The sequence below is a fragment of the Macaca nemestrina genome, chromosome 8, assembly GCF_043159975.1.
Source record: "Macaca nemestrina isolate mMacNem1 chromosome 8, mMacNem.hap1, whole genome shotgun sequence".
Taxonomy (NCBI): domain Eukaryota; kingdom Metazoa; phylum Chordata; class Mammalia; order Primates; family Cercopithecidae; genus Macaca; species Macaca nemestrina.
Genome location: NC_092132.1, coordinates 69,412,592 through 69,484,680, shown reverse-complemented (window position 1 = coordinate 69,484,680; position 72,089 = coordinate 69,412,592).

Sequence of the window (72,089 nt, the reverse complement as noted above, 5' to 3'; positions counted from 1 at the left end):
CATCAAGCAAGTCCTTAGAGACTTACAAAGAGACTTAGACTCCCATACAATAATAATGGGAGACTTCAACACTCCACTGTCAACATTAGACAGATCAACAAGACAGAAAGTTAACAAGGATATCCAGGAATTGAACTCATCTCTGCAGCAAGCAGACCTAATAGACATCTATAGAACTCTCCACCCCAAATCAACAGAATATACATTCTTCTCAGCACCACATTGCACTTACTCCAAAATTGACCACATAATTGGAAGTAAAGCACTCCTCAGCAAATGTACAAGAACAGAAATTATAGCAAACTGTCTCTCAGACCACAGTGCAATCAAACTAGAGCTCAGGACTAAGAAACTCAATCAAAACCGCCCAATTACATGGATACTGAACAACCTGCTCCTGAATGACTACTGGGTACATAACGAAATGAAGGCAGAAATAAAGATGTTCTTTGAAACCAATGAGAACAAAGATACAACATACCAGAATCTCTGGGACACATTTAAAGCAGTGTGTAGAGGGAAATTTATAGCACTAAATGCCCACAAGAGAAAGCAGGAAAGATCTAAAATTGACACTCTAACATCACAATTAAAAGAACTAGAGAAGCAAGAGCAAACACATTCGAAAGCTAGCAGAAGGCAAGAAATAACTAAGATCAGAGCAGAACTGAAGGAGATAGAAACACAAAAAAACCCTCCAAAAAATCAATGAATCAAGGAGTTGGTTTTTTGAAAAGATCAACAAAATTGACAGACTGCTAGCAAGACTAATAAAGAAGAAAAGAGAGAAGAATCAAATTGACGCAATAAAAAATGATAAAGGGGATATCACCACCGACCCCACAGAAATACAAACTACCATCAGAGAACACTATAAACACCTCTATGCAAATAAACTGGAAAATCTAGAAGAAATGGATAATTTCCTGGACACTTACACTCTTCCAAGACTAAACCAGGAAGAAGTTGAATCCCTGAATAGACCAATAGCAGGCTCTGAAATTGAGGCAATAATTAATAGCCTACCAACCAAAAAAAGTCCAGGACCAGATGGATTCACAGCTGAATTCTACCAGAGGTACAAGGAGGAGCTGGTACCATTCCTTCTAAAACTATTCCAATCAATAGAAAAAGAGGGAATCCTCCCTAACTCATTTTATGAGGCCAACATCATCCTGATACTAAAGCCTGGCAGAGACACAACAAAAAAAGAGAATTTTAGACCAATATCCCTGATGAACATCGATGCAAAAATCCTCAATAAAATACTGGCAAACCGGATTCAGCAACACATCAAAAAGCTTATCCACCATGATCAAGTGGGCTTCATCCCTGGGATGCAAGGCTGGTTCAACATTTGCAAATCAATAAACATAATCCAGCATATAAACAGAACCAAAGATAAGAACCACATGATTATCTTAATAGATGCAGAAAAGGCTTTGACAAAATTCAACAGCCCTTCATGCTAAAAACGCTCAATAAATTTGGTATTGATGGAACATACCTCAAAATAATAAGAGCTATTTATGACAAACCCACAGCCAATATCATACTGAATGGGCAAAAACTGGAAAAATTCCCTTTGAAAACTGGCACAAGACAGGGATGCCCTCTCTCACCACTCCTATTCAACATAGTGTTGGAAGTTCTGGCTAGGGCAATCAGGCAAGAGAAAGAAATCAAGGGTATTCAGTTAGGAAAAGAAGAAGTCAAATTGTCCCTGTTTGCAGATGACATGATTGTATATTTAGAAAATCCCATTGTCTCAGCCCAAAATCTCCTTAAGCTGATAAGCAACTTCAGCAAAGTCTCAGGATACAAAATTAATGTGCAAAAATCACAAGCATTCTTATACACCAGTAACAGACAAACAGAGAGCCAAATCATGAATGAACTTGCATTCACAATTGCTTCAAAGACAATAAAATACCTAGGAATCCAACTTACAAGGGATGTAAAGGACCTCTTCAAGGAGAGCTACAAACCACTGCTCAGTGAAATCAAAGAGGACACAAACAAATGGAAGAACATACCATGCTCATGGATAGGAAGAATCAATATTGTGAAAATGGCCATACTGCCCAAGGTTATTTATAGATTCAATGCCATCCCCATCAAGCTACCAATGAGTTTCTTCACAGAATTGGAAAAAACTGCTTTAAAGTTCATATGGAACCAAAAAAGAGCCTGCATCTCCAAGACAATCCTAAGTCAAAAGAACAAAGCTGGAGGCATCACGCTACCTGACTTCAAACTATACTACAAGGCTACAGTAACCAAAACAGCATGGTACTGGTACCAAAACAGAGATATAGACCAATGGAACAGAACAGAGTCCTCAGAAATAATACCACACATCTACAGCCATCTGATCTTTGACAAACCTGAGAGAAAAAAGAAATGGGGAAAGGATTCCCTATTTAATAAATGGTGCTGGGAAAATTGGCTAGCCATAAGTAGAAAGCTGAAACTGGATCCTTTCCTTACTCCTTATACGAAAATTAATTCTAGATGGATTAGAGACTTAAATGTTAGACCTAATACCATAAAAACCCTAGAAGAAAACCTAGGTAGTACCATTCAGGACACAGGCATGGGCAAAGACTTCATATCTAAAACACCAAAAGCAATGGCAGCAAAAGCCAAAATTGACAAATGGGATCTCATTAAACTAAAGAGCTTCTGCACAGCAAAAGAAACTACCATCAGAGTGAACAGGCAACCTACAGAATGGGAGAAAATTTTTGCAATCTACTCATCTGACAAAGGGCTAATATCCAGAACCTACAAAGAACTCAAACAAATTTACAAGAAAAAAACAAACAACCCCATCAAAAAGTGGGCAAAGGATATGAACAGACATTTCTCAAAAGAAGACATTCATACAGCCAACAGACACATGAAAAAATGCTCATCATCACTGGCCATCAGAGAAATGCAAATCAAAACCACAATGAGATACCATCTCACACCAGTTAGAATGGCGATCATTAAAAAGTCAGGAAACAACAGGTGCTGGAGAGGATGTGGAGAAATAGGAACACTTTTACACTGTTGGTGGGATTGTAAACTAGTTCAACCATTATGGAAAACAGTATGGCGATTCCTCAAGGATCTAGAACTAGATGTACCATATGACCCAGCCATCCCATTACTGGGTATATACCCAAAGGATTATAAATTATGCTGCTATAAAGACACATGCACACGTATGTTTATTGCGGCACTATTCACAATAGCAAAGACTTGGAATCAACCCAAATGTCCATCAGTGACAGACTGGATTAAGAAAATGCGGCACATATACACCATGGAATACTATGCAGCCATCAAAAAGGATGAGTGTGTCCTTTGTAGGGACATGGATGCAGCTGGAAACCATCATTCTTAGCAAACTATCACAAGAACAGAAAACCAAACACTGCATGTCCTCACTCATAGGTGGGAACTGAACAATGAGATCACTTGGACTCGGGAAGGGGAACATCACACACTGGGGCCTATCATGGGGATGGGGGAGGGGGGAGGCGGGAGGGGGGAGGGATTGCATTGGGAGTTATACCTGATGTAAATGACGAGTTGATGGGTGCTGACGAGTTGATGGGTGCAGCACAGCAACATGGCACAAGTATACATATGTAACAAACCTGCACATTATGCACATGTACCCTAGAACTTAAAGTATAATAATAATAATAATTAAAAAAAAAAAAAGGAAATCTAATTACTCTTCAAGACCAAACTCTTTTCTGTACTGGCCAAACCAGTAAGTGAAATGGGAATGTAATGGCCAAACCAATAAGTGAAATGGGAACGTAATGGATGCATCTTTCTAGTCTTTAATGATGGTGCTAATTTATGCTATTCCCCTAATGATGAATGGTGCCATTCTTACTAACAATTGGGTGCTGATCCTTACCTTAGTGACCCCTTCCATGTTGCCTCAAGAAGTTAAGTTCTACCACTTAGACTTTGCTATTCCAGGATCCTATTATCACTATGAAATCTGGAAGCCGATATTAATAATAGCCCTTATCACTCTGACCTTCATCCACTAGCCTAAATAAGACAGAAATTGGAGTTCTTCCTACCCATGCATTTCTCGATTTTTCAGTGTCCTTTATGCTCTTAGGGATATAATTAAGGGAAGGTGAGTGGATTGCACATCATAAATCACTTTCAACATTCCCATTTCAAATGTCTTTTATTTCCTTCCTCTAAATTACAGTAAGAGATTTTCAACAGTACAGCCTCATTCCATGGGGGCCACCATTGTTTGTAGACCAGTCAGCTTTCAAAGCTAAAGTTAAAACCATTTCTAGCTATTCATTTTAATGATAAATCAAGAATCTCACATAAAATCATTCTTATTGAGAAATCCAATGTGATCTAAAACTATGTTTCTTTCTACCTAACCTAGCATTTGCAGAATTCATTCATACTTACATGGTTTTTGCCACCATAAATAAAATTACTTTAACTCTTTTGTTGTATCCTTTTTTATTTTCCTGATTTAACTTTATATTTGCCTACTGGGACTTGTAGGAACCTGATTATAGTTAAATTTGTAGGAATCAATGAGGGACGGTATATGGAGTGGGCAAGACCATTTGCATATACATCAAAAAGAAACACTTTTAGTTACCTTACTGCAGGTAAAGTCATTGTAATATTGTCAGTCCAGGTAGGAACATCCTGTGAGATAGAGCACGAGAAATTGTTTCTACCAGCAAGTGAGGTGTATGTATTTGTAACACTCAGAGACATATAAATTCTTTCAAATGACCTCATTCCAATTCTCAGGCCTCTCCTATTCCCCGATGAAAGCCCTGATGCTGAAGTAGTAAATCCAACCTATGTTCTAATTTGGAAACTCATAGGATCACATCCCATATCTAATTTTTAGCTATATTAGCTCAATAGCGGAAAGAAAGAAGTTATTTTAGGGGAATGATAAAAGCAGTCACAGAAAATTGTATCTTAAATGTAAGTTAAATGCAGCAATGTTCACTACCAAACATTTGGGTTAGAACCCCAAAACATGCCATATTATATTTGGTTTAATTAATATATATTTATCAATTTTCATGGGCTAAGTTTAACAATTTGGTTGAGTTTGTCCATTCTAATTAAGATTTCAGTTTATAGAATGGACCAGTTTTCATATAGGAGACCCAGATCACCAAACTTGGGGGGAAAAAAAGAGCAATTTTTTTTTCCAAAGCTATCCCCAAACCGGTGAAGATTGATGGCTTACCTAAAATTAGATTGTTGTATTAGATATTTAGGTAAGACCAGTTTGAGAAAAGGCTATCAGTCAAAATGTTGATGACATAAACAATATTGAAATAAATGGCTGATGAGGCATAGTGCAGTGAAATGAATGTCTATTTCAATAGTGTGTGCTTCATCAGCCATTTATTTCAATACTATATATTTATGTAGTATAAAGAATACTTATAATCTGTTGTTGTTAACCAACCTTATAAAAATGTAAATTATGTATTTGTACACTGTAGGTCTAATAAATAAATAAGTAAATATATGAGTGTATTATGGGATTTAGGAATTTATGATATGAAGATGCTTTTAAAATCTGAATCAAGCAACATATCAGCTAGAATAAAGAGAGCATTTAAAATTAAACCTAATTAGTTTGTTTATCACTTGTTTGGATTATACAGAGTACAGTTGTGGTCCCCCAAAAGTATCATATTCAGTTAGTAATTGGAATGTGGATAGAATAACCACACAATACAGCACCACAAGATTCTTTGCTTTATTCTCCCAACAAAAAAACCCCACATTTTAACCACAATCTTTTTGAAGTCATTACATGTTGTCATTACTCAAATATCTTTACTTTTTTCAGACTTTGAGATATTAATGTTATAATGGAATAAACTTGGAACCTAGAGGTATAAATTCAAGTTCCAGACCTCCAATTTGTTGACAAAAAGGGTAAGTCATTTAACTCCTGGGCCCCAATATTCTTACATGCAAAATGATGGAGGACAATTAGATACTTCTAAGGCTTGTGCTTAACCTAACATACTACAATTCTAAAGATTGGTTGTAAAAATATATTATCTCACTCATTTGCCTAAGATGTCATTGTGGTGCTTTATTAAAAGCCTAAGAAAACAAACAACAACAACAAAAAAATGAAGGCAAAATCTTCCTATTCCTTCCCATCTCTTTCTCTCTTTCTATTCTCTCTCTCTCTCTATATATATGTATATTCTCTCTCTCACTCTCTAATATATATGTATGTGTGTATGTATGTGTATATATATGTAAATAAATGCATACATGTATAAGGTTAGATAGTCAAGAATAGATAACATTGGGATACGGATTATTCTCCACCAAAGAAAAAATCTGATAAAATGATATATTAAAATATATATAAAATTTAAAAAATAACATTGGACAGTTGAAAGCCTCTCTCAGCATGACCTAATTCTTGTCATATAGTACAAAAACTATAAATCAATTTGACTCAGAGCTGTGATACTGAAAAACTCCAGGGGACACCATTCATTATTACTTAGAACACCTTTTAGATTGCTAAAATTTTAAAAGGTTGAAAATGCATGATATTAGTGAGTGTAAAAAACCAGGCATGGTAAAGTACAGAATGTAAATCCCAGAGGGAAAGAATTTGTTTAAAAAATTATATTAAAATTTAAATGTGCCTATTCTTCGATTATTTATATTCATTACTAGGATGTTATTCACTAGATATGTAAGCATACGTACACAACGTTGTATAAACACAGAGCTCTTTCTCTTGCACTGTCAAGGCAAAGCAATCAAAAAGAAAAACAGGAATACATAAATAAAACAAAGAGACACAAAAAAATCACGGGAAACTGAAAATCTAGCAGTAAGGATCTTATTACATGAACCAAGTCACTTATATACATGTACTACATTCCACGATCACAAAAGACAAAGTCCAACTCCCTGTACTGAAATGGGCAGATCTCCAAAATGTACCACATTTCATCAATTTTTAAATGCTGTTTTTCTTTTCCCCCTATATTCACGTATAGGAAATCTGTGATTGGAGCAGTTGTGACGTAATTTTGTTGCCTGTGCAACATAACAACAGGCTCAAATTTATAAAGTGATTGCCAGCTAACTGGAAGAAAGTCTCCTGAAATCACTGTTTGGTTTCTAGGGATTAAAGAAGTGCTACTCTAGTCACTTAGGCTCACATGGTAAATTTGAAATGTCAGAATGTTAAGGAAGTGGTTCAATGACTTTTATATTTTTATATGGCTTCTTTTAAGAATTGTCAGATCACCTAAGTACTTGATTGAACAAACAACAATATTGTGAGAGAAAATACAGACTTTGGTAATTCCAAGTTGAAAAGTGATTGAGGATTTACTTTTTGAATATAAAATTTTAGGTTATCTTAACCAATTCATTTTTGCCTGAATTTTCCTTTTTAATACATGCACAAAATGGCAATCTTATATAAATATGTATTCTATTAAAACTAGAAGAACGCACATATTGTGTTTATTTATTTAATTAAATTAATTAATGAATTTATTTTTGAGGCAGGGTCTTGCTCTGTTACCCAGGCTGGAGTGCAGTGGTGTGATCACAGCTCAATGTAGCCTCAACCTCCTGGGCTCAAGTGATCCTCCCACCTCAGCTAATTTTATTTTTTATTTAAAAATTAAAAAAATAATACTTTTCAAAGTATTATCTTATCTGGTAGCATTTTTTTTTCCTTTTTGTTGTAGTGTAAAATAACAGTGCTTCTTTCAACAGCTGTCTCAGATTGGATGAAATATTATAGCGTTACATGAAATAAAAGCATTATATGAAACAGAGAAATTGTATATTCTTAATTCCATGGGAAAATATGAAAAGGTTGATTTATGCATCCATATGCATGGAAAGTATATGGAGAAAAAAAACTAGTAGAAATATGGAATAAGACAAAGAGCCAGAATTGGAAGTGAGAGTGTTTCTATTAAATTTTCAATTATATATATTTTTTGCCACGTGCAATTTTTATAACAACAAAATCAGATTATCTTCGCATTCCTACAGAAATTGTTGAACGAGACCGAAGGTTCACAAAAGTATTGATAAGATTGACTAAATGATTCTGTTTATAACAATTTACATAGCATTTCTTACTGTCTCAACACGTTTAGTCTTCAGCTTGTATTTTGGACAAGTTAGAAATGAGGTGTTAATACTTATATGAAATTGCATGAATTGCAATATTCCTTTTCATTCTATGCCCTTTTCTTCTAAGAGTTTTCTCTTCTTCTTGATGTTTCATAATCTTTGACTGTTACAATTTGTCACATATGAATGTTAAACTGAATGGCAGGTGTGACTCACTGTTTATTCACTATTCACTCAAACAAAGCTGACTTTTTCGCAGCACGATTTTGCCCAAACTCACAATAATGAATACCTTAATTTCAAAAGAGATTATTTACAACAGCCCTGAGTATGCATATAAAACAATTGTTTATTTGAAATAAAATTATTGAAATGAAGGTGTTTATCTATGAATAATTGAAAAAGAATTCTAACGGTGTATATTTGTAAACAGCATCACTTACACCAAAAAAGTGTAATGCAATTGTACTTCCTTGATTGTTACAAAAGTCCTGTGTAGTTAAATATATTTTGTTACCTTCTATCATATTTTTATTTATTAATATGTACTGTATTTTAAATATAAAATGATTTTATAAAACTCCAATGTCCCACATCAGTATTATTGCAGCATTATAGCGTAAGTTTTATATGTTTATAAGTAATTATTCCCAATATTTACTCTAAACCTCAACATCATTATACCACATGTTCTTAATGTAAGGTTTGGAGAGCTGGAAGACAAAGGAAAAAAGTGAAATTAACTAATGTACATAAGAATAGGCCTTGTTAGCCATTGCTAAGTTGTATACCTGGACATTTTAATCTGCTTTCATCTGTCAGTATACCACAATTTACATTCCTATATGTTAATATACAAATGCACACACTCACACATACACATACAAAATAGCATTAGTTTCTCTACTTTCTATTGAACAACTAGCAATAAAATCATATTCATATTTTTTACATATATAAGAAGATTAATCTCAAAAATTATGTATTATATTATTTGATATGGTTAGGGCTCTGAATGATAAAAAAAAAATTTTCCAGGAGAAATAAGATAATATAAATGACTACTTTCATGCAACATTGTACTACCTCAAACGAAGTATAACTTTACTTTTAAAAACTTACAATATTTATTTTTAATCTATTTAGCATTGAATTTATAATTATATTGACATACAGGCTCTTAGATGCTCTAAATAAAAATTCAAATTAGCACATATTTATTGAGTTACCTAATAAACAAAAAATACTTTATGTGGCATGGTGGGAAAAACAAATAAAAACGTTTAAAATTTAAAATGGATTTACAAATATGTTCTTGAGTATCATCTGTTGTGGTCTTTTCATAGTTATAAAAATGCATAATAAATCATTAAAATATTCATTTCTTACCGTGTTATTAATAATCCAGAATATTGTGGTGGAAGTTAACAAAAAATGGTTTAATTAGGAAACAAAGTTTTGTCTTCTCTGTGTATGCTGGACCATAGATTGAAACACAGCCTTGTTTTAACATAATGCTCAAATATTAATAAAAGCTATATTAATTTTTATAATAAATAAGTTTGTTGATTTAAAGAGAACTTAAGAGAAAAATGAAATTCAAACGAGGTATTATGAACTGCAATATTTAAGTCACATAATTGGAGCCCTGTAATTCAATTATTATCAAATAAAAAATAATAATAAGCAAACGAAATGCTCTTTTCCCTATAACAAGCAGGGCAATTTCTGTGAATCCTAACATCTGGCTATCAGTATTGTCAAGGAAATGTCCATCTGCCTGGGGTCTTAATGTAATTAGACACATCAGCACTCTCTTTCATTTGGGGGTATTTTCATGAGAAAATATGGCTTCTGAAAGCTGTAAAATGCCAGTAACTTTGAATCAATTGATTAGCATCAATACATCTTGAATTATAATTCTTATGTAGAAAGCTTTGATTGAATGTCTTCTCCAGGTAGAATTTCTGATAAACTTGTCTTCCTGTCTTCTTGAAAGATGTAAAACTGGCCTGTTTTCTAAAGTAAACAGCCTCCGCAAGTATTGCAAGTCAAAGACTCCATTTGTCAAAAATAAACTTTTCAGATACTGGATTTAAAAACAGTTCTGTGATTAGTGTCATTGAGAGTACTAAACAATGTATTTCAGCTTCTGATTTATTTAAAATTAAAATAAACATAATTTTTAAAGAAAACAATAAAATAATAATCTGTGATTCTTCCATAGTTGGTTATCAAATCAAATATAATTTAAAATGCCTCTGTTATATGCCAATAGATTGTTAAGTAGATTATTTGTTATTCTAAGGACATTTCTTCCTTAAACATTGGTATTAATACAATACTTCCTAATGGTTAATCAGATTTTAAAAATTCATACATTAAATTACAAATTACTTCTAAATTATTATAAAATTACCAAATATCTTACTTAATAGCCTTAAAATGGTGTTTAGATTATATTATAAAAATCTGGGGAGGCTGAGGAGGGCAGATCATGAGGTTAGAAAATCAAGACCAGCCTGACCAACATGGTGAAACCCCGTGTCTACTAAAAATACAAAAAAAAAAAGTGGCGGGTGCCTGTAATCCTAGCTACTCAGGAGGCTGAGGCAGGAGAATTGCTTGAACCCAGGAGGCAGAGGTTGCAGTAAGCCGAGATCATGCCATTGCACTCCAGCCTGGGTAACAGAGCAAGACCCATCTCAAAAAAAAAAAAAAAAAAAAAAAAATCTGTTTGGTTAAAAATATAAATACAGTAAATCTTCATAATTCTTTAATACTAGTGACAACTTAAAGACATGTCATGTGACCAGCACTAGTTAACTTTGAGTTTAGTGCTTATTTAAAAGAGAAATTTAATTTTGGGAAATCCTGGTCATCTTCAATGTGGTAGTTAATGCAGTAGCCACTAAATTTGTTTCTGAAAAAATAAGGTCATTTCAACAACTGCATAGCACATTATATTCAATTGAATATTGGGTTAATTATTTGGCATATGAAATGATAGATTTTGAGGAGAGACCAACTTACTTTCAATAAATGTTAACTAAATCTAGGTTGAATTCTCTTCTGAGTAGCTCTTCATGGCACCCTAAGATAAGCTTAATTGTGCAAAACAACTACATGGGAAATTAGATTTCAAACATTTTCATCAGTACAGTTTTCGAAGGTACTAGAATTCTTTCTAATTGAAGCACTAAACTTCTTGGCATTTTTTTTTTCTTTTCTGCACTTATGCTAAGGATATATAATTTCTGCTGATTTAGGTATCTTATGTCAGGGTAGTAAGTATGCAATTAGCTTCAGTTTAAGTGATAGCAGCATGCTATAAATAAGATTCTTAATTGTGTTTGCAAGATTAAAATTCAGCCTCATTGTTTGTTCCCTTTATTTCTTTGGTGGCATTGTGGTATATTCACATTGCTACCTCTAAATGAATGTCAACTTGTTTTACCTCGACTGCAGCCGATCGATACTTCATTAGGCTGAATTGTCTTGTGCCCATGCAACCTTGAAGCTGTGGCTTAATTACCACCCGTATTATGCAGTGGCTCAGGGAGCTGTGCTCAGCTGTGTCAGTTTTGAAAAAAAATTTTAAAAGCCATGGTGTTACCTATGTCTAGGAAAAATGGCCACTTGATATAAAAATCATAATATTTGATAAATTAAGCTTTAATGATATTTTAAAAATTTATCAACCACAATATAATGTTTATATTTTGCAACTTTTATTATTTTATACAACTCTTTGAATGGAAATATAATTTTCATGATCAAGCCATTGTGCAGTAAAGATAATTTAAAACTAATGGCAAAATTGCATTCATATGAAAGAGAAGAGAGGGGAAAGTGCAGTCAAATGGCAATCATGACAAATGACATCTCTTGTCCAAGAGTCATTTTTCCTCACTAGACTGATTTGTCATCCTCACTTTTGACATTTTTCATCCTGCTATGAAATCACACTGACAGAATAAGATATTTCTAGATTTAACAGCAGGCCACAGAAGATGGTTTTGTGCCTCCATTTATGTTTTGGTTGGCTGTTTCAATTTTGATTTTTCAAGTTGGTAAAATCTGGACATACAAAACTTTAGTTCAAATGAAATATTATTTGATTTCATGGAAATGCTATTTTAAAATAAAATGTAAAATGATATGTAATATTACTTAATTAAAAATACTTCTCTCTACAACTCACATTTAAAATGCACTAAAATACCAAAAGTTTTGTTTGGCATATCACGTAATAAATCATTTAGCAGTTCCAGCAATATATGCTGATGTCCTGAATTTGGAATAGTCCTATCGAAAAATAGTCAAAACAAGGAGATTGTTCATCAATGTACTAAGCCATGAAATTTAGATGGCAATTTGGCCTTGGAATTGTTATTAGTTTTCTAAGGCTTTTATAACAAAGTCTAGTTGCCCACTGAACAGTACAGGTTTGAACTGTGGGGAGTTCACTTGTATGTGGATTTTCTTTCGCCTCTGCTCTCCCTGAGACAGCAAGACCAACACTCCCTCTTCCTCCTCCTCAGCCTACTGAATGTGAAGACAACAAGGGTGAAGACCTTTTTAATGACCCACCTCCACTTAGTAAATATATTTTGTCTTCCTTGTGATTCTCTTAATAACATTGCCTTTGCTCTAGTTTAATTTATTGTAAGAATATATTATATAATACATGTAACATACAAAATATGTATTCATTGACTGCTTTTGTCATCAGTAAGGTTTCTGGGCAACAGTAGGCTATGAGTAGTTAAGTTTTGGGGGAGTCAAAACTTATAGAGAGATTTTCGGCTATGTGGGAGGGGAGGGTCCATACCCCTAATCCCTGCATTGCTCAAGGGTCACCTATACCACAAAATGACGGCTTACCATAACAGAAAGGTTTTATCTTATGGTCGTAGAGGATAGAAGTCTGAAATATCAACAAAGATATGCTCCCTCTGAAACCTGTGGAAAGCTTTCTTGTCTCTTCCTAGCTCTGGTGAGTTGCCAGCAGTCTTTTGCATTCCTTGCTTTGCAGGTGCATAACTCCAGTGTCTTCACAGTCTACAGACAATTTTAGGCTCAGGACAACCTCCTAAGTTGAAGATGAGGCTTCCTTCCTTCCTTCCTTCCTTCCTTCCTTCCTTCCTTCCTTCCTTCCTTCTTTCCTTCCTTCCTTCCTTCCTTCCTTCCTTCCTTCCTTCCTTCCTTCCTTCCTTCCTTCCTCCCTCCCTCTCTCTCTACTTCTTTCCCTCTCTCCCTCTCTCCCTCCTTCCCTCCCTCCCTCCCTCCCTCCCTCCCTCCCTCCCTTCCTTCCTTCCTTCCTTCCTTCCTTCCTTCCTTCCTTCCTTCCTTCCTTCCTTCCTTCCTCCCTTCCTTCCTCCCTCTCTACCTACCTCCCTCTCTCCCTCTCTTCCTTCCTTCCTTCCTTCCTTCCTTCCTTCCTTCCTTCCTTCCTTCCTCCCTCCCTCCCTCTCTCTCTACTTCTTTCCCTCTCTCCCTCTCTCCCTCCTTCCCTCCCTCCCTCCCTCCCTCCCTCCCTTCCTTCCTTCCTTCCTTCCTTCCTTCCTTCCTTCCTTCCTTCCTTCCTTCCTTCCTTCCTCCCTTCCTTCCTTCCTCCCTCTCTACCTACCTCCCTCTCTCCCTCTCTTCCTTCCTTCCTTCCTTCCTTCCTTCCTTCCTTCCTTCCTTCCTTCCTTCCTTCCTTCCTTCCTTCCTTCCAGAAGCATTCATTGAAAAACTATATGCCAGAAAACTAAGATAATATTTAGTAACTTGAATAAATAACAACTTCCTCTCAAGTATACCACAGTTTCATTTAGAGGTGGGAAGTAGAGAGCAAACAGTCATGTAATCTAAAAAGGTTCTCTAAGACATAATTCTGAATGTCTAGTGGGCATACAAATCACTTGAGAATCTTGCTGAAATGAAAATTTTGAGACAGAAAATCTGTATTGGAGGCCTGGATTCTGCATTTAAAATAATACAGATGCCAATACTACTGTTCCAGAGCACACATTTAAGTAGTAAACCTCTAAGAGGCTTGAATGGAGGAGGAAGGATCAACTGCAACTAAAAAGCCAGAAAGCTATTGAAGAAGATGGTTACATGTGATCTATATATTAAACAACCAGGAGTAGGTTGTCTTATACAGAACAGGGGCAAGGGCATTGCAAAACGCAAAGATATGTGCTAATAGAATGACCTGAATTGCAGTGTGTTGAAAGTGAGGAGTCCAGAGTGAGTGAGAAGAGGATGATATATTAATAGATGTTTGTAGCTTTCCAGGCCAGGTTAAAGAGCATAAACTTAACCCTAGTCAATGGAGAACTAGAGCTGTGTTAAGCACAGTGGCCTTGTATCAAGGGAAGACCTATCAGTTGAACTTTGCTGACAAATATTCATTGAGTGCCTGCTAGGTACCAAGTACTGTTCTATTCATTCATGAAGCACCTAGTAAAAAAAATAATAATAAAGTCTCTGTTATTCCCAGTCTTGCATGCTAGTGGGAAGACAGTTTTATGAAAGCAAATAATCTTAATAAGGAACAAATTAGACAAGTAAAGCCTTCTCCCTATCCAATTTAACCAAGTGATTACTCATTCCTATTATGGTAGAAGATGAAAAGTTGAAGACACAGTTATCTGGAAAAGACAACTCTACATCTGTGGATGCCACATACACCTAAAGCTTGAAAACCAGAAAGTTAAGTGAAAGTCTGCACACGAGTGGTTAGACTCTTTTTCCCATCCTACTGGGTTCTATTCTCCCATTCAGCTTTGAGAACAGTAGCAGTCAGACCACATGTGAGAATAATCTTTCTTCTTTGGGAAACTAATGAGATCAAAGAAAAAGAAGAAACCCATAAACACCTACACAGGTTGCTCTGTAGAGAGGACCTCCAAAGAAGCTGCCATCCCCACACACAAAATAGTACTTTTTTCCAACTATTTCATTCCTTTCTTTTAAATACAGCTAAGTAAGGCTTAAAGAAATTTTATAAAATCAAAGGCAGAAATTGTTAACAAAGAAACAGAGGAAATTAGATCAAAGAGAAAACAAGGTAAGATGGAAAACAAAACAATCACAACAACCAACACCCATGTCACGAGAGACTTGGGAGGAAAAAGTATTTCTCATTGTCAATAGAATGCTTGGAAGTTAAAATGCAATGATTTTCCAGAAAATAGGACAAAATGGCAAAGAGAGGAAAAATATTATAGGAAAGATAAGAAAGAATCTTGAAGGAATGTCAGAAACTGCAGACAAAATGCAGAGGAGGAAAATTACCAGATATAATTTCACAAACATTTTTCCAGAAGAAATAGACATAAGTCTATAGATGGAGGAAGCCCATAAAATGTCCAGAGCGGTAGAAGGAAAACAACTCACGTCAACGTGCATATTTTTCTTTTAGAATTTCAAAATAATGGGGGCCAAACAAGAGCCAGAATGTCTCTAGAGAAAAAAACAAATACACAACCACATATCAATTGAGCCAAGAATCTGCTAGCATTAACATTTTTAATAACGTTATAATAAGCTAGAAGAAAATGGAATACTATCTCCTAAATTCTGAAGGAAAATTATGTCTGACTTGGAATTCAATTTTTAGACAAACTGCCATTCAATGTGAACAAAGACATTTTTGGAATGGCAAGGTATTAATACCTCTTCTCGACGTTGCCTTATTTCTTAGACAACTCTTGGAAGGCAGGCCCTCACAAAGCAAGGTGAAAACTAAAAGCTGGCTAGGCACGGTGGTTCGCATCTATAATCTCAGCACTTTGGGAGGCTGCGGCAGGCGGATCACCTGAAGTCAGGAGTTTGAGACCAACCTGGTCAACATGGCGAAAACTCGTCTTTGCTAAAAATACAAAAATTAGCTGGATGTGGCCACACATGCCTGTAATTCCAGCTACTTGGTAGGCTGAGGTAGGAGAATCGCTTGAACCCTGTAGGCAGAGGTTGTGGTGACCCGAGATCACAACACTGCACTCCAGCCTGGGAGACAGAGCAAGACTCCATCTTTCTTTTCTTTTCTTTTTTTTCTTTTTCTTTTTTTTTTTAAAAAAACTAAAAGCTGAGGATCAGTTGAGGTTTGGGAATCAGGGAATCCGACATTGGATGGAGCAAGGGTATTCCCAGAATAACGCTGAAGGAAATTTAAAAAGTTACCACGGAGCACAGGCAGAGTTCTGATGGGAGCTAGAAGAAAGTAGAACCCAAGGGTGAGGTGTCCACAAAAAAACAAAACAGACAAATTCATCTGCACACGTCAATAAGAAATGTACACTTCTGGTGAAGTTGTGGATAAATTAGTCATAGATTCTCAGGATATTAAGCAAATGAAAAGACAAAGGAATCAACTCCAGGGCAAATAATATTATTATAAAAAGTTGAATATAACCAACAGGTACAAAGTTATATTTAAATAGGAGGAATTTAGTTCTATTGCACAGTAGGGTGACTATAGTTTACAATAATGTATTGTACAATTAAAAATAGCTAGGAGAGAGGATTCTGAATCTTATTGCTACAAAGATATGATAAATGTTTGAGGTGATATATCTGCTAATTACTCTGATTTGACTATTACACAATGTATCAAAACATCACATTATATCCAATAAATATGTACAATTATTGCATCAGTAAAAAAAAAAATTAAAAATGTGTATAATCATTGACTACTACATGGCTGATCTCTGCATGTTATACACATAATTATAATAACAGAAACAGATTGATTTCAACCAAATGTGTGCAAATAAGAGAAGAGTGTAGGAAGTAAGACAGCTAACTCCTGATTTTCAATTTTAAGAAATTAAATGATAACCTCTAAAGAAAAAAGTAATAAGTAACAACTGTATTAGCAAACTATTTAGAAGCATGAAGTTAAACATCAAAGCAAACAGAAAAGAATGGAAAGTTGCTGATGCTGAGTAATGCAGGTGCTTTTCACTGTAAGTCATTTGAAATGTGAAGTTATGTGCATTTACTACTTTGAAAATAATAATAGTAGAATATTTTAAAAGTCGAAAGTATAATAAAAAGGGAGATATGCTAGAGTCCTTCGAGCTGGGAAGGAGGAAAGACTTCACCATTTCGATCAGGTAAGCAGAATAGCTTTCCTTAAGGGACATGGCCCTTGATCCAACATAAAAGATGAGAAGAACCAGGTCTGTCAAAACTGAGAAATGGCTTGGTGTCATGGCCCATGCCTGTAGTTCCAGCTACTTGAGAGGGAAATCACTTGAGCCAAGGAGTTTGAGATCATCATAGGCAACATAGCAAGACCCTGTGTCCAAAAAAAAAAAAAAAAAAAAAAGAATAAGAAAGAAAGATAAAAATTGATTAATTTTAAAAGAAAGAAAGATACTGAAGACAAAAATTGATTGATTTTAAAAGAAAGAAAGATACTGAAGTTTGTAGTACCAGCTAAATGCAGAGACCATGGCCAGAAAGAGATTGTGTTGTAAGTGGACAAAAAAAGAATGCCCAAGTGAAGCTCACTAAGGAGGAGGAAGAGCAATTCTAGATGAGTTTATAAATGAAGATGGGGGCAAGGCCATTTGGGGCATCGTGGCTCATTTTGAAGAATTTTATCTGAAAAGCACAAGGAAGCTATCAAAGGACTTAAAGCTAACTGGGTGATAAACCAGATTTTTTTTTTAAGAAGAAAGATTCTGGAAGCAGGAAGAGGAAGCTCTTGTTTTAGGTCAGAGAGGATGGTGTCGAGACCAGACCAAGTGGGTGTAAATGTAGACGAGTAGTCAGATTCCAGTTCTATTTTGGAGGCTGGGATTTCTGATGAAATTGCAGAAGAAGCACAATTGAAAAAAAAAAAAAAAAAAAAAAAGATGAGGGCTAAAACTGAGGGCATTGTAGGAACAGCAAGAATGTCCAGATTCAAAAGACAGTTTGGAAAGAGAATTTATAGGACCTGGTGACTAAATGATACTGAGAATAAATGGAAAAGTAGTGGGTGACACAGGTTTCTAACAAGGGGTCCTTGCAGGAGTGAGGCTATTGTCTTTTCTTGAAATATTGGAAATTTGAAAGGCACATTCTTAATGTCAGTTATCTCACTAGGCATATTTTGATACCAGTAAGCGCTGAAATCACACAGTGATTTTAGAATCATTCTACAGCTTTTAAATGAGATTTGTCAGAAATGGTCCAGGTTGTTAAAGTATTATTTAGTATTTGGACAGTTATTCTTTTTGTCCCTCAGGCTCAGGAAATAAAAATCCATATTTTGCCAGCAGTGGTGACTCACGCCTGTGATCCCAGAACTTTGGAAGGCCAAAGCGGGCAAACCACCTGAGGCCAGGAGTTCGAGACCAGCCCGGCCAACATGGTGAGACCCCCATCTCTACTAAAACAATATGCAAAAATTAGCTGGGCCCAGTGGCATGCTCCTGTAGTCCTAGCTACTCGGGAGGCTGAGGCAGGAGAATCGCTTGAACCTGGGAGATAGAGGTTGCAGTGAGCTAAGATCACGCTGTTGCACTCCAGCCCCCGTGACAGAGTGAAGGTTCCATCTGGGAAAAAAAAAAAAAACAAAACAGCTTAAAAAATTTTTTTTCTTCACTCACGTATTCTAGTTGTATACACTTTCTTAGTAATTTTTCTCTAAATCCCTAACTTTTTTTACTCAGTTCTCTGTTTCAGTCTACTTGTCCCAACACATTGCAAGATTTTCCTCTCTGGTTCTTATATTCTCTTTCTTCATTTTCCTCTTTAATGGGGACTATCTGTAGTAGACAATTTACTTTACTGTTGAATCAACCATTGTTTCACTATTGTATGCTCGTACAGAAGGCTATAATTGTTCATTAAGTTCTTGATGGTGAGTTTTAAGTAAAACCTTTTTCTCTGTAACCTTGAAAAGTGTTCTTGGAAAATTGCCTCTGTGTGTAGGTATGCGTGTTTTAATTTGTCTATTTTGATTGTCTGTTATATTTCTTAGACACTGTTTGTAGGGTACACAAAGGCCTGTATTGGTTAGGCATCATTGCTCTTATGCGGTGTGTCCTAAAGAGAAAAGCTAGAGATTTTCAGCTCTAAAATTCTGTTTCTCTCATGTGAACAATTTCCCTTTCTAAAACACTCTTCCACTTCTTTTTCACCAAATTGTAACACTTTGAGAGATAAGTGGATGTTAAAAGTAAAATTTAGGTCTTCTGAAAATCAAACACTTAACTGACTGAAGCACCCAGCTGCTTCATTCAATTGTTTGTTTATTGCATCATTTCTTTGTACACGGATTTATTGTGTACTTGCTCCATGCCAGACGCTGAGTTACCGTCTGAATATACGACAATGTGTTACGTGGTTTCTGCCTTGGGACACTATCCCTATTTTATTCTTAATCCTTTTTTACCTTTGAGTATTTAGGATTTAGGGTATAAAATGACTTACTTGGTTTGTCTTTTAAATTATGTTTTCAAGTTTCTCTTTCTGTTATGTGATGATTTGGCATCTGACAATTATGTGACTTTATCATCATGTCAAGTGGTTTTATTAACATAAACACAGGTTGTATTTACACTGTAATTCTGTTAGATTATGAATTCTTAAAAAACAAATCCATGCCATTTAACCCTTCATAGTTTGCAGAATGGCCTGTGGTTGTGGATTTGTTATTTGCATACTGATTTTGATTTTATTTTTCTTCATCCTCTATGGCTCTATAGTTGCTATTGTTAACATTTGACTGTAGCATAAATATGTCATACATAATATATAAATATAAAACATATAAAAGTACTACCTTTTCCTAAAAACTCCTTTTAGTGTCACTTTATGCATCATCAAATAATTCTCTGAGCATGTAGCTTATACTACTTTTAGAATAAATGCTCTAAAATTAGAAAAAAGCAATTGGTTTTTATTTAACTTCCATAGAGTCCAATAAGAATAGAACAGAAATAACTTGATAATAATTTCTTGTAAGTATCATTTGTATCTTTAAGAAATACTTTGCTTATAAGTATTGATTTCTTTGAATGGCTTCTGAATTTCTTTTTGCTATGCTGTAGAAACTTCAGTTGAAACATTATTATATTTCACTGGCTTAAATAATATATTTTTGAATAATATTAATTGTTAGGTGAAAGTTACCACTGATTATATAGAGAAAATACTATAATTAATTCATATATTTATTATTTTATTAATGTTTATTGACATTATTTGTCTTATTAGTGCCTAAAGAGTAAACAAATTACTTTAAAATTTATTTTGTAATGGAATCATAAAAAAAAATTTCTTTTTCAAGTGTTCTTATCCAGGCAGGAGCATATAGTGTTTCAGAGGCTTGCTGAAATATCTCGCAGTGGGTGGAGAAAGAATGATTATTGAATCTATATGGCAAAGAGTTGAGTTTTTAAGTTGAGTGTTAAATCCACAGCTTATAACAATGATTTAATCAGAAATAATCTGAGTTATGTGTGCTTAGAGGAATAAGGAATAGAACTGGTGGAATTTAACTAGGCCGTGAAGATCCACTCGTAATTCTCTCACAGCAACATGTGTTTTGGAGAAATCCTAGATTCACTGAAGCTGGACATGGGTGAGGAAAGATATAATAAGAATGACAGCGTTTCAGGTTCTTGAAACTATGTTGGTGCTTGTAAAAAGTTTCAAGAAAGACAGCTGCTTTATGCATTGCTGTGTCACTAGTACCTTACATATAGTAGGTGTTTGATGAACACTATTTAAATGAATATAAAAAGAACTTTCAGAAGGCTCGTTTACTGTCAGCCCCTCTTCTTACCCTCTACTATTAGATTAAGATATTTAGAGGATCAAACTACATAAGCACTGTTATATACCATTCTAAACCTCAATTCTAAACTAATGCCAAAATTAAAATATGAAACATAAAACTTACATTTATACTAAAGTTCAAAAAAGAACATTTATCTTTATGTTTCTCATAGAAAAATTCTAGATAAGATAATCAAAGCTTATATTTTAGAGAAGTTGGTGTGTCCATTACTGGTTGTTGTTCTTATCTTGCTGTCTGTAATTTGGAGTCCTCTGAATTTTGGAAGTAATGCTTGTTTTCAAAGTTGTGTTTTACAGTTTAAAATTAAAAGATTTTTTTATTCTAAAATATTTTTAATTTTCATATAAAATTATTTTAATATAAACTTTAGAAGTTTCTTGTATTATTTAAAGCACTATAAAACATTTTGAACTTTATTTATTTATTTATTTATTTATTTATTTATTTATTTATTTATTTTGAGATGGAGTCTCACTCTGTCACTCAGGCTAGAGAGTGCAGTGGTACAATCTTGGCTCACTGCAAGCTCCATCTCCCGGGTTCCAGCAATTTCTTGCCTCAGTCTCCTGAGTAGCTGGGATTACAAGCATGTGCTGTCATGCTGAGCTAATTTTTGTATTTTCAGTAGAGACCGGGTTTCACCATGTTGGCCACTCTGGTCTTGAACTCTTGACCTCAAATGGTCTGCCCACCTCAGCCTTCCAAAGTGCTGGGATTACAGGTGTGAGCCACCGTGCCTGGCCCATTTTCAACTTTTCTTTTACATGTTTCAAATGATCTTTTCAAATAACTGGACAAAACCCCAGAAACCAACTATAGCATATAGATAAGTAAGGATGACTTTTTAGTTTCAGAAAAATGAATTGACCTACAAAAGACAATGAGAAACAATGAAATTATTACATGAGAGATGTATGCATTTATATTGGTTGCCTGCATGCTGTCCTCTATGAAACTTCTTTCAAAGAGAAGGAAATGTAGATGCTAGGAGCAGGTGGCATCACCAGATACTTTTAGGAGACGGCTCACGTGGTGTCTTGGCCTTTATGTTATAGTAGGTAAAGAAACTGTAGTGGAGGGAATAAGTTGAGAGAAGGAAAACAAAGAAAAGTAAATCAATACCATATTTTTTCAGAGTTTCAGTGATAAATTTATGGAGATAAATATACAAGTTCAGAAGAAATCAAAGCACTTCCAACTGGTTTTCAAATTAGAATTCATCATGAAGCCCAGTTTCTCAGAAACGCTTCTGAAATGAGAAAAATCTGACAAAATTATTCTTTTTATAGTACAGAATGGATAAACCATGGATCATCTGTGCCTATATCAAATGGTGTATATATTACATTGTCTATATACTATAAGAACACAAAATATAAATTGATAAGAGAGTGTTTTGAAAATTGACTAACCATGTTAATGGATCTCTGAACTCTTAATTATTACTATATTTAACTATTTACCCTATATTATTATATTTGGGCAAAGTAAGTACAAAGCAGTAGAACTGGCTGTCAGAATTCTAACATTTTATACAGTCTGTCACAACTGCTCTCAGGAAAGCAATGCAGGATTTTGACAATATGACTTAAATTTACCTGCCATTTTCCCCATCAGTGTCACACATGTGAAAGTCAAGGAAGCCCAGGAACGCCAGGGGGTTATATAAGTGTCCACAGCAACTCAAATATATGAAGATTAAAATGATGAGGAAACTAATATGATTTCCATGTGAAAGAGTAAGTGGGATAACGTGAAAAATTAAAAAATCCGAAATGTTGAGGATGAGAGTACAAGTTGAGTTTCATTTATCCGAAATGCCTGGACTCAGAAGTCTTTCAAATTATTGATTTTTTCCTTCAAATTCTGGAATATTTGCATATACATAATGAGATATCCTGGAGGTGGGACCAAAGTCTGAACACAAACTTTATTAGTGTTTTACATACAAGTCATACACATAGCCTGAAGGTAAAAACTGTATAATATTTTAAAGTAATTTGGTGCATGATACAAAGTTTGTGTACTTTATACCACCAGAAAGCAACGGTGTCACTATCTCAGGGCCCCATGTGGACAATGTGTGTTTATTTGACATCACCATCATTCTTGACTCTAAATTTACATACTACTCATAAGAAATCATTTTCTTGTGCTTATTCACACAAAATTACTTAACAGTGAAAAATAGGACACACCATTAAAACAGTGAAGACATAATGTGTTTAGGGTAACCAGGCAGCACAGTAACATGACCAGAATACCTGGATCAGCTGTTAAACAGCAGCAACAAAAAATGGCAGGCTTTCAGTCTCTACCTACGGCACTGTGCTTTGATGAAAAGGTTACCATACACTGGATTTTAACTTTTAGGTGAGAAGACACATAGAAGCAATTAAAGGACCAAAAAGTGGTTCTTCTAGCAATGGGGAGGCATTCTGAATAGCTGTGAGTTGTGCACCTGTGTTTCCACCAGGACCCTGCCACATGCGATTAGGTGTGGAATTTTCCATTTGTGGTGTCATGCCAGCACTTGAACATTTTCAAATTTTAAATCATTTCAGATTTCAAATGTTTGGATGAGAGATGGTCAACCTGTATACAATATTGGAGAAAAAACTAAAATTAGATTATAGATTATTAATAATGATGTTTTATTATATTTAGACCTGCTTATAAGCCTTTAGTGTCAATTAAGATGATGTAAAAATCCACTTTAAATTGAAAAGATGTACAAAATTGGTGATTTCTATTATGAAAAGTATCTGTTGTAAAATTGTATGTGATACTTATAATCCTATTTAATCACATACACCTGATAGTTATTTATAATACGTGAAATATATGCCAAACTATACCTTATTATTTCAATGACACATATTAGCCATAATTCAAATGGACAGACATCACCTCAAGTCTCATAGAAATAAGCACTTTGGGAGGCCGAGGCGGGCGGATCACAAGGTCAGGAGATCGAGACCACGGTGAAACCCCGTCTCTACTAAAAATACAAAAAATTAGCCGGGCGCGGTGGCGGGCGCCTGTAGTCCCAGCTACTCAGGAGGCTGAGGCAGGAGAATGGCGTAAACCCAGGAGGCAGAGCTTGCAGTGAGCCGAGATCGCGCCACTGCACTCCAGCCTGCTCAAAAAAAAAAAAAAAAAAAAAAAAAGAAATAAGGATTTTGCATATGTACACAGGTTGCATAAAGATACATATGTACACAGGTTAAACATTTTTGCAAAGCACTTTTGCATAGAAACAATTATCTAGCACTTTGTAAATACTATTGCATCATTTTACTTTATATGCATTGCTTTTATTTTTTTGCCTAGCATTTATGAAATGGCACATATTTTAAAGCAAGGAAATAACTATTTGCGTAAACTAAAACTCAAAACACACACTTAATATTTAATATAAATATGAATTTAATATTAATAGAAAAGTAGTAACAAGTTATCATTAAAATTTTTAAACTAATACCGATGCTTAAATAAGTATTGTCAAATTTCCTCAACCTGCTTTGCATGCTGAAAAGCACTAATTCCCTGAGAAGCCTGTAACTAATTTACCCAACAAATATTTTTTTATCGATTCACAAACAATTTGTGTTTACATATTTTAAACTTGTCTTTAATAGTTTAAAAGCTTACAAATTTGATGGTGAACACAGAAACATTTGTCTTTTTAAAAAGAACACTTTACCTCTTTAATAGCTGGAGTGTCACGTTGTTTAGAGATAAACATAACAATTTTAATTTTTCCATAGAGCAATTTTTATACTAGGTTCACAAGTTCCATGGCATTATATTTTTATGATATTCCAAAGTTGTAACTTAAAATAGTTTTTAACAGAGGAAAAGATAAATATTTTAGATTATAAAATATAGCATCTAACTGCAAAGTTGGAAATCGCCCCTAAGCTGATTTATGGAAAACATAAGTTTATCTTGAGGTGCAGTCTATTATGCAGGGCTAGGCATAGTGAGAAAAGATGTTCATCAATGGACATTGTATGAGACTTTGTTAGCGTTTTAATATTTTGGAACATCAGATGTAAAGTAACTTTAATGGGTTTTTCTAGCAGAGTTTTGCTTGTAAACTGTGTACTTGGCTTTAAAACGATTATTTAGTCATTAATGAATGCTTACAAACAGCGAATTCCTTTTCTCCTTTGCAATTCCAAAAACACATGGATGTTTAGTGAATGTCTAGATTGTAACCCACGTTATTCCACATATAGAAAAGGATATCAGATAGTGATCTCAGATAGTGTTCCATTGTTTTCATATACTGTAGAAAAAATACGACTTAAACTCAGTAATTTGTAATTATAAATCTCACTTCCAAATGAAAATGTTTTAGTTTTATTTTCAGTTTTTCAGTTGTATAGATAAAATGTGGTCTTTTATTCATAACAACTTATATTTTATATTTTAGAATTCACTAAAATTCAATATAACAAAATTCAATTTAGAAAAATTCAATCTTCTTGCATTCTTTTAATTATTCATTTTAAACAGGTTTTGTAATCCAGGTTAGCTAAACTCATTTGATACATAGTTACTTAGCTCCTATTTTATTAAAGGTATGCAGAAAAATAATTGCTAACTGGAAAGTTTACTAATTCTTTAAAAAATTATATTAGCTAAAATAAATTAGAAAGTTTCATCACTCAATTCAAAAGAAGAAAACCACATTAACGGAATCTATGAGTTTTTCACTTATTTTAGAATCAAAACACATTTGCGGTTATGACTTAATATTTAAATGATACTGAAACATATTAGCATTGAAATATTCTCAGAGCAAAGCCTGTGAATAATGTTGTGATTTCAGGTATAAGAAGAATATGATATGACACAGACCATCTGAGCCCAACCTGTCTTGACTCACCCTTGCCAAAAAAAAAAGAAAGTCAGGAAAAGACAGAAGCTGCTTTTAAAAACCTTTTTAGTCACAATTTACCCTCTCCTAAGCTCATCTTTTAAAATAATAGTTTCTACATCTTGTTTTTGTTTTTATGTCATCTCATCATTTTATATTGCATAGCTTTGTCTACCTGCTTTTGACAAGAAAACAATTGAGAGGGCTCATTGATGGATTTACTCATACACAAATAGTACTAATGATTTGTATTTGAAAAACACTTCGAATTAGTCACAAAACTTAAATGTCATTATCCTTTAAAAAAAGAATGGAGACAAAAGGCATGAGATGTTCTAACTGATAATTACAATTACTTTAAACTTTGTATATGGACAGGAACAGGAAAAAATATAAAACATAAAAGCAGATGCAAGTTTGGTAGAAGCTTGAGTAAAGTTTGTGCTTCATTTATTATATTTATATAATAATACATCTTACCAACATTAAAACAAACAAACAGGCTGGGCGTGGTGACTCACCCCTGTAATCCAACCACTTTGGGAGGCCGAGGTGGATGGATCTTTTGAGGCCAGGAGTTCAAAACCAACCTGGCCAACATGGTGAAACCCTGTCTCTTCTAAAAATGCAAAAACTATTCAGGTGTGGTGCATCTGTAATCCCAGCTACTTGGGAGGCTGAGTCAGGAGACTCACTTGAACCCAGGAGGCGGAGGCTGCAGTGAGCTGAGATCATGCCACTGTACTCCAGCCTGGGCGACAGAGTGAAACTCTGTCTTGAAACAAAAACAACAACAAACAAACACAACTTCAGTTTTATTATTGTCAAACATTTAAACTCTAACAATTCATAAAGACTTGTCTTTTACATTTTCTTTTTTTTTTTTTTTTTTTTTTTTGAGACGGAGTCTCGCTCTGTCACCCAGGCTGGAGTGCAGTGGCCGGATCTCAGCTCACTGCAAGCTCCGCCTCCCGGGTTCGTGCCATTCTCCTGCCTCAGCCTCCCGAGTAGCTGGGACTACAGGCGCCCGCCACCTCGCCCGGCTAGTTTTTTGTATTTCTTAATAGAGACGGGGTTTCACCGTGTTAGCCAGGATGGTCTCGATCTCCTGACCTCGTGATCCGCCCGTCTCGGCCTCCCAAAGTGCTGGGATTACAGGCTTGAGCCACCGCGCCCGGCCATACATTTTCCTTATAATTTTAGTATGGTACGTTTCACGTACTACAAAATTAATCAATTTTATGTGTGTAGTTCAGTGGCTTTTAGTATAGTCAGAGTTGTGCAACCATCCCCATAATCTAATTTTAGAACACTTTCATCACCCTAAAAGAAAATTCTATAGGCATTAAGAGTCATTCTCCATTCCCCCACTTCTTTACCATTTTCCCATGACAATAACTGATCTATTTTCTGTAGATTTGCAATTGAAAAAAATTAGATATTTCACTGATAAAGGGAATCATATATGTTTTTTGTTGTTGTTGTTGTTGTTGTTGACTGTCCTTTTTACTTAGCTTAATGCCTTAAAACTTTATCTATGTTGTAGCATGTAGCAGTACTTCTTTATTTTTGTTACTAAATAATATGTCATTGTATTAATATACTATACATTGTTTTTCCATTCACCAGTTGAGAAAGCATGGATTATCTCTACTTTTTGACTAAAATGAACAATGCTGCTATGAAAATTCATGCACAAGTTTTCCATAGACATATGCTTCCATTTCTCTTGGGCACTTGGAGTGAAATTGCTGAGTCATAGGTAACTCTGTATTTAACATTTTGATGGACTAAAAAACCCTTTTCCAAAGCAGTAGCACCATTTTCTATTCCTACTAACAATGTATGTGGGCTCCAATTTCTCTGCTTTGTACACACTTGTTATTATCTGTCTTTTTTATTTTATCTTTCTTAGTATGTGGGAAATGGCATTTCATTGTGGTTTTGATTTGCATTGCATGATGACTAATGACTTAGGCATCCTTTCATGTATTTATTGATAATTTGTGTACCTTTGTTAGATAAAGTATAAATTCAAATTCTTTGCCTATTTTTAATTGGGTTATTTGTCTTTCCATTGTTGAGTTGGAAACGTTCTTTACACATTCTGCATGCTAATCCTCTCTCAGATAAATGATTGACAGATATTTGTTCCCATTTTGTAGGCTGTATTCCACTTTATTATTTTATTTGCCAGACAAACATATTTAATTTTAACAAAGTCTACCTGAATGTTTAGATATTAGGATCATAGTTTAAATTGGAATGATATTTTCTGACAAATAACCTAAGATTTTAAATAATTTTCTCTAAGAATTCTTTCGTAGGAATTTAATTACAAATGTTAGGCCTTTGCAGACACTTCTAAATTGTACCCTCATAACTAATATTTTCTTCAGATTAGGAGACTTGTATTCAGAATCTAATAAAAGCCACAAAAATAAATTCCTGAAAAAAAATGCATGCATAATTGTGCATACAAAATGGTGCCTATGTTATGACACCCCCTAATAAGAGTTTTTAGAATGGAAGATGAAACTCTGACTGCATGGAAGCTATTGCTGCCAGATCCCATCTTCTTCTCCAAAGACAATGAAATCAATTTTGAAAAGCTTCCAGATCATTGAATAGATATATTCTGCTGAATTGCAGAGAAAGTACTTTATGCAGTGAAAATTTAGCTACTTTTGCCATAGGTGCCTTGCCTTTTAATTGTACTTCTTGTTTACACTTTCGTTTTGATTCCCTGACACTTCTGCATAATTACATTAATGCCTTTGTTTCATATAGAACTAAACGTCTTGCCATCTCAATGCCAAAAATTTGAGATTCTTCGTTTAGAGAATGTTTGTCAAAATGAGATTGGACCCTGGTAGTACTTTATTGCCAGTGCATTTTGCTGTGCCTCTTAGATTTAAAAATATTTTTTTCTTGAAAAGAACAGTATACAAATATCAGGTTAATGGAAATTCACATCACTGGGGACCATCAAGATCAATAAAGAAGGAGAGTGACAAAAGCAAAGGCCTTGGGAATCACAGTTTACCTTGGCAATAATTGCAAAGTGTTGATAGAATGATCATGATGAACTGAAACAATCATTGACATAAAAGTGAAAACTATCAATCAAATGTTAGTGAGTTAGCAAGTTATTTATCGAGTTCCTGTGTTGTCAGTGTTCTCATAGGTAATTTTCCTTGATGATAGAATCTTACAACTCTCTGAAATGTATAGACAAATCCAAATTCTCAAGCACCATAATAATATAAACCTGCTTGTTATTAGGGCTTTGCATTATAAATACAGATATTTGCAGTTTGAATTTTCTCACTTTATTTAATCTTATTCTGGGGCCATACTTGAATGATTAATTGAGAAACAGCGGCAGAAGACTGTAGAATTAATGAAGACAAGAACCTCAAGAAATATATATATATAATATAAATGTATATACACACATATATATATTTAAAGGCTTTCAAGAATTTTTATTTTGTAATCTCTGTGATGTAAGTTTTTAAACTTGAGAAGAAAGACTCAGTGAACTTGAAAACAGGTCCATGTAAAGCATAGAATGTAACAAACTCAACAGAATCTGAATGACCCCTGAAACAGTATGGGTTATGCTAGCATAATTGGAGCTCCAGAGGGAAAGGGGAGAATAAATAGGAAGGAATATAGGCCTATTTCTTTAAAAAATTTGCTAATACCAACCCCTATTTCCAAGAAGCACAAAGCATACTAACAGGATAAACACAAAGAAAAATACACCTAAGGACATCATACTCAAACAGCTGGCAACCAAAAATAAGGAGAATATATTAAATACAGCCAGAAAGAAAACACATTATATGCTGGGGAAAAGATGATACGAATGAAGGCTGACTTCTCAGAAGAGACCAGAGACAACAGAATATTGTTTAAAATACTGAAAGAAAAAAAATCAACCTTTAAATATGTAGCCAATAAAAAAACTGAGTGAATGTATTGCAGGCAGACATGTAATATGAAAAATGCTATACTAGGAAAAGTTCTTCAAGCTGGAAGAGAATGGTAGCAAATGGAAACTGACAATCACCCTTAAAGACCTAAAGACAGAAATACTGACTCATCCCAGCCATCTCATTACTGTATATATAGCCAAAGGAATATAAATCGTTCCATTATAAAGACACATGCACGCGTATGTTCACTGAAGCACTACTCACAATAGCAAAGACATGGAATCCACTTAAAGGCCCATTAAAATAGATTGAATAAAGAAAATATGGTACATATACACTATGGAATACTATGCAGCCATAAAAAAGAATGAGATCATGTACTTTGCAGTGACAGTGATGGAGCTGGAGGCCATTATCCTTAGCAAACTTGTGGAGAAACAGAAAACCAAAGACTGAATGTTCTCACTTATAAGTGAATGATAAAAACACATGTACACATAGAGGGGAACAATACACATTAAATGATGAAAACACATGGACACATAGAGGGGAACAGTACAAACCGGGGCCTATAGGGATGGCGGGTGGAAGGAGGGAGTGGATCAGGAAAAATAACTAATGGGTACTCGGCTTAATATTTGGATACTAGGCTTAGTATTTGGCTGATGAAATAATCTGTACAATTAACCCCCATGACACAAGTTTACTTATGTAACAAACCTGCATATGACTTAAAATTTTTAAAAAAATTTTAAAAAGGGAAAAATCTCATGAAGAAAAGAGTAGCATCAAAAATTAAAAATATGTGAGTAAATATAAAAAGCTGTTATTTTCTCTTAAATATATATATTTCTTAAAATTGAATTAACTGTTAATAGCATAAATATTAACAACACATTGTAAGGGTTATAACAAATGTAGAAGTGAAATATATGATAACAATTGACAAAAGATGAAGTAAATAGACCTATTCTCTTATAAGTTTCATATATTACATGTGACTTAATAAAATATTAATTCTAAGTAGTCTGCCATATGTTGTTAGCATATTTAAAGTCATTAAGAAAACAATGCAACTAAGAAGTATAGCTAAAAACACACAAAAAAGATGTAATAAGCTACTAACAAGTAAAAGTTAAGAAAAGAATAAGAGAACAAATAAATAGAACTAATTTAAAAACAAATATCAGGTTAGTGGATTTACATTCAATCACATTAATAGTTATAGTAAATGTGAATGAATGATACACTCAGGCTAAAAACAGATTGTGTCAGACTGGATAAAAGAGCAGCCTCAAATTATATACTGTCTTAAAAAGACTCATGTTAAATATAAAAACAAATCTAGACTAAATTTAAAAGATGGAAAACAATATACAATACAAATATCTTATGGAAATCAGACACGTAAAACTACAAGTCTTTATAGTTTTATTTATATGGATTTTAAAAATAAGAAAAACAAATTATTTCAATAGAACAACTAGAACAACTGTAGTCTCTGGTAGGAGTTGGGGACTTACTGTAAAGCAACACGGCAAATTTTCTTGAACAACTCAAGGATGCTCTATACATTGATAGAAGTTGTGGCTACACAGATATACACATTTGTCAAAATTCACAGAAGTGCACATTTAGGATCTGTGCTATTATTGTAGATAAATGCACTTCAATTAGTAAAAGTATGAAAGCATAAACAACGAATTGTATGAAATGAATGCAATAAGAAGAGCAGCAATATTTTCTTAAAATTCACAATAAATTTACATGTTTCTGAAAGCAGGAATATTAATAGAAATATGTGAGACAATCATCAAAGGACATAAATTAAATTAGATATGAACCAAGAATCAGAGAAGTGTCTCTTCTACCTCATTTTTTGAAGTAAATATAAGTTAGACGAAACCAGAAGAAATTCATAATAGAGGAAATCAGGAAAAAACCTAAAGTGAGAAAAAATATAAATAAATTCAATTATAAATTAACTGAAAATATGTTTCAATTCGCATAAAATATCTGAATATTAACTATATCTAATTGTTCAAAAATGTGAAAGGCATAGCTTATAATAAAAGATCAAAAATTGATATGGAATATCTCTTAATTCTAAAATTATTTTAAAATAGTGTCTCAGTAAAAAATTACTGTAATTGGGCAGGCCACAAATTATACATTTCTAAAATAACTAGAAGTTAAAGCTAATATATTACTGAATACTAATTACTAATATATAGTATTAATATTTCTGATAAATAATTGTTAGCAAGTTGCTATTCCTTTTTATATTCTTTTAATAAATGAAGTATATAAGTAATATATTTCATGAAAGACAATTTAAAAATATCAGCAATGCAAATATCACACAACAAAATTACCCTTTGTCATATCTTTTGAATGTATCTTTTTAGATTTCTAATAGTGAACAAAAATTTAATTGCAAAATAATTGCAATTAAGTTTTTAGAGTTTTTCAAATCTAAAAAATATACTTTTGAAATATGCTTATATCTCACAGAATTCGACTGATACTTTAAACTTAACCTTTATATTTTTTAGAGAGTGATTACACTCTTTTTACTCCACATGACTCTGGTGGATAAAATCCCACCCCTTTGGCCTCAAGAGTTGACATATGACTAAACCTATAAATTGAAAATTTCCCTAGGATACTCACTGGGGAATATTTTTAAACTTCCATGGGATATGACTCCAGGGAAGAAAATTCTTGATAAACTTGGGGTTTCTGTGAACATCCCTTGACTGCATGGAAAAAATGCCATCTGCCAACACGCCAAGCAAAACAGCTGAAAGAAGGGCAAAGGGTAAAAAGAATCTTGATGATGTTTAGTAAGTTCTGAACTCACTCCTATGTTTTCTATTCTATGAATCCTTCATCTCATTTTTTGTTATTGTTTAATTTGGCATATTTGAATTGGGTTCTTATCATTTGCCACTGGAAGAGTCCTGACTGCCACAATATCACTGGAAAGAATCAGGTGACCTGAGTTCAATGTCAGTCTGTCTTTTCCTCCTAGCAGAGCAACAGGGGAGGACAATTCAGTTAAATTTGCTACTTCTATTTTCCTTTCTACTATAGTGGATTAATGTGAGGATTAATATAATGCTTAGCACAGTGCTGGAAAAATAGTAAATACCCAATAAGTGTTCATTTATATTATTAACCTTATCATACCAGTAACTTACCATTACTTCAGGCATGACGTAGTATTTTAAAAGTTAATTAGACCATAATTTGAACAAGTGTTGTGCTTCATGATAATAAGTACACATGTTTTAGATGATACATGTTACTGCCTATTATTTTAAACTTTCCTCTCTATTCATTATATAAACATTCTAGGAACCTTGAAATCTACTATTCTAGACATGAACAGACATCTTCTACCCTCTCCTTGATGATATTTCTGTACATTTATGTATCCACATATATCTACATATATCCATATCTGTCAATGTATCAAAACTACAAATATTAATACAGTAACTACTAACATTTAAATTAAAACCCTTACTCTAGTCTGTAGCTTTGGAATTTTATGTTTTAAAAACTGATGTTAAAATACACAGGTTCCATTTTCTTAGACATTTGATATTGTGTAAATATCAAGTTTTATATTGCATAAATATCAAATTACTATATCTTAAAAATTAGATAAGTATTGTATAAAACAAGGCCATTACTAAAACAAACATATCATTGGCAATTTACATGTAATTAGGAAACCACAAACTCATTGTAAAAGGATATAAAATTATGATCAATAATGACCTAAAAACTTTATCTTTAAAGTTATCATTCTTCTGAAACTACCCGATCTTAATTATTTAAGGCAATAAACTTGATAGTTGACTATTGAAAGTATACACATATAAATAGCCCAATATATGCAACATTTATACCAAAAGAATCATGAGCAATTTCATTTAATTACAATTCTGATTTTTGCATTTCCATCTGTTGTCTAATTTGAACTTACTATTTACAGTAATTTATTTTTTAACCACTGATGCACCTTAGCACAGTCTCTTCAGTATAAATTGCAAGACTCAAATTTTGGACATATCTGTGAAATATGAAATCATTCTATGTGCTCTTAGGCACTAATGGTGCCATGTTATTTGTGTGAAATGTATTTTCTAAGCATTATGTTAAATATGATACTGTTTGGATATGCAAATGGAAGAAGTGAGAATTCAATATGGAAATTAATGATGAACAAGTGGTATACTTGTTGGCACTGTATTCTGAGGCTACGGTAAGGCACACTTTATTTTTGGATATGGAAAAATTGTGTTTTACCAATGTCAAAATGAGATCCCATAGATCAAGACTATTACAGAATAGGGTATACTAGAAAGCAACCAGGATTAATGTAAAGATCAAATTGGAGGAAATAATATACAATGACTGTTTTCAACATGAGAATGAATGTAGAACATTTTGCCTCATCTTTTGAGAATTCTGAGAGAAATATTTTATGGAAAAAAAGTACTGAAGGACACAGCAGGCACTTCGTTGTCCCCCCAAAAAAGACATAGTTGGATTTTGTAATGGTAAAAGTCTGCCTTCAACGGCTAATTTCTGAGCTCTCTTATTAGTTTTCTTTGTTTACTTGATCATTTGTTTTTAAATAGAAACTAGCATTCAGTGAGTAGCTACTATGTATGAGCTTCTGCATGAGCAGGGATACCAGTATGCCTCACAAATTATTACATCCAATTCACTCAGCTATGGGAATACTTTTATCCCCCCTATTTTTCAGATGGACAAGTTTTGAGAAGTCAAGAAATGTGTCCAAAATCAGATATCTGGTAAAATGGCAGACACATGGCAAATATGAATTACTTCGGTGTCAATTTTTGTGGGTTTTTTCATTTGTTTGAGTCAAGGTCTTACTCTGTAGCCCAGGCTGGAGTGCAGTAACACAATCACTGCACAGTGCAGTTTCAACCTCCTGGGCTCAAGTGACCCTCCTGCTTCAGCCTCCTGACTAGCTGAGACTGCAGGCACATATCACCATGCCTCGCTAAGTTTTTGATTATTATCATTATTTTTTTTATAGCAACAGGGTCTCACTATGTTGCCCATGTTGGTCTCGAACTCCTGGTGATAAGTGATCCTCTTGCCTCAGCCTCTCAAAGTGCTGGTGTGAGCCACTGTGCCAAGCCTTCAGTATAAATTTTAACTACAGGAAGCTGTTCCTGCTTATTCAGGAGTGTTTATGTATGTGTGTTTATAAGAAAAGCAATCTTTCAGATTTTTCAAAGAAACAAAAGTTGCAAAATATTTTAAGGGAGCATCCTTAATTAAATTAAATTTCTATAATACGACATTAAATTAGATAAAATATTATCCTTAATTATCATTTTCAGCTCAGGTACATGCATAAAAATCTGAGGCTGTTGTCTACATCATTAGTTTGGATTATTCCTTTTAGCCTTATATTTTCAAGTATACATGAATTTCATTTTGCATTGTCTTTAATACATTAAAAATTAATAGTAAATGATTTCTTTATTATTTTAAAAAAGCTCATTCACAGATATGGTTTAACTCTCATTTGATTATCACATTTCTTAATCTAAAATTTTTATTCTGATTATTATTGGGGAGTTTCATAATTCTAAAGAAGCATATTATTGAACTACGCTAATAAATAATACTACTTTGAAAATGATGTCTTCTACAATCAATTTGAATTGTAGAACTTTTCCTAGGCCTATAGTAAGTAGTAAGTATTATGTAGTGCTGAATATTGTAAATTTTGGAATCAGAAAGATTATAACATAGAAATGGGAGTGACCTTCTGTAAATAACCATTTTTGACTCTTGGTTCTTCCATCTGTGAATGGCACAATACCTTTTGCGAGGTCTAATCAGATAGCATGAGATTGGCAGAACCTTCTTGTTTTTCAACAAATATCATATCTCAGACTTCCTAACTTAGCAATAAAATGTCTACATTTAACTAGCCACATAGACACATAGTCAATGCCTCCTTTGCAGGCATGCATGGCCACACTACTATGGTCTCTGCAATGAAATAGCTATAGTTGTAATGTATAAAGTTTCAAGTTTTATCATAATAGAAAGTAGAGTGCCCTCCCCTTCTTTTGTTCCCTTTTCTGCTTGTAGGGAAAGCAGGTCTTGGATAATAAAGTAGAATCTCTGGATTGGGAACAGAAGCAATGAACTAGTAACTTGGAGCCCTGCCTCTATAAAGACACCATAAACACACAGAGTATTATGTAAGTCAAGAAAAATTCTCAAATTTTAATATGTGTACAACTTATCTGAGTATTTTGTGGAAATTCAAAATTTGATTCAAAAGATCTTGGTGGGAACCGAATGCTGAATTTCCAAGAAGCTCTCAGAAAGTGTTTATGTTGCTGATCCAAGGACTGAACCTTGAATATTAAGAATGTAAGACATTTGTTCACAGTCTGTTATACGTGTGTGAGAGAAAAACCTATCTTGCCTAAATCATTTTTATTTTGGTCTTTGTTATAGTGGAGAACTTGAATACCAACTACTATAACGTGTGAATTTCTTAGTGTAATGCCTTCCAGAAATGAAGCTTCCAATAAATGATTAATATTATCTGTATTAGCACTATTGAATTATTAGTAATTATTGAAAAAAGCTTCCAATTAAAAACCTTGTGGAATTCTCTATCAAACAACTTAAAAAATCTTTACCAATTAGATAATGTTCTCTTTCTCTGAAGGTGTGCACATTTACACAGAAGCACAAACATATTAAAATAATATATATGTGTATGTATATGTTACATGTTGGTATATTAAATATTATTCTCAAAAGCTAGTACCACCTAATATTTACAAGGTGATCTGTAATCACATTTATTTCTGCCATAAGTGATGTGTGAATCACAATCAGGGATTGAAAAATTCCTCAGAGATCAGATCTGAAGCATACGCATTTTGAATTGCCCATGCATTGAAATCTAACCTCTCTTCCCCATGGAAAACTCAAGGAATTAGTATTCAGTATTATCGTATCAGAATTTAAATACATGATTTAGCCATAGCTCTAATGCAATTTAGATTGTAAATTATAAGATATCATGTACCCCAATTATACTACATAAATAATGGATAGGAAGAATAAAGGTAGAGAAAATTATTATACCAGTAATTTTAAAAAATCTGATATTATATAATCAGGGAAAGAGAAGTTCTTTGAGGTAACGTTGTCTACACAGCTAAATGGATTGTGATTTTAAAAAATTTAAGTAAAATTACTCTCTGTAGGTCCAGAAATGTTCCATAATTATTCAGAAAAATATACATTCTCTAAATGGATAATTAAGATGCTATTATATTTCATTGACTACTGCTAAGCTTGGAGAGATAAAGAGTTTAGACATTATCTAAAAGATAAATATGTACTGAAGTATCTATTTCCAGTGATTAAAAACAGTCATTTAAATTATTTAAACTTAATTTATATTATCAGTGGACACAGGGCTATAAAGCTGAGAAGCAAATCTACATAGTTGTTTAGTGAGACATAATAAGTAAATCCTTATATTTGGCAATGCTAAGTAAATTATTTGCCTAAGAGTAAATGATTTTTTAAGTGTTACATTGGCAACATTAAATAACTAATGAAAATTTATGTTAAGCAACATGGTTATAAATATTATAGTTTTAGTCTAACTCATTTTAATTCTGGTCTTTATTTTCCCTGTCTCTCTTTTTCCCTCTCCTTTTCACACATCAAGCCACTTTAATCTGACTTTTGCCACACAGATATAGAAAACTATTCATTCAGAGAACAAAATGTCTCAGTTGGCAAATCAAATGATTTTAGTTCCATTTACTTGTCCATATCATACTCTTCTCAAAATCCCATCCTCCTTGAGTTTCTGCATTTCTACTCTATTTCCCGAACTACTCCAGCAATTCTCCTCCCTATATTCATCATCCTCTGACCATCCCTTAAATACAGCCGGTTGCCTTTCCTGTCCTCCTCTTTTCTCACCCAACTTCTATGGTTCTCAGGCTTGTTTAGTTTGCTGACACCTTTGAGAATCCAATGAATTATGGCTCTTCTTCCCAGAGGAAATTTTAAAACATCAAATTTTAAGGTAATTTCAGGAGATTCACGTATTCCCAAAAGCCAAATATAGGGCATCCCTGATTAAAAGACTCTGCTGTATAAGCTTTTTCATACATTTGTGTGGCTTTCGTGACTATGTTTTGTTGACAGATTCCATAGCTCTTTTTTAGTTCAGTCCAAAAGCTTCCATAATAGTTCCAGTTTTCAGTTAGACAGCTCCTTTGGAAGATCAGAGTTATATCTCACATGCAGTATATGCCCATAAGTTAATATGTCATAATCCCTCATTAAAACATCTAGTCTCTTTCTTGATTGATGGCCCCATACCCAGTAAGTAATTTCCTCGTTCTTTACATGTTCCTCTTCTTAACTCCTTATTATAGAGTCACTCAGCGCATTTTGCTGATTTTTGTTTTTTAAAATATGTTTATTTTTTGTTTTGATGACAGCCTCTCATTAGAGTTTTTACGTTTCCTAAATTATTACAATAGCACCTCGTCTTTTCTCATGGTAGCCTTTCTTCTCAGAGTCACTGGATTTAACGCTTCAACTTGTTTCACCAGCTTTATTGGCTTTCCATTATCTACAGAATAAAAAAAAGAAAACAGAAAAGGAAGGAAGGAGGGAAGGAAGGAAGGAAGGTAGGAAGGAAGGAAGGAAGGAAGGAAGGAAGGAAGGAAGGAAGGAAGGAAGGGAGGAAGGGAGAGAGGGAGGGAGGGAGGAAGGAAAGGAGGGAAGGAGGGAGGGAGGAAGGAAGGAAGGAAGAAAGGGAGGGAGGGAGGAAGGAAGGAAGAAAGAAAGGGAGGGAGGGAGGAAGGAAGGGAGGGAGGGAGGGAGGGAGGGAGGAAGGAAGGAAGGAAGGAAGGAAGGAAGGAAGGAAGGAAGGAAGGAAGGAAGGAAGGAAGGAGGGAAGAAACCTTTTGTAACTCTTTTAGCCCTTGCCCTCTTCCCTTAATGGAGGTGGCAGATAGATAAAGATGATCATATGATTCACTATAGACAAAGAAATCACTAAGGATCTTCTGGACAGTAGTTTCCTCCATGATAAAGAGAGAGCAGTATGTATGTAAAGAGATCAACTTTTGCTCCCTTACTAATCTTTCTGCTTCAGTCATGATTGTAAGAAAACAATGTCTTCAACGCCAAGAGCCACCATTTGATCACAGGTGGCTTGGGGTTTATTAAGCCCAAAGATGAAAATCAACACTCTTTCATGTTGGAGGGGAAGGATGGGACGCTCTTGAATTCTTTTTTTTTTTTTTTAATGAACTTTTATTTTAAGTTCCAGGGGTACATGTGCAGGATGTGTAGGTTTGTTATGTAAGTAAATGTGTGCCATGGTGGTTCACTGCGTAGATCAACCCATCACTCAGGTCTTAAGCTCAGCATCCATTAGCTGTTCTTCTTGATGTGCTTCCTCTCGTCCCCCCAACCCCCAACAGGCCCCAGTGTGTGTTGTTGCCCCCATGTGTCTTAATGAATCGATAAATCACCAAACTATTATACTTATGGGCTGCTAGTTGAGCAGAGAATCTACTTTTTTTATTAATAGTTTAAATAACTGATAGTAGTTTTCTTGACTTGTGGCATAAACAGTAGTAAATCATACACATCAATTCTTGCCAACTTACCATTTCTGCAGATAGAACTAAATACCATTTCCAAGCACAGTAAGCATTTTCAAACCTGCATTCTTGTAGTTCAGGTCCCTGCCTAGGTCTTTATCCTATACTTATTTTTCTGAATGACTTTCATCTCTTCCTTTGATATCCTGTAAAATCTCACCTCTTTTAAATCTGTCCTCTCTGTTACTAGACACTTCTATGTTACCACAGTGCATTGAAAACACAAAAGAAATTGGAATGGAAGGGTCTTAAAAATGTGTCTGTTTACCTATCTTAAGTTCTGTTTCCTCATGGTTGAAGATGTTATTCATGTTTCTCCAGTTTTAACAAGTGCCCACATTTAGAATGCTAGAAGAGCTAGAATACACAATTTTTTTTTTTTTCTGAAAGCTTGAATTGTTCATTGGGTTTCATTTTAGCTTCCCTCATATGTTTTTGTTGTTATTTTATACACAAAAAGTGAAAATAATTTCAAAGAAAAATTTTAAAGATTTTCTAAGATAATCTGTTTAAGATCAAATTGTATATGAACTTATCATATCAAAAATGAGTATATTTAAGAGAAAATTCATTTTCTTTGAAGTAGGGGATCTCTGGCTTTGGCTATATATCAGAATATTGGCGGAACACTGTGGCTTACACCTGTAATCCCAGCACTTTGGGATGCTGAGGTGGGTAGATCACCTGAAGTCTGGAGTTCGAGACCAGCCTGGCCAACATGGTGAAACCCTGTTTCTACTAAAAATACAAAATATTAGCTGGGCGTGGTGGCAGGTACCTGTGATCCCAGCTATTTGGGAGGCTGAGGCAGGAGAATCACTTGAACCTGGGAGGCGGAGGTTGCAGTGGGCTGAGATCGTCCCATTGCACTTCAGCCTGGGCAACAAGAGCAAAACTCCATTTAAAAAAAAAAAAAAAAAAAAAGACGCTGCTGCATTCTTAAATTTGCTTCCCATGAAGCTACAAGACAGGACTAGGTAGCCAAACCTTCTGTCTACTCCCATAGCATACTATGTTTCTTCTTTCACAAGACTTTACAGTTTATCGCTGCCTTGTACTCATCATTCAGTTTTTCTCCTTCACTGAATTTTAAACTCCTTGAGGGCAAGGACTTGGTTTTATTTACTCTTATATCACTCTCACTTTGGACAAAGCCTGGTTCATATTTACTAAATTAGAAATGCTTTCTTTTAAATTTACTCGTTATAATACAAAAATATTATGCCTCTACAAGTTTAAAGTTTTTTCTAAGTGTAAAATCAAATGTACCTATATAATAATATTCCATAGTTTTATGCATTGAAGAACTTTTGGGAAAAAAGAAAGCTATTACTAATGTTCCAGCATTTTGTAACTAATTCCATAATGATGCCTTTTAAGGTGGTCAGAGAGGCATAGGACTGAGTTGACAATGTTGTTATTCACCCAGGGAAGGATAACGTAGGTAAGGCAGAACTTAACCTACCACTGGAGACTACGCTCTACCTCTGCAAGACATTAAGCCCCCGTCAGTTCTATTTTCTCTTTTCAAAGATTGCAAACCTCATCTCCCCAGGGTTTACAATCCCTGACATTCTGTAAATCAGCAGGTATAAATTCTGCTTCTTATTTGTAATTACTGGGTCTACATCTCAACAAGTTAGATTAAGAATTATTGAGATTGCATTTATTTAATTAGAGGACATGTTTCTCACTAAATATAAAATAGGATGGTTTGAAATACATTGTTGTGTGCCTTGAAATTGCTTTTTAGGTTACTTTTCTTTTTATCTTTTTGGTCACTGTTCCATGATTCATTCACTGGCTCTATATTCTACTCAAGCTTATTATAGCACTAATGTTAATAATGTTCAATTTTCTGCATATTTTCAAGAATATTTATTCCTGTTAGGAAAAAAAAAAAAAAAAAACAAGGAGAGCAGGTTGTAGAATGGAAACTGACTGTTGGATCTTGAATTCTTATCCATTTTCTAAGAACAGTCCCTATTATTAATGTATATTATTACTTCAAGTATGTCAGAAAAGGAGACAAACAGTCAGAGGCAGGAATTTCTCCCTAATTCACTCTGCCTAGCCAGCAAAATGTAACGCAAAATTATTCAGGGGAAAAATACAATTTTCTGTCATCTCTGTCATACACTGATAACAAAGCTACAGGCTAATATGTTTTGATATTTTTGTCACTCGTTTATCATGTGACCTTTCATGCTATCATTAATACAGCTGAGGGACAGAGCAGATACACTGAAATAAGGGTGTGGAGAAGTCAGATTGCTTCTCTAACAACCAATGGTCAGTCACAGCAATTTATGCTTTTCTCCAGTATAGCCCTGACTGAAGAAGAGGAATTGTTATTAAAATTTGATATTACTGTCTAGGTTCTGCCACCTAGAATTTGCAACTTTTAGCAATGATGGGAATACTGGAGGGTTAATAAATTTCCCTTTGAATTATGATATTAATACAATACAATGTGCCTGTTCAGATATTCAGAGCATATATATGAGAAAATGTATCCTAGACATTTGAACATTGACTATTAGTCATACTCTGATTTGGTAAATCCAGAGAGCACATTAAAATATTATTGCTGAAATTGCTCTGCATGTGTTCAGCAAAAACTGTTGATATTTTTAAAGTATAGATAAACCAAAATAATTTGTGGTGCTGGGGATTGTGAAATGGACACCCCAAAGTTTAATACATCTTGTATTTTCTTTGATGATAGATGATATCTGGTTTAAATTTGCATGCAGCCTAACACCATTTCTGACAATGGTCTGATTTTTATGTTGCCCGTAGAGGCTGGACTGTTACAATTCCAATATAAAACTAATTTATACTTGACATGAATGAGTTAAGAAATGTTTTATATAGTACATCAGGGCAGGGAAAGAACTTTACAGGGTCATACTAAAATCAAATAATGTCTGAATACCACCATTATGTACAAAAATGAAAAATTCTTCCCCAATCTTAGTTAAGTGCTAATACAAAGCTTGATGTTTTTACTGTTTATATTAAGGCAACAATTTTGCTTTCTTTTTCACCACATAGAAATATGATAATATGAAGGTAAAGTATTAAAAATTTAAAGTATGCACATCTATAAAGGTTATGAAAAAATATATGGTTTTGTTATAAAATTGTTAGTATTAGCCTAAACTCCTTTATTAAACAACAAGAAATAATAATAGTATCCCCTTGAAGAATATTTTAAAAATACAAATACGTCAGAAAATTACCTTTCCATAAGGAAAAAAGAAGAAAGGTTGAGAGTTTTATGTTGAAAAGTGGGTCCCAGAGACACTGTGAACATGTATAGTGAATTCTTAAATTTTATTATGATACATCTTATGAGAGTTACAGAGCATTTTTATAATCAAAATCAGCACTTACTAATTGGATAAAACTACTAGCATGATGATTTTCAAAAATTCATTTTATTTTGGAATTTTGCTTGTCTTATGTGTATCTTAATATCAGTGCAAAATAACACAAACTTTATACTTCAAATGAACTTTGTAAGTAAAAATAATATATGTAAGTATTTTATGGGAATTCTACTTGTATTTTGAACTCACATTATCAGAAATATTTTATTCCATGTTTATTTTACCGCATAATATGAAATAAGCATGTTTGCATTTATGAAGATATGTTTATATCATAAACAAATGCAGAACATTCTGGTAAAACAATGTGTCAGTGTATTCATATTAATTAATGGGGAATTTCAGGAAAATACTAATTGTATAACTCATGGAATTTATTTCATAGAATGGCATATAACAAACCTTATTAACAAATACAAACTCAGTAATATAATTATATTAAAGTTAGAGCATTTGATTTTAGAAGATGGCACATAAATGTCTTTTAATATAATGTTCAAGTCTCACTTTGTATTCTTTCATTATACTGTACTCAAGCAAGGATTTGCTAAGATGAACTTTCATATAACTTCTCCATCAGGAAAAATAACTTTGGCATGGGAGAGAAACTCCAATTGAAGGGTCAGAGTTGATTCAGTATATGCCTAGTTCATCCTCTGAATCCCATGAACAGATTATTCACCAAAGGGAGTCTCACAAAATTCCACTTTTTATTTATACCATGAATAGCTGGTTATGAGAAGAAAGTGGAAAAGGTTGGGGAAAAGAAAATGAAAAGGAAGGTTTTTTACTCTCAGAAAGCAAATATCCTGCATATGAAGAAAAGACATCCAAAGAAATTTGCATTGGGTCATTCCGGAAGGGAATTCTAAGTGACTTAGCTTCTCGAGGATGCAAACTTAAGTATTACATGCTTGCCTAATTACCATTTAAGGGAGTTTCTGGAAATAGAGTGTTAGCACAATTTAAAGGAGTTTATTATTTTTCCTTACATATAAATCTTATCAAATAATGTATTTCACCAATTTTGTGAAAAATTTTTAAAAGTTACATATTGCTAAATATACATATATACACTTTTTTCCTGTTGTTGGGGTTTGAGGATTGATAGTGGGTTGCAAAGCTAAATGGACAAAGATCCTAAGTTAAGCTTCTACACTCAGCTTCAGTGGGATATGTGTTCTGTTTCTATTGTAATTGTAACATTATTATAAAACTGTAAAATTAAGGTTTTTTTTTTCAAGTCTATAATTGGATGCTTAACAGAAAAAAGTGGTTTCAAGTCCGTTATTCCTGTTTGCATGTAAATAAAGCCCGAGTCACAAACAAAGCCAGCAACCTCACATACTTGCCTTCAGTGGTAAAGGATGGAGAGCCTGCCTGCTACCAATCAGCAAGTGGTTGCTATGGTTACAAGGTCAGGAAATATGCCTTTTCCCCAGTTGTCCAAGGCTTGCACATGTCACTTTTGAAACTATGAATTTTATATACAGGTCAGGAGATGCATACCAAAGAAATAAACAGTGAACTGGACCATAATGACAGCGAACGTTCAAATGTCCTTGGATTTTTTACATATCTAGGCAAACACATTTTATTATTTTGAATGGATTGGGTTTTGTTTGTTTGTTTTAAATATTTTTTGAACAATTTTTTGTCTAATAAAATTTTATGTGTTAGCTTGAAATGTGTTCCTGTATTGTAAGCCTACATCAATAACATGTTTCAGAAAAGAATGATCTTTTCCTCTTTTAAAAACTATTTTAAATTGCAGCATTGGAATATTAAAAAAATATAATGCCATGGGACTTGTGAACCTAGTATAAAATTGCCCTATAGAAAAATTAAAATTGTTATGTTATCTCTAAACAATGTGATGCCCCAGCTATTAATGAGGTGAAGTGTTCTTTTTAGAAAGATAAATGTTTCTGTGTTCACAGATTTGTAAGCTTTTAAAATATCTAACAAATTATGAAAAATTAATCTTGTTTGTAAATCAATAAAAAACATTGTAGGGTAAATTAGTTACAGACCTCGCAAGGGAATTAGTATTTTGCAGCATATAAATCAAGTTGAAGAAATTTGATAATATTTATTTAGGCATTGGTATAATTTTTAAAAAGTTAATGACAATTTGTTACTATTCTATTAGTATTAAATTGATATTTATATTAAATAAATATTAAGTGTATACTTTGAGTTTTTTATGAAATAATTATTTCCTTGCTTTAAAATTTGTGCCATTTCATATATGCTAGGCAAAAAAATGAAGAAAATGCATACAAAGTAAAATGATGCAATATTATTTGCAAAGTGCTAGATAGTTGTTTCTATGCAAAAGTGCTTTGCAAAAATGCTTTATCTGTGTAAATATGCATATTTATATGCAAAATCCTTATTTCTATGAGACTTGAGGGGATTCCTGTCCATTTGAAATATGACTAATATGTGTCATTAAAATAATAAGGTATAGCATGACATATATTTCACATGCTATGAATAATTTTCAGGTGTATGTGATTAAATAAGATTATGTGAATCACATACAACTTTACAACAGATACTTTTCATAATAGAAATCACCAATTTTGCACATTTTTTCAGTTTAAAGTGGATTTTACATTGTATTAATTGACAATAAAAGCTAAAAAATAGCATAAAATACAATGAAAATCATTGGCCTGTTTTTAATTTTTTTTTTTTCTGAATTGCTGCTTTTGTTCAAATAGACATTTTTTTTTTCCTTCTCTTTATCTCTCTCTCTGTTCTCTCTCTCTCTCTATCTCTTTCTTTTGGGTCAGCAAAGATTAGTCCTTACCTTGATAACAATCCTTCCCATTTTTTAACTGAAAGCAGCATTCAAATGAGAAACTAAGTACATTTCTTTTCAACAGGCAATTTACCCCATGATGAGATACGCTTTCACTTATTTTTCTTTGACATTCTAGCATCTAGCAGCACAGCAGGTATCTGGAGGTTAGCTTCAAATAAAGGATAACTACATTCTTACATTAATAGACGCCATTGTATGACTATGTCATGTTATTGTAGCATTTAGTTCCTTTAATTGTGCTTTTAAAATTATACATGATAAGCTGATACAAAGCGAGAAAAATATCAAAATCGATTCTGTTATTATTGTTCTACTTGTACACATCTGCTTACATATACAACTCACTGTTCTCCAGGCATACGATTCTTTGAAACAATTAAGAACATGTTTAGGACAGTTTTATTTATATAAGATAAGGCTCAAAGGATTTAAATTTTACTGAATTGACACTTTATGCATTGTATTGGTCTTATGTGGACAGAAAATACTCCAGCAAATATAAAGCATCGTATTATATTTCTCAATATTAGGAATTTTGCTGTCTGATATAAAAATATAGATAGATTTGTTCACCCAAAATACAATTTGATAAGGATATAGTTTACACAGCAATGGTAATGCGGCATTTTTTCCCCTTCTCTTTACACAGTTTCTACAGAAGACTGCTTTATGCTATCTTATGAGCTTTTTCCCCTCTTTTTGGTGACCTTTCTGTATGGCCAAATGAGTCCAGGGTATATGTCTTGTGGCCTGTGTGCAACCTTGCCCATTAGCCAGTCCCCAAACCTTTGATGTGAACCATCAGCCCTACGATTTCTGTGGTTCATTCATTTTTGTGTTTCTCTAACGATCTCTGCCCCGGCTCTGAATCCTGCCTTTATTGTAGGCAGAACTGACAACAGGCAGCCTTGTCTTTCATTTCCTTGATGTACTTTGTACTGTGGTATGGCTTTTGTTAGTATTGATGCAAACATTACCATAAACCACCACCTAGGGACTAGAAACAATTGACTAACTGTTTTCAAATCCAATACACTTAAGTTGATCAGACACAAAGTTTAAGTACAGTTAGCTATAACAGCACCAATTCTGTGTGGTCTCAGTCTCTCTAGACTACAAAATAAAGGTCAGTGGAATGCAGATGCTTATGTCAAGACAGCCTGCGATGAAATTTATTCAAGAGATTGGACCAAGAACTCATTCCTTCACTTCTTCAATATAAGAAATGCCAATTCTATTTCCTGGTCTATTTTAAATGATTTTCTCTTTATCTACTCAAAAGCTCATTCTTAATAAGAAAAATGGTCTGGCATGTGGAAGAAGCAACTCTTTTATGAACAAGTTCAAATTTTGATGAGATGTACATTTCAAACTGGCAAATGTTAAAATTTTTCACTTAGATTCTAAATTGCAAGCTCACCATTATTCAGCTTATTATTATAATTAAATGTGCCACAGCATGCAGAAGAATTACAAAGTTAACTATATTGTAAATGCAAAACTGTGCCTGACCCTTATTGTGTCAGGAGCAGAGGCAGGGTCATTTTCTTTTTGAGAACTGTGAGATCTTAGATTCAAGGCTTTGTAAAAAGGGCTATTCAGAGTCAGTTTCCCATATGATGCTTCAAAGATATCAGCTCCATCTTTGAAGTTTCTTCCTAAAATAATCAACTGAGAAATTGGGAAATTTAAAACAAAAAGATTAAGAAAAGGAAGTAGATTTGAGGCACCTGCAATTTATCTACCTCTTCAACTGTATATTAAATATACAATAATATTTTAATCAAATTCCTTATCTTGTTAAATATCCTAGTGCTTTTAAAATTCTGTGTATAAAATATCAACAGGTCTTTTAAAATATATATATTGAAATCTTAATATTTCTTTGAAATGAGATTTTGGTGAAGTGCAAAATTATACCACAAAAAATTTTTGTAAGGTTATAGATTATATAAATTGCTAGTTTGAATACAACTCCCTCATCAAAGTTACACAGCTGTGTCATATGTGAGCTCTATGGTTTTTATTCTATAGATATGCATAGTTTCACATCTTTTATCTTATTTAGTATCTTTTTAAAAAGCAACAATGGTTTCTGGGCGTGTAAAGGTAGTTATCACACAACTATTACTAAAAGTAACTTCAAAGTATACAATGGAAAACTAAGGTAAATTAGATTATAATACTGTGCCTGCCATTACTTTTCTGTATATCAAATAGTTTTTGTATGCGATATATGCATTACAATTTATATTAGTTTAGTGCAAAAGTTTTAATGGCAACAACCCCAGTTACTTTTGCACCAATTTAATAGTATTCCATATATTTAAAAAACATTTAATAGTTCTGTGCATTTAATTTTAGTAAAATACAGTATCTGAGATATTTTTTCTGTGCAATTTTTTTTTTTTTTACGTTACAGAATAAGTACCTGGAATTACTATTTTATAGAATTGTGTTTATTGCATTTACATAGAACTAAATTGGTTAAGGCTTACTCAGCTATTCTTCAGTAGACAGCTTCACTAAGTTCCATTCATATTGCATAGATACAAGGGAGCCAAAATGATTTAAGTCATGAGTTCACTATGTCATACCCTTCTTGACATCATTTTATTTTTTAACTATCTTCCAATGGACCGTATAAGATGTATAGGGGTTGATGGTTTAGGTGACTAAATTTATGTACAGAATCTCCTGCTGAGTTGCCAAATAATTGTATTCTGAAATAGATTTGGTAGGTTAAGTGCAAGCGTTAACCAACTGAAAATGTTTACTTCAGTCTCATAATGTACACAAATGCTTGAACTAATTATTGCCTGTGATTCATAATCTGATGTGGCAAAGCTATTATTAAAGGTCTCAATAATAAATAACTATATAACTGCTTTACAGTTAAATATTACAGTATAATTCATAATAAAATGTATTGTTTCCGTCTGGTGATTATAGTGACAGTGGTAAAAATCTTAACTAATTTTGCAAATAGATCAAAGTAAAAATATTTTAGTCCAACTATGCACTCAAACTATCTATTTAATATATAATTTGCAAGTGATTACCTGATTAGACTTATTCACTTACTAAATACTTATAAAATTAGGAGTGCTTCACTCAGGGAGAGAGAGAATCATCTTTACATTTTTAAAAAATAAGAATAAATATTTGGGGTACTTGAAATAAGCACAAATCTTTTTTTTTTTTTTTTTTTTTTTTTTTTTCAGAAAAGCTTTTATTAAGGAGTATCTTTTTCTTCCATAAAATTGTAAGGCAATTTTATACAACAAAAGACATAACAACAAATATTTTTTAGTTTTGTTAAATCGTGTGAACTTATGTAACACTAAGAGTACAACCACTTCTGTGGCTACTTCCTAAGAAAATAAACGACCATCTATTTTAAGTAATTCCATGTTTATAAAAGAGAATATTTAGTCACCACAAGTTAGCTATATATTCAATATTTGACACCAAATTTTAGTTTATTGTTAAAGTGCTATGATCAAACCCCAAAAATAATGAAGTACCATTTTTCTATTACTTATGTAGGCTCCATTTCCACATGATTCTTGCTGATTTTTCATATTATAATTTTCCAAAAGTGTGGTGACATTGGTTATATGATATTCAAATAATTTTGGGTGCAGTGTTCTGATTTTTCTTTCAACAAATGCACCGTAGATTATCTCATCAGAATTCTGAGCCACAACCACTGGAGAAAATATTGGAGAAGAGTTAAAAGATGAATGGAAGACAGAAGCAGCACTTAGTTGTGAAGTGGACACATACACTTTCATTTAAACCACCTTGCATCAAGTACCAATCATGGGTCAAGTTCATGACTCTGCAGAGACTGGATGAGCTGGGAGACAGACAAACAGAAACAGGGATGTGATGTTTCATGTTATACGAACAAGTCGGAAGTCAGTGTGTGAGAATTTTTTGTATAGTGATGAAGTGGTTGCTTACTTTAGAACGAAGTCTGTTTTCAGAAATATGAAGCATTACTGATATTTCAAACACACTGAAATGCCTTCAGCTCAACTATGACTTTTTCTTCAGAGATTTGAGATTTTCAACTACCATATTTCCTGCTCAGAAACCAAACTCTTACTGTTTTGAGGACATACCTACCACAATAATTTAGACCTTAATAACAGTGAATAATTTTTAAATAAAAAGTGACTTGCAAACCAGTCAAGCTCAGATTCAAAAATCTGTTAACAGGTTGAATTAGAAAAGATTCAAGTTAAGGCTGGGCATGGTGGTTCATGCCTGTAATCTCAGCACTTTGGAAGGCTGACTTGGGCAGATCAGTGTAGGTCAGGAGTTTGAGACCAGCCTGGACAACATGGTGAAACCCTGTCTCTACTAAAAATACAAAAATTAGCCAGGCAAGGTGGTGGTGGCAGGCATATGTAATCCAAGCTAATTGGGAGGCTGAGGCAGGAGGATCTCTTGAACTCCGGAGGTTGTAGCAAGCTCAGATGTGGCCACTGTACTCTGGCCTGGGTGACAAAGTGAGACCCTGTCTCAAAGGAAAAAAAAAAAAAAGAAAAGTTTCAAGTTAAGAAAGCATGATATTTTCCCATATCATTGACCCTTTAATCATCCTATCTTGCACTCATAATGAAATTGAATTTGGTCTACTCTTCTTTCTCTGATAAATATATAGCAAGATTTACTATACTGATTGATAATATTGAAAACATTTTGTAGACTTTCAATTATAATTTTTGAAAAAATAACTAAAATAAAATCTTTTGGTACAATCCTAGCTCAGATTGGGATAGGAAAATGAATCTACAGATAATTATATTTTACCAATGTAACAAAAATTAAATATAATTTTCACCTCTTTTAATTCAATCTATTAATCACTTTATGAATGAAAAAAACTCAGAGTGGTGCTGAGCTGTCCATCATACAGTGGCACCAAATACTTATCCTAGTACTTCTGTCCAGAGAACATATTCTTATACTTAATCACAGAAAATAAAGATATAGAGAAACAGATTTTAAGACACGCATACTGATTCACTTTAAAATTATTAGACTGTAATCTCATGGAGGAATAAACACAACAATTAGTACAAAGTTTGCAGTTGGCAATTGTAATGACAATCAATAAGTAATCATCGTTATTGCAAATGATTAAGTGATTTTCACACCACAATCAGAAAAGAATTCTAATCACATTTTTAGATAAGAATTGTTTTCAATCTCATTTCCTTGGTAATATGCTGTATCTTTTCATTTGTAATGTTTATAGAGAAGAGGTTTTAAAACGTTTCAGATTAGGCTCAGTGATAACATTTCTCAGGATAGCCTTGGAAAGATGTCTGCATTATAGTATTCCAGAAAATATTTATATTTAATATATGACAGTATTAAAGTTCATCACAGCACTTTGGCAGCTGCTCCAGATGCTACCCAATCTAGGGTTTTAAGATTTCAAATAAGAGTTTATTGGCAGTTGTCAAGGTAATTTCTCTTCCAAGAATTTATTTGGGCAATTTCATTACTCCAGTAACTACAGCTAAGTTCTCTTCCTTAGACTGAGTATAATTTCTTTCAAATTTAGTCACAGTGTGTGACACAAACCAAGCAGTGCTTTCACTGACATCTGAAAATCTATGTGCTATCAAAGATGTAGTTTGAGGAGATTTGCACAAGTCAGGATTAAGAGTAGAAAAGAACCACTTACACTTGCAATTTTACATGCACAGTAATTTTTCCTTGTTGGGTCATATTTATATTTTAACTTTTTTATTACTTAGAAATATACTATATCTTTTAATTTTTCTCCTGCTGTTTTTTTTTCTACTACTCTTTAATGGCCATTATAAAGTCGGCTGAATATTTCATTGCTTCTAACAAGTATATGGTATTTTATTCCTTGATTAGACGTGTAAATAAAGGTCTTGACATTTCTTGATATTTTCCCAGTAGACTGGTCTATTGCAATAAAATATTTTAACTTTTTATTTTATGAAAAAAAAATATGTCTCTTCCTGTGTTTATGGAGAAGTAAAACCTAGTGTGTGTCTGCTGCTGTTTAAAGCCACACTTAGACATACTCACCATAACCCTTATCAATGTTATCATCTTAGGAAATGAAGGATGGCAATAGTGGGCTTCAATTTAAAGGAAGTAGCAGTAAGACTGGGAAACCACGATTTGACAAAACCATCTCAATTACTTGGTTGCTATATCTAAAGAGCTGAGCTGAAGTGGAGAGTTGTGCAATTGCTCCAGTAATTAAGTCCCCGAGAGCTCAAAACACATTTTGCCTAGATAATCCAGGTAATTCCAACTCAAGTGCCCAAGTGCCTCACTTTAAGATTACCCAGTGTACTAGAAACCCAAACTTATGAAAGGGCTAAATCAGAGAATGGTTCTCATGCCACAAAAGGATTTATCCAAGCGACTCTTTCATTGTCAAGGAGGCCAGAGGTCTTGAAAATTCTTTGCTTATTAACTTTGTGAATTACTCATACAAGTTGATCAATCTCCTAGAAACAAACATAGAGTTAATGGGACAACAGTCCTAATTTCCGATGCCCTTGTGGTGCAGAGCAGTGTTTGAGGAGTCAAACAGACCTGATTTAGTACCCACAATGTTCATTTAATAGCTATTGAATCTTGGGAAACTTAATCTCTCTTAGCCTTTGTTTACTCATCTGTTAAATCAGTATAATATTGTGTACGATATATGATTTTTAAGAGAATAATGTGAGACAATGGGAGTAAAACATTTAACCTATAACCAGAAGAATAGTAAGGTCTCAATCAATGTTAACTGCCCATTGCTGGACTTTAGCTGCTATATGCTCTCCATTTAAGGGAAGCTTAAATTAGAAGTCACTCCTAAATGAAATCAATTGTCACTGAAGGCACTATACAGTTAAATTTTTCACTTCTTATTTTTTTTCCGTGGTAAGTCATTTCTGAAAGTGTAATGGACAAATAGAAAACATTTTGATTCATTCATTTGAAAATTATGTAATGAGTATTTACTCTGGGCTAGCAACTGTGCCAGGCAACTAGACAAGTAATGACGAGAAAGACAGTCCCAATTCTTAAGAGTGTTCAGTCTTGCAGGGAAGGCAAATATTTTATTTAAAAAATTTATAAACATCAATTTTTGAAAAGTATTAACCATGTAACATAGTTGTTTTCTGCAGCTTTTTTTTTGATAATTATGAATGTGTAACCTTATGAAAAATTTCTAATTCCTAATTGCAATATTCGTACCTAAATTTTTTAATTGACAACAAAGATATACAGAAAAGCCACAATCTAAATTATTTGTCAACTTAAATGTGATAGCTTTAAAGAGCACACATTGTTGTCTGGAACAGAAAGCATCTAATCCAATGTGAGGCCATGGTGACTACTTACTGAGATACCACAATTTGTCATATTATAAGGGAGAATGACTCTTCTTTTACATACTTCACTCCTGGGGTGATTACCCACTTCTGTACATAAAAATGAAAAAGGAACCAGGATTAAATCATAAGAAAACAAACCATGTATCTCATCAGAGACACCACTGACAAACAAATAAACATTGCAAAAGAAAAAAGGGTTTGGCTTTTTCCCTTTGCTGCTGCGACAAAAAACAATAATTCTGGCCCAGATTGTTCATGTTTCACACCAGGAGGCTAAGGAATTGGTCTGCAGCTGCCTGGATTTCAGAAAATCTAGAAAAGTGACAGATTTTTGTTTCACACCAGACTTTTAGATTTTAAGTCTTGTATCTCGTGACCCTATAGGTTAGGGAACATCCATATCTATATTTCAATACATATGTAGTTACAGATATATAGATGTAGATGTAAATGCACACACACACACACAAACTTAAGTGTCATAATAGCCTAGAGTTTTTACTTGTGAAAATGTCTGCCCCTGACTGTAACATTCACTAAGTCTATAATTCATTCATTCAGTTTTCTTTAAAACCAGGGGTGGAGGACATAACTAGTTCACTATCTAGTTCAATAACTGGTCCAGTAAAATGGATTCTAATTAAACAATCAGTTTATGTATTAATAATTAGTAAGCAATTAGTTTATCAACTTGTGTTTTTAAAGAAAGACCAAATCTCTCTAGACTTTTACCCCATCCTCCAAAAAGTATTACAATATGGTAGATTTAGCTAGTGTAGACAACTGTCCCATCCAACACACATAAATGTTGAAGAGTGTTTTGTAAGAATATCTGATATTTATGAAATATTTTCTATATGACAGGTAGGCTTCTGAATACTTTGCATGTGTTAACTCATTTGATGTTGTCAATAACCCTTCGAGGTAGTGTATTAGTGATGGCAAAATAAGCCACAACCCCCAAATCACAGTGGCTTAACCTGATATTCATTTCTGATTCATGTCATGATCTATTAAAGTTCAGATGGCTCTTCTCCATATAGCAAAGGGACTCAGGTGTCTTCCATTTTGGGAGATTGTCATCATCAATATGTGGCTTCAGGTCACTCGGGAATGGGGAAAGAATACGGAAGGTTGTAAATGGAAGATATTTTTATAGGGTACGGATAGAAATTATATCCATCACTTCCACCCACAATTGGTTGGCTAGAGTTCAGTCTTAGCCCAACTTCAAACTGGCTGAGAAATGAATGTGCCAAGTAAGAATAACAAAAACTGAGCAGGATGAGCATAGATTTAGTCTTTACTAATATTTGACCCCCTACTCACCTCATACCAGTTTTCTCTGTTTTCCCTTGAAGGAGCCAAAGTCCCATCCAGTCCTTGCATCCAGCTCAAAGTCTATTATCTTTAGGTGATGTTCATTCTATTTCTGGAGGTGGCTCCCAGTTCAGCTACTGTAACTAAAGAGACAAAATATCTTCTCCATCACCTCTGCACTCTGCCCCACTCCAACACATATATACCCAGAACACAATAATGTAGCAGGGGTGGGATAACCGCAATAATAAATCCCATTGAGGAGAAAAAGACGGATATATACACAGTAGACTTGTCTAAAGCAATTCTGAAATCTTGCTGGGGAGACATTGTGAAGGGTTTTAACCCCGTCAGTGGGTGAAATTCCTTGATTAGGTTCTGATTCTGCTCTCCTGAAAGATTCCCTTGTGATTCTGCTTCATAGCTTCAGGCTTTGCCCTCTAAGAGGCTATTCAAGGCTATCATGCTTGAGTGAAAAGACCACATTTAATGTGGTCTTTGCTGCAAACTTGATTCTTAATGGAACTTTATTACTTAAATCCTTTTTCGGTTTTAACCCCTACTGATTGGGATCTAGAAGTAGTCCTCTTTCCAAAGTGTGTATTTCCAGACTCTCTTTTACTACCCCTTTCATTTTTGCTGTCAACCTGGCAATTTTCACCAGAGATCATTTTGGTTTTGGAATGCTTTGTCAAACACAGACTAACGTAGACAATTACATGCTAAAATTTTGATTTACTCTGGTCACTTCCTCTAAAGCTGTCTTGCATATTATCACAAATAACATTTTCCTAAGCTTTTTGTCACTGCATGTCAGGAGTTAACATTTTTCTGGTCCCCGATATCAGTTTCCACTCTGAGTGCTATGCCACAGCCTACTGTTTTGGATGTTTGTCATGGGAGCACCTGTAACAAACTATCCAACACCAATTAAAAGGTATAAATTTCTCAATTGAAAGTATAACATCCAAATCTCTGGTTTAACACCATAAAGTATACTTCTTGCTCCTCTCACAATTTAATAACAATCATCGGTTCTCAAAGTAGTGATTCACAGACTAAGGCCCCTTCCTTCTTTTGGTGGTTAAATCTTTAACCACTGGCCTCTAATGGACTTATGGAATGGAGATTTATGTATGTGACATTTCTATGGATCAGATGTGAAGTGGTCCAAATTATTTCCTCTCCTATTTCATTTGCCAGAAATCAGCCACAAAGTCATGAGCAACTCTCTACTTTTCATATCTCAATCTCTAGCATTTTTTTATATCTCTAATCTATTTCCTGATGAAGAAACTGAATCATAGATGGGTTAAGAAATGTATCCAGTTTCATCCTACTTGAAAGCAGCACTAACTCTAAATCCAGGGTATTGAACTCTGGATCCAGATTCTAATTATTCAGAAATATATTTTAAAAGGATGATTCAGAAAGGGAATCACCAGGTGTCAAAAGCAAATAATAATCTCAAAATTCAAACATTTAGAGGTAGAAACAGAATCACAGATGCCTATCAGATCCAGATTGAGATCTTAGGGACTGGGAACTGGGGTTTCAACATTCATATGACAAAAAGGCACCACTGGGGCAACACAAAGTGAAAAAAACTGGAACTTTTATCCTTGCACAGTGGTGGAAGTCTCTTAACATGACAACTTCTGCCACAAGAAGACTATAAAAAACCTTGGATGCTGAGCTACTAAAAAAGTAAGGTAAATTTGGTGAGAAAAATTATGATCTGTTGAAAAATTTAAGAAGGCCAAATCTGGGCCACACATGAGTGTTACAGAAAAAAAATAAACCTATCTGCAAGTTGCAGAAAGCCCAAGATAAGAAATTAATGTAAGAACTTGTCCTGGGATAGTAAAACCATAGGTATCCCACCACACAGCCACAATGTCAAAACCGCAATATAAAAATACTTCCACAACCCAGGGTACAAGAGACTTCCTCAAAGAAAAAGAAAAACAAAAATATATAAAAGAAAATAAAAATTGTCCACCACATAAAATGGATTAATATGGACAGTGAAAACACACACACACACAAACAGTATTATTAATAATCCCAGGAACTTGAGATACTGGGACAATAAGAATAAAATTAAAAAATAATAATGAATAAAATTAAGACAAAACATTAAATAGGAACTTAAATGATCAAAATTTACTATACAAAAACAAACAAACAAAATTAAAACTTTCCTAAAAATTAAAAATATTGCTCAAAATTTACTGAATTAATAAAAGAGCAAAATAAACTCAATTGAAAAGAAAATGAGCAAGAAGGTAGATTTGTGGAAGTAATCTAGAATGTGATACAGAGATGAAAGATATAAAAAGAGAAACTGAATGAAACATATCATACAATGATAAAAGTCTATGATATTTCAAGGGAAAAGCAACATCAATAGAAAGAATGCAAAGGGACCATAATTGAAAAGGCAATATCTAGAGAGTCTTCAAAACTAAATAAAAATATGCATTCTTTTTTAGAAAAACATGAACTAGTTCTAAAACAAAATTACATTTAGAGATAAATTACTAAAACCACAGAACTATTAGGCAAAGAAAAATAATCTTAGAAACACCAAGTTTGAAGGGCAAATTATCCTCAAAGAATAAAAAGTACATGAATGGGGAATTTCTCATCAGGGATACATAAAATATTAGGTATAAATTTAGCCAAAAAAATAGAAGCCATGTACACTGAAAACTACAAAACATTGCTAAGACAAATTAAAGAAAACATAGAGAAGTATACCACTCCTGGATCAAACAACTTAATGGTGTTAAAAGGCAATATTCTCCAAGTTGATCTACAATTCAATTAAAATGCAATCAAAAGCAAAGACAGCTTTTTTTTTTTTTTTTTTTTTTTTTTTCCAAAAACAGCCAGATTGATTCCAAAATTCATACTGTTATAATTAAACTCAGTAGTCCCCCAAAATGGGATCTTTCCCTGTTTGGTATTGCAGAGCCAATACATGAAACCAAAAGTGAGCAGTGAGCATCAAGCAGAACAAGCTTTATTCCATGGCCAAAGAATGGAGAAGTGGGAGCATGGCTCACAAACCAACTTCTCCACTAATAAGGGGTGAGGTGATTAAAATACAGGGTTTCTCTAATAACAGGGACATTAAAAGTGAGGACATTGAAAGTGAGGGGAGAAATATTCATGTGTATTTTGGAAATGGGCAGTGAACTCACAACCAGAGTGTCACCTTTCTTTTGTCCATTATGGGTTTCTCTGGTCATTTTCATGGCAATTGTCAGCTGTCATGGTGCTGGTGGGAATGTCATTTCCATGGAAATAAGATTATAATAAAGTCTGAGATATTTCTGAAGTCATTTTGTTGACTGTCTTGGCTGTAACCAGTCTCAGCTGGTCTGGTTATAAAGGGAAATTTTACTGCAGGCATCTTGTTTCTTAGATAAGTAGAGTTAGAATGGGGTAGAAATTCAGTTATGTCATGGAGGAATTATAATGGGTGACAATATAGGAATGCAAAGGAGTTATTTTGTTTATGGTGAAAACCTTTTTGCCCTCAACTGAATCTAACCTTCTAGGACGAGTCTTAGATTTCAGGTGCTTTCTAAGGGTAGTTAGTTAATCTCTGTGATTATCATTTTATTCCCATAGGAAGAACACTGAGATTCCCCTAAAACTTCCAAGAAGCCAACAATTGCCACAAGAGGCTGCTTACTTTATGCATCTTATTGTCTGGATGCAGTAATATGATGAGTTTCAGTTGCTTGCCTGAGGGTCAGTTTCCAGAGGAAGGAATTCAGGTAAGACAGATGTAAGTTTCAAGTTTTAAGACCAGGGAAGGTCAAATTCTATGTTTATTCAAAAATTTAAATATTGGTTTTATGGGATAGTTGGGCCAGTTTCAGTGCCCCTTTCCATTGATCAGTTCCTTAATCACGAGGAATCTAGTCATCTATTTTCTGGCTCCTTTATGCTGAAGCGGGGCAACATAGGATAATGATGAAAAATGAAAATGTCACATCTATAATTAGAAGTACTCGTGAATACCTGCTTAGCATCTGGCTTATTGGAACACCATGATCTGTATACATTTATTTTGGTTTTAGAACACCCTTTTAAGCCATATTGAACTAGGGTGATTAATAACACAGGAAAGCCAAATTTTAAAATACCAGAGAATACGAAGTGTACCTTCCAGGGAATTCAAGAGAGCTATCCTCAGCCTACCAGAAATTATTCCTGATTCATCACATCCCACATGGAAAAAAACCATGGTTGTGAAGAGAACAATAACAATCTGAAAAGTGCATGTTTCTTTTATGATTTCTTATCTAGGATCTTTTGCTAGTCTTTAACTTAAGGTTATATGAAGGTTCACAAGACCATGACTATTTCCACTGGAAGGATGACAGCCAAGGATTTACCATTGTCTGCAGATACCTGTATAAATTGGGTGAACAACTTGAGATTCTTGGGCCAGTAGAAAGTAACATGTTTTTCTTATCACACATCAGGAACCCTGTAAAGATATTTTGTAGACAAGGTAAAAGGCCAGTCTTTCCAAAGAAGCTTTTATCAGTGGTATAGAGTAAATCTAAGTTCCTCATAGCAGTCTGTTCATATGTGAAAATATGTCGTTCAGTTAAAGCCTTTGTAAAGTAACTAGTGCCTCCAGTTGAGTACCCTTATAAAAGAAAACAGACTCTTATTGAACTTATGCAAATAACTATGTTGCCATAAATAAAAAATACTTACAGTTTCCAAATTCTGAAGAAATCAAGTAGAGAGAGAAATATGCTTCAAATTTTGTATACAAGAACGTATACTCTACCCAATTGCTAATGGCTATGAGTAACTCAAAAGGAAAAAAGTGACCAGCTGGTGGCTCATGCCTATAATCTCAGCACTTTCAGAGGCTGAAGTGCGAAGATTGCTTAAGCTCAGGAGTTTGAGACCAGCCTGGGCAACATGGTGAGACCTTGTCTCTACTAAAAGAAAGAAAAAAAATTAGCCAGGCATGGTGGCACATGTTTGTAGTCCCAGCTACTTGGGAAGCTGAGGTGGGAGGATGACTTGAGGTTGGGAGTTTGAGGCTGTGGTGAGCCCTGATTGTGCCACTGTACTCCAGCCTGGAAAGCAGAGAGAGACCATGTCTCAAAAAAAAAAAAAAAAAAAAAAAAAAAAAAGGAAGAAGAAGAAGAAGAAAAGAAAGAAAGAAAGAGAGAGGGAGACAGAGAGAAAGAAAGAGAAAGAAAGAAAGAGAGAGAGAAGAAAGAAAGAAAGAAAGAGAGAGAAAAGAAAGAGAAAGAAAGACAGAAAAAGAAAGAAAGAAAGAAAGAAAGAAAGAAAGAAAGAAAGAAAGAAAGAAAGAAAGAAAGAAAGAAAGAAAGAAAGAGAAAGAAAAAGAAAAGAAAGAAAGGAAGGAAGGAAGGAAAAGAAAAAAGAAAAGAAAAGAGAGGAAGGAAGGAAGGAAGGAAGGAAGGAAGGAAGGAAGGAAGGAAGGAAGGAAGGAAGGAAGGGAGGGAGGGAGGGAGGGAGGGAGGGAGGGAGGGAGGGAGGGAGGGAGGGAGGGAGGAAGGAAGGAAGGAAAGGAAGGGAGAAAGAAAAATGGTTTCTTGACTCTGAAAAACAAAACAAAAGAAAAAACTTCTATTAGTACAGCCCATGCAATTAATCCCTGTTCTGCTCAATATGGGGACTCATGAACACATTAGCTCTCTAATGACAGTCCTAGGATTTTTCTATCTTGTCAAAATGTCACGATCTCCAAAGTTATTGGAAACCTTCATTCAATAGTCCTTTTCATGAATTCCTGTAAAGAAGCAAGTTTTGGCTGTAGCTGATTAAAAACCACTTTTTTGGGGAGGAATCAAAGTAAAACAGTAAGTCAGCCATGGTTAAAAACACAATAGACAAAGAAATTTGGTTATTTCTGTGGCATACAACAATTTAACTAATAATCATAATTATTTCTGATAACATATACTAAGACATATCAGAATTTTAGGAATTTTATACAGTTTTGAAACACATATTAATACACACACACACACACACACACACACACACACATATATATATATATTCCAAAGAAAGGAAATACCATTTCATATTTGACAATGCTTTCCTGTATAATTTTAACATAGTATATAAGACTAATACGGTCCTCTTAGACTTCCAGGGCCACTAAAGTTAATTTTAATATAACTTTCTAAAGAATTCCACCTAATTTTAATCAATTTGCTCATCGGATAAAATGTCCATAAATCTTTTATAACCTTTTACAATTTTCAACTAAAAAGTAGATGAATGCTTGACGAATAACAGGGAATTCTTGAATACTCTGTTATTCCAGCACAGGTGCCCAGATGCATCAGTGTGCTTTTGACATTAATGTTTCTTTTATAGAAAAACACTGAAATATTCTTATTCCTAAAAATCAGCTCTTACAATCTCACTTGCCCACCTCTTTTGCAATAGTTTCTGGGCCTAGAAGGATTGGATAGTTTTAATTTCTGACCTTGTTTCTCACAAAGTGATTTATTTTGATTGTAGTCTTCTTCCCATTCAGAAGATGAGGCTTTGACTGGAACCAATGTTCAAGATTTAACAGGAGTTGATTTCTTTTTCAGATCCAGGAGAGAAAGCTCTGACTTAACAGCACAAGGACATTAAAAGCAATAAAAAAAATTACACAGATGTAAAAAACCTAATTCTTTTCAATCTCAGTTTTTTGAAGCAATTAAAAAACCAATAGGAATTATCTTGATAAAATGTAAAATATGTTTCTTATACCAGTTACCAAAAAAAGCAAAGAAATACCTTCTGCAATGTGATGGTTTCTCCTTATGGCTAGCCTCTTTAGGTTTGCCATAAGTCAAACCTGATGAACAATTTAGACATAAAGTGAAAGTAAAACATGATGAACATTTTAGCCTTACCACGAAAAGTCAAGACTATAGAATCAAGTTATAATTAAGGAAAACACAGCTTCCCTAGACCTTCAAGATAGTTTAGTGTCAGACCACAATAGCAGTTAGAATCAGAGGAATAAAATTACAGGAGGTGAGAAAAAAATTGAATGACTTGGGCCTTTTCAAGGGGAGAAAAAATAAAAGGTCAAAGCCGAAAGACACATTAGAGATGCACTTCTGAAATGTAAATCAGAGAAGTTTTCAGAAAGAGATTATAGAATCAAAATGAAAATGTTTTGTAATTTTATTAAGAACAATAAAAATTTTAAGCAAACTTTGTTTTAACATAGGGGAAGAATCTTAGAAAGACTCTTGTAAATAATTCCTCTTCAATTATACCCAAATTAATCACATACAAAATTTCTTTTACAAATTCTTTTATCACCAACTTTATTATTATGTACGCAGGCCATCTACAACATGCTTGGACCTTCTGATTTGGCACATTTTATATGAAGAATTATATGTTAACTAGAATTCTTACTTTTAGTAACTTTAAATTTTAGTGAAAAATCTAGGAAGCAAGAAATCCTGAACTGTCTGTGAGATACTGGCATTTTATAGATGAAAGTACTTCACAAATTTTTAGAAACACGCTTTCTCATATCATAATCCATTCTTAATTGGAAATGACCAAGACACTCAATGAGCATCTATTACTGAATTTAAAATAATTTTTGATATTTTAAGTTACACAAAAAGTTTACCTACAAGCATTTATACCATTTATATGTACTCAATTTATTCATTTTTATCAGTTTATTTAGATTACTTCTGAAAACTGAGATATTAGAAAAAGCTAGTCACCATTTCAAGTTATTTCCTTGTTAACCATTTTTTTCTAGTCTCTACTTATCAGATATGTATCAGATTTTTACCAATTTATCAGATTTTATCAGATATTTACCAAATTTTAACTTAAAGTTAAGCATGTGGGTATACTCATTAAAACTTAGAATATTTCATTAAACCAACATTATTAGTTATATTTATTTTTAAAAAGTTACACATATTGGCCAGGAGTGGTGGCTCACACCTGTAATCCCAGCACTTTGGGAGGCAGAGGCGGGTGGATCACGAGGTCAGGAGTTCGAGACCAGCCTGACCAACATGGTGAAAACCCATCTCTACTAAAAATAAAAAAATTAGCTGGGTGTGGTGGCTCACACCTGTAATCCCAGCTACTCAGGAAGCTGAGGCAGGAAAATTGCTTGAACCCAGGAGGCAGAGTTTGCAATGAGCCGAGATCATGCCATTGCATGCCAGCCTGGGCAACAGAGGAAGATTCTGTTTCAAAAAATTAAATAAATAAATAAAGTACATATATAATGATCTCATTTTGTTCTTAGCTGAATTTACAGTCTCATAAACTTTTGCTGAACCTCAACACTTTAAAATATCTGGGAGAGGTAAATGTAAAATAATCAGTTAAGCCAGACAAAAACATGCTGACAAATTCTGAAGACATTTCTATTTGTATTTTACCATTAATATTGAAGTCAGCTTGTTCATTAAAGATTTACTTAAGTCAGATAAACCTGAAAAATGCTTGGACTTATTTAGTTAATGTATGAGTGCTCTTTTATTTATGAGCCCATTTGGTACCCTGTAAACACAACACATAACATGGACATGCACATACATACACCAAGATCCAGTAGCTTTCAGCTCAGAATTCCAGCCATGAGGTAACAGTTAAACTCACTGGTTTAGAAACATGTTAATATGGCTGACCTTTGCCCTGATTGGTCTTCCAGTGAAGGTTGTGGACGAAAATTTTGGGTAAAGCAGTTTTCATGGCAGTTCAATTTTTAAAAGCTAAAACTTCCCAGACTCCCAAGAACGCTGGGGCCAGATAACACCACAGAAGACCATCATGTTCTTATTGGGCCCAACCCTGCCTAAAAAAGCAACATAAAAGCCTGGGTACATTAAATTCCATCCTGGTTTTCCTTTCACTGGAAAATGAATCCAATTGAAACACAGTACTACAATTCATAAACCTTTCAAGATCAGACAAAAAAGGGCCCGTCCAGAGTAGTGTAGTCATAGACTTTCCCTTGCTGCATTGGCCTACAACTACATTCAGATCAACCATGAAAAATGCATGCTAGTAGGCTGCACTCTTGAGATTGAATCCCAACCCCCATGACTACATCGATATACACACAATCACCAAAACATAATGCAACTCTGCAGCAACCAACAAGCCCCAAGAGTATCCAAACTGAAACAGTTGAAGGGCTTCCTCTTTCTATCAGCTACTCTTGTTCAATCTACAACAGAAATTCCTTCAGGATCTCTCAAATTGAGAGGAGCCAATCCCACTGTCTGAACTCACAAATGATACTCACTTGTCTACACACCCATAAACAATTACTAACAAACCCCAATAATGTGCAGACTGAAGCATTTAGAGTGCTTCCTTCATCAGACGGGCTTATTCAACCTGCAGATGAAAATTCCTACAGAATTTCTCAAATTGAAAAGAGTAATTCTGACTGTCTGATATTCACAAAAGACAATAACCTATCCAGAGGTAAGCGTCACATTTCAAAGATGTTCTTCCTAAGCACTCAAGAACACAGTTGCGGCTGGCAGTGGCAGGGCCAAATAGAGAGAGACTCAAATCCACCTCAGGCCAAAAATGGGCTGGCAGCTGCTTCAGAGGGCTTCCAAGATTGCCCTGACCCATGGGGTAGCCAAGCCATGATCAATACCTTCCTGGTCAGGGTACCAAAATCTATGAGCTTGGTCCTGTTGTTTGCCTCACAGCCAGCCAATCACTGAGACAATGAGCACTGCCAGAAAAAAAGGCTTTTAAGTTGGGTGACACCAGTGAGAGAAATGGAAACCAAATCACAAATCTGTCTTTCCCAACTGACTAAAATTGAGGGTTTATATAGTGGAGAAGGAATATATGTGGAAGAAAACAGAAATTTGGGAAGACTAATGCAGAAATCATGAGAGATGAGGGGTCTGGCATCTAAGTGTCTGGGTGTGGAGTTTCAGTTTCTTGCCTAAGGAAGGAACTCATGTAAGACAAATGTAAATTTTAAGTTTTAAGATCAGGGAGGGTCAGTTTCTATGTTTATTCATAACACCATAAATATTAGTTCAATGGGACAATTGGGCCAGCTTCCGAAGGATCAAGGTTGCAAAACAAAAGGAATGCTCTAGAGTAAGATTTAATAAACTACTGCTGACAAGCAAAATCCCATCTGCCATGTGTTTTTGCATAGCTCATGAGCTAAGAATAGTTTTCATGTTTTTAAATTGTTGGGAAAAATCAAAAGAAGAACAATATGTTGTAACACACAAAATTATATGAAATTTGTATCTCAGTGCCCATAAATAAAGTTTTATTAAAACACAGCTACACACATTTATTTACATATTATCTAGGGTTGTTTTATGCTGTGATGATAGAGTTGAGTAGTGTCGACAGAGACTGTATGGCCTGCAAAACCTGAAATACATACTATCTGACCATTTTCAAGAATAGATTCCAACTCCTGCTTTCAGGCAACCTAACTCTGATAGGGAGGCAGAATCACCAGTTTAGACTCAACTGTGTGTGTGTGCTCATAAGTGTAAGTGTAATGAGGCTAGCCAGTGAGAATACCTGAGGACACTATAGTTCTTTAGGGGTGTTTTAAACATCTCTAAACATTATGCAAAACAGATTAGGGTCTTGATATTCTAAGATTCTAATGCAAGTTTTTTCATTATCACTGTGGTGTGTTTTTATGTGCCATATACTAAGAAGCCCAGTGATTGCTAAACCTTACTAGGCTAAAAAAATTTTTTGCCATGAAAAAAAGTTGGCCATCTGGTTGCCTTTCATAATAATAATTGTTAACATTTAATAAGCAATCACTATGATAATACCTTCCTCATAAAGACTCTGTGAAGTAATACTACTGTTTTCTTTATTTTACTGATGAAAGCATAGAGAAGTTAGGAATTTAAGCATGTAATTTGTAAATGACTGAGCCAGGATTCAAACTCAAGCTGTCTAAATGTATGTCCACCAATATTAATGGTCTATTTCTTGTTGTATAGTGATATCACTGAATGTGATATGCAGATGTGTCTTCCTTAATGACTCCATCTAGAGCTAGTTCTCTTTCCTTAAATGTCTGAACATGAGACTGGCCCCCTGGGCCAGACACTTGTCCCAACTCCCCATCCTTAAAGTTTTTTTAATTCCAGCTTGGTCATATATGGAGAGCAATGGCTGTCAAGGACTGCACATGAGTGCATACCAACTTTACTCTTAATTATTATACACAGAGCTTCCACAATGCTCTTGTGAACAGAAGTAAAAATCTCATTGGGTTTACAGCCAAGAATAAGCCAAAAATTTTTAAAGGACACTTAAAATCTAAATTATTTGCTATTTTTGCTACCTTAAGGAAATAACAACACTCTTTATATTTTGTTGTATTACATGTATTATATAGTCAAAGAAAGAACACTTTGCTTTAACAATCTAGAGAGGAAATTATGAAAATACAGATAGTATGAGAGAGCTTTGAGAAAACATAAAATTTGCAAAGTAAAGTAAGGATTTTGTTTTTAAGTGACCCAAAAAGCAAAGTGAGAAGGAAGAGCGCAGCATCTCAGAGGAAACACTAGACTCCACACAAGTTTAGACTTGTAAACATTTTTTTTTTACAACAACTGTGCCCTCAGAGGGCACAGTGAATGATGCCTTTTTTCCCTGCCTGAATGTAAAACCTATTGAGAGACAGAGAGAGGGGAGTCAGGGACAGACCATTTTTATGAAGGTGATATTGAAAAATACGCTCTTTGTATGGGCAGTATTTCCTAACAATGATTCCTAAAATTATATGAATATACATACCCAGTTACAGTCACTACTGAACAAACACAGACCTTCCCAGGTCTCCCTGTAAAATTAACAGCATGGATTAGTGAGGGCAGAACCTCTACTTTTTGGTGGTGAGAGGTGACAACGTGCTGGCAGCCCTCACTCGCTCTCAGGGCCTCCTCGGCCTCCTCATCTGCTCAGGCCACACTTGAGGAACCCTTCAGCCTGCCACTGCACTGTGGGAGCCCCTCTCTGGGCTGGCCCAGGCCAGAGTCAGCTCCCTCTGCTTGTTGGGAGATACAGAGGGAGAGGCGTGGGTGGGAACTGGGGCTGTGGGAAGCGCTCAGGGCCAGTGCAAGTTCCGATGAGCACGGGCTCCGCAGGCCCCACACTCAGAGTGGCCAGCCAGCTCTGCTGGCCTAGGGCAGTGAGGGGCTTAGCACCTGGGCCGGCACTTGCAGAGGGTGCGCCCAGTCCCCCAGCACTGCTGGCCCATCCACACTGTGCTAGAATTCTCACTGGACCTCTGCCACGTCCCTGTGGGGCAGAGCTTGGGACCTGCAGCCGGCCATGCCCGAGCGGCCCCTCCGTGGTGGGCTCCTGCATGGCAGGAACCTCCCCGATGGTCGCGGCTCCCTGCTCTGCCGCGCTTGGTCTCATCTACCGCCCAAGGACTGAGGAGAGCAGGCGCATGGCTCAGGACTGGCTGGTAGCTCTGCCTGTGGCCCTGGTGCAAGATCCACTAGGTGGAGCCTGCTGGGCTCGGGGACTTGGAGAACCTTTATGTCTAGCTAAAGGATTATAAACGTACCAATCATCACTCTGTGTCTAGCTCAAGGTTTGTAAATGCACCAATCGGCACCCTGTGTCTAACTCAAGGTTTGTAAACGCACCAATCAGTGCTCTGTGTCTAGCTAATCTGCTGAGGACTTGGAGAACTTTTATGTCTATCTAGAGGATTGTAAATGCACAAATCAGCACCCTGTGTCTAGCTCAGGGATTGTAAATGCACCAATCAGCACCCTGTCAAAACGGACCAATCAGCTCTCTGTAAATGGACCAATCAGCAGGATGTGGGTGGTGCCAGATAAGGGAATAAAAGCAGGCTGCCAGCCAACAGTGCCAACCTGCTTGTGACCCCTTTCACACTGTGAAAGTTTTGTTCTTTTGCTCTTTGCAATAAATCTTACTGCTGCTCACTCTTTGGGTCTGCAATACCTTTATGAAATGTAACACTCCCCATGAAGGTCTGCACCTTCACTCTTGAGGCCAGGGAGACCATGAACCCCCCCCAGGAGGAGTGAACAACTCCCGCCGGGAGGAATGAACAACTCCAGATGGGCTGCCTTAAAAGCTGTAATACTCAGCACAAAGGTCTGCAGCTTCACTCCTGAAGCCAGCGAGACCATGAACCCACCAGAAGGAAGAATCTCCAAACACGTCTGAACATCAGAAGGAAGAAACTCTGTACACACCATCTTTAAGAACTATAAAACTCACCGTGAGGGTCCACGGCTTCATTCTTGAAGTCAGTGAGACCAAGAATCCACCAATTCCGGATACGGTGGTCCCTTGGCTATCTGGGGGAAACCTGCAGGGAGAAATGTGGCAGGGAGCTGGAAGGATTTTCTTTCCCTAATTCATGAATTACCTAACTCATTTCACCTCCTTCTGTGTGAGAGTCATAATTGGTGGGACAAGATACTAAGAATTAAAAAGAATCTCTGATAATGAGCAAATGAAGAATCCATAGTCCCCTTCCTCCCCTATTTTCAACAGTGCTTATTGGAATATAGAGTTCTTAAAGAAAAGAAAAAAAAAAGGCTGCTGCTATGTGTCTTTTGGAGGTTGTAGTTGAGTTAGATATTTGAAATAATGAAAAGAAATTCACTATCATAAAGTAAAAGAAAATAAAAATGAGGAAAAATATATATGTCCCAAAAGCTCCAAAGAAAGTCTGTTCTTCATATAAAAGAAAAAGGGATGATTGGTGGCTTCAGGCTTTGTTATAACAGGGCACATCTCTGTGGCCTTACTCCAGCAAGGACAAGAGTTATGTCTGTCTTTGCTACACCGTTTGCACGTAGTAGGAAACTGAAGAGTACTCACTGGATTAATGAGTGTATCCTGGAACTGTGGATATGCTGCTCTAAGGCTTTGAATCAGCAAAAATCATAATACATGTCAAATTAACTAAAATGTAATTGTTCTCAGTGGAATGAAAAGACACCTAGACTTATATTTCTATTACTTTTATTTACTAAGTATTCATAAGGTCCTTTCCACATTCAAGGTTCTATATTAGGCATTGAGAGGGATATCATTATGACCAGACATAGTGCTCTGTTCCTCACTAAAAGACTGAGTTATAGGGATTTAAGAAAAGAATACAAGGATCAACTACTTATAAGGAGGAAATGACCAAGAAAAGTATACAAAAGAAGACAGAGATTCAAAACTAGTAAAAATAAGAAGAGGGCATCTACTTACATTTTATTTTATCTATCTTTTCACATGGGGTTAGAATAAAAATGGGTAAAAATATATTTTTTCAAAAAGAGTCATTTTTGCTATTTGTAAAATTGTCTATCAAAATGAATTAAAGTAGTTCAAAAAGTTCTGATTTAAGGGCAAATACCATAGTGTTATAGCAAATAGAACACAATTCATATACATTCTTCAAAGTATGAATAAATCATGCTGCTGAACTATATCCATACTCCTATTTTCAAGTGTGTGTTGTTAAACAAAATTTCCTTCAAAAGCATTACTCAGTTAAGAGTATATTATCTTTTATCAGTGATCTAATACTAGATAGACAACTACCATTAAAATAACTTCTGTACAGTCATTTGACTTAAGAAAATAAGTCCTCAGATTCACATAAGTATTGGAAAGCTCGACCATTATTGATGACTCTGAGAGTCATGAATGTTCTAAATGATACCAAATCTAAAGGATATTTTTATAGTATTCATGTTCTTGTGTCTCAACAGCATTTAACATTGTAGGCTGTACCTGCCTTACTGAAAAACTGTTTTTCCTTGATATTTTGACACCATACTCTCCTGTGCCTCTTTCTACCAGACTACTCATGGTGCCTTCATTGCCTTCTCATCTCCTTCCACCTTGTCTTTCCCCATGAGTGTTTTTCAACTTTGGTCCTAGGCCTGTTCTATTATCATCAATGGGTTCTCTCCCTAGAAAAACTTACATATACTCATGACTTCAATGACCCTCTGGACCTTTGATATCTCTCCTGAGTTCATATGTAGTCACCTCTTGATATCCATGGGTGTTTGGTTCCAAGATCCCTGTGGATACAAAAATCCAAGGATGTTCAACTATCTCATATAAAATGGTGCACTATTTGCAAATAGCCTACTCATATACTTTAAATTATCTGTAGATTTCTTATAACAGCCATTCTGACCTGTTTGGCACCAAGGACTGGTTTTGTGGAAGACAGTTTTTCCACAGACGGAAATGGGGGGGGGGGGTTGTTTTTAGGATGATTCAAGTGCATTACATTTATTGTGCACTTTATTTCTATTATTATTACATTGTAATATATAATTAAATAATCATACAACTCACCATAATCTGGTATCAATGGGAGCCCAGAGCTTGTTTTCCTGCAACTAGATGGTCCCATCTGTGGGTGATGGGAGACAGTGACAGATCATCAGGCATTAGATTCTCAGAAGGAGTGTGCAACCTCCCTCACATGAGCAATTCACAATAGGGTTTGCGCTGCTATGAGAATCTAATGCCGCTGTTGCTCTGAAGGGAGGCGGAGTTCAGGCAGTAATCCGAGTGGTGGGGAGAAGCTGTAAATAACAGATGACGCTGCACTCACTAGCCTGCTGCTCACCTCCTGCTGTGCATCCCAGTGCAGTCTGTGGCCTGGGGTTTGGACTTCTTGTCTTATGATACCAAATACAATGCCACAATGCCTGCACATCAATTCACTCACATGGAGTCAACATAGTAATTGGGGGTCAAGAATTCAAGTTTTGCTTTTGGTAAGTATGTGGAATGCTTTTGCCCCCAGTACTACATTTTTGATCCACAGTGGTTGAATCCATGAATGCAAAACTCATGGATGCAGACAACCAACTGTATATATAATCACCTGCATAATTGAAATATCATTTGTAAATTCTAAACTCATCTCAAACCCAACATGTCAAAATTAAATGCATAGTATTCTACTAACCTGTTTTTCTTCTAGTTGTTTCTGTGTCAGTGAATGGACCATCCATCCACATGGGTTCATAAATAAAAAACCTAGAAGTCATACATGCTAGTTCCTCTGCATTATCCATGATATAAAATCAATTAAAAAGGCCTTATTCTCCCCCAAAGAGCACAGAATTAAAAGTAGTTATTTTAAAAGTTAACAAAAATAAGGATAAAACATAGGATATTACTGGAGAAATGACTGTATACTGAAAGTTGGTGAGAACAACATACAAGCTTTTTCTGCATTATTATTCAATTATTTTATACCCATTTGTAACAAAGATACACAGAATCAAACATATGTAGCTCTCTGAAAGAGAAATATCTCCCCAATTGCATTTAGGGTTTCTCTGAAAAAGTGGCATAGTACTTACCAGGATGTGCCTTTAAAAACAGACATTGTTTCTCTTAATGCCAATGGATAGTTCTGCTTTGAATCATCACTTATTATCAAAAATGCATTTGGACATTAGTGTTTAGAATGCTCTTCTAACTTAAGCCTGTTCCCCAAATAGGGTGGGTGTACTAGCTCTGGGAACAAATTAAAAGGTTTTAGCTTGTTTGTGTTCTTTTCTAGAGAACAGGCTTCTGAAAAAGATACATTTTCAATTCTTTGTAAACTACGAGATAATGCATCTGAAGTAACTATTCTGGTACTTTTAGAATTAGCTGGGCAAGCCTTGTTAGTGCCTTAAGAGATTTTTAATTATATAGTTTATTGCAGTAATTGCTTTATTTTATAGAGCACTTACTTCCTGTAAGTGCACTTTGTGTATGTGGCAACTGTTGTTCCTTTAATTATAAGGTTAAGTATCATATAATTACAGGGTAAATACACAGTTATTTCTGCCTTGTGTGCCAAAGTGTTTAGGTAACTTAGTATTTGTACAAAGGAACCAAATGGTGCTTAGGAATCTATCTTTTGATTCCCATATAAAATAATCTTCAGCACAAAATTCTGTCATGTAGTGTATTATTTTTCCCTTTGAATAACTCTCAAGTGCCAGACCAAGGTACACTTTTATGAAATAAGTTACATTACGATGGGAATTGACGTCATTGGCTTTTTAAAATACATACTTCAGGAAAACTTACTTCCATAATTATCAAGAAAAACATTTATTATGGTGCATTCTATTCAGTGTTACCCAATTTCAAGTTTTATATTTTGTCGTTGCTGTCAACTCTTAGCTTAAATCTAATACATTTATATGAAAAGCAGAATAAAAAGAAGACACAATTTAGAGTATATTCAAATACTAGTAAGTTCCCAGATGAAAATAATAAAATTGCAAATAATATTCATATTTCTTTCAGCTTCTGTAACTATTACCATAATTATTAAATATTTTGTGTGATTTGTATATGTAGAAAAAATTTTAACTTTGCATTAGCTTCTGTAATGATTCTAGAATTTTTAAATATTTAAATTCTTTAAAAATAATATGTTTTATACTTTAATATTTTCTCATTAATCACTCCTAATAACAAAATAGATGCAATACATTAATCAATTCATTCTATAGACATTTATTTGGTGCTTATTATATTCCAGGCACAGAATATACTGTA